Genomic DNA, 71,608 nt, shown 5'->3' on the forward strand with positions numbered 1-71,608 from the left:
TTCTACAGATACCCTGTCCCCACTCCCAACCTTTGCATTCGCGTATGTGGGTGGAGAGCCCAGGAATCTATATTAAACCCCTCCCCGAGGTGACCTATTCCCAAGCAGGGGCAGGAGAGGCGACCTGGGGGCACACCTGCTGGGTCACTCCTGGGGAGCCAGGATTCACCACACCCTGAAGGCTTGTGGGTGCAAACTTCCTCCTGCCAAGCCCAGGAAAGCACCCTGCCCCGGAGGAACCCGCTCAAGTCCAGACTTCCTCCAAGCCTGCGGGACTGAAGGTGGATGGGCAGGCAGCGCCCGAGGGGAGGCCAGAGTGCTCTGACTGCGCCAGCTGCCCTCAGCCTCGGGGATGGCAGAGTCCAATGCCTGCCCAGGAAACAGTCTGGAAAGGGCCAAAGCAACATTCCCTTCTACATTTTCTGTGGGATGCGCCTAGGTGCTTACACAGGGGTCCTCAGCTGGAGGAGCTTAGAAAATGCTGGCGCCTGAGGCCCACCCCAGGAGAACCACCTAGCTTGCCTGAGCAGGGCTGACTCTGACGTGCAGGCGGCCTGAGAACCGTGCGATCTGAGGGAAGCGAGGAAACGGGGGGACACTGAGGCTGCAGGCTCATGGAGAAGCCTGGGGCGATCCCTCCTAGACTCTGACGAGGGAACAGAGGATGGTGACACTTAGTGGCTAACAGGCGTGTGCTCACCAGCTGCCACGGGAGGCACCGTCCCTCCCCCCCCAACTCCCCCGCAGACCCATGGCGGGGCAGCCTCCACCTCACAGACCCCCAGGGTTGAGCTCTTCACCACCACACCCTGCTTCTGGACACACCGTGAAAGCCCAAGAGGAGAAATGAGGGACTTTTCATGAAAACCTAGGAAATCTCAAGCCACCTTGAACCCACTCGTTCCTTCAAGAACTGTCCGGGTACCCACTCTGTGCCAGCCACGGATGCCCAGAGAGCCTGGGTTTCCGATCTGGTGGTGAAATCGATGTCGTAGGACCACAAACAGCAATCTGTCTCGTGAGCAGCAAGAGACCGGAGTGGCGTGCAGACACGGAGAGGAATTGCTCAGCTCTCAGTGCGGTGAGTACGCGTTTTATCTCCGCGCTCGGTCTCGGCGGCCACAGGTCATTCTTACTGTGCCTCGCAGTCCAGCACATCTGACAAACACTGAGATGGGCGAGAGACGAGCCTTAATACGCCAGATTCAAGTGTACACAAACACGATGCCCTGTTCAGGTTCCCCTGAGCCTCAAAACAGTACATCACAACTTCCTGGTAGTTACCAATTTCTAGATACACCTTGAAACCATTCGTGCCATGGTGGTTAGTTACAAGACTGGCTTTTGGGGAAGAGCTGGGGGAAGCCATCAACCTCCTCCCCCCGCACCCAGGGACCATTGGTAGGGGCTCCCCTGTCCCCCGAAGGTATCTCAGTCCTGGCACCAATACCCCTAAGGAGTTATCAACGGTCTGAGACTCTTCCCTCAAATCTCAAAGCTAGCGCGGCACATACCTTGCTGGGTTTCTGGAGGACATCAGGGTGAGGAGTCCACTGGCCCAGGTGGGTGAGAGCAGCCCAGAGAACTGTGGCGGCGGGCTGCCCCGAGTACCCGAGCCTTCTTTCTCAGTCAGCTGCAGGACCGCTCTCAGCCTGCTGAGCCTGCCCGCTGCGGAAGCTGGATCCAACCTCAGACTCCTGAAAGCTCTCAGAGCAGGTCTGCACGTGATCGGGAGCCCTAAACACTGCGGGCAGCTCCCAGTGGCACAGCCCCAACCGAAAACGAAGGAAAGCCACAGCCCGCACCAACAGGCACACTCGTGGTATGCCAGAGGTCTGCACCAAAAGCCTTCGCAAAGCAAACACCCCCTCAGCCTGGGTTCAGAGGGTGTGCTGCTGGCCCCCCCGTCCCCTACCCGAGGATTCAGACCCAGTGAGGCGAGGCCTCCTGTACTTGCTGGCCTGTGGCATCTCCTAGGGTAGGCACTCAGTCTGTCTGAAAACAGGGTCACGCTCACATGTGGACAACTTCTGCCTTGAAAACTCACCACCTCACAGCACAAAAGCTTCACTGTGTGTTTAATACCGATCCCTCTGGCTTTAGACTGTGCCGGAACACGGTACAATCAGTCCATTTCCAACACTGGAGACTCTAAGTTCATCTCCCACAATGACTTATGTACCCCCCCCCCAGCGTTATTACCCCACACTGATTTATAAATAACCATCAATCAACCTGCATGTTTTGTAATGGCTACAGACATGAAAGACAATTATTAGGAGGGTTGCTCTTCAAAACTATTCAGTTTTGGGGTGCCTGGGTGGCTCAGTGGGTTAAGCCTCTGCCTTCGGCTCAGGTCATGATCTCAGGGTCCTGGGATGGAGCCCCATTTCAAGCCCCATCTCGGACTCTCTGCTCAGCAGGGAGCCTGCTTCCCCCACCCCGCAACCTCCGCCTGCCTCTCTGCCTACTTGTGATCTCTCCCTCTCTGCTAAATTAAGTAAAATCTTAAAAAAAAAAAAAAAAAAAAAAAGCCATTAAGTTTTTACCTCTGGGGAGGACAAATTACAAGGCTTTCAAATTAATGTCTAACATTTTTTTTAAAAGATTTTATTTATTTGACAGGCAGAGATCACAAGTAGGCAGAGGGAGAGAGAGAGGAAGCAGGGTCCCTGCTGAGCAGAGAGCCCGATGTGGGGCTCAATCCCAGGACCCTGGGATCATGACCTGAGCCGAAGGCAGAGGCTTTAACCCACTGAGCCACCCAGGCTCCCCTAATGTCTAACGTTTAAATTACAAAAATGCATGTATGTTGGTTTTTCTTAATGTGCCGTTGCAAAAATTATCAGCCACATCCCAGAGCGCTTCAAGGAGTCCCCTGACAGGCAGGCAGACTACAGGTGTCGATGTAAATGCCCCCAAGGAATTCAGGTCATTGAAATTCACATCTTTTTTTTTTATTTCCAATATACCTACTTCACAGGCGATGACACCCGCCCAAGGAGGCAAACTTACCCAGGTCCTCACACCCAGTTAAGTGGTGGAGTCAGCATTCAAATCCACAGGATTTCGAGCAAAGATTCTTCCTTCAGACAAGGGGGCAAAAAGCAAATGAAAATGGTTAAGATCACCCTGCCTGCAATGGTACAGATTCCCGACACTTGCTCAGAAGTAGGGAGAACCCTGGGGATGCTTTCATTAACCGGTACTTTGCAGAAGGTCCTTTGGTAGGACCCATTAATAATTTAATATTTTAAATATGAATTCCTTTGAACACACCACTTTTACCTGCAGAAATGGAGCCCACAGAAATGTAAAGAAACTGTATACAATGTTCACTACTGCACCACTGCTAATTATAAGAAGCTATAGGCCCATCCGTATAAGGGAGGGCCATTCGGTCCTAGAGTAATCAGCATACATACTCTGATGCGGAAAAGATCTGTGTATACGCTGTAAGCAGCCATGTGGCCAGACTTCGGGGAGTTCTCAGTGTTTCTTCAAGGCATTAATGCCATACAAACGCAACAGAGAGGTCCTCGGGAACGCAGTAGAACATCAGTGAGACTTCCAAGTTTTCCCCAAAGACTACCCGATCCTTGTTGCACCCTCCAAACCCGTCGGGTGTCCTACCTAGGCTGCCGTCTGCTGAACTTCACAGAGAACGAGCCGGTGCGTGGCAGGAAGTTAAACCCTGGATCTCAGCACGTCACATACATCAGTGCAAACACAGAGTGAGAGGACGGCCAGCCTCGGGGTGCGGGCCTGCTGCTGGCCCAGATGTCGAACGGCACACCCCACAGGAACACTGCGGTGAGGAGTCTGCATGCTGGCCGAGGTGGGGTCAGGTCACCCAACACAGTGGTAACAGCTTTCAGGGAGGGGGAGCAGGTACTGCGGCAATCTGACCACAACAACCGCCTTTAACTAAATTAAACAGATGAACCTTTGGTTTCTTGTGGCTTTAGAAATAAACAACGGCTTCTCCGGCAGAACCTTTCAAGTCACCTCCCCAACCCCATAGAGTCCAGAATGGATCTCTGAAGAACCCCCACCCTGTAAGCAGACACACGTAGGTAGTGTATCTCATGAAGCAGCAGGCTCTAACAAGCACTACGGAATCAAAGGCAACGATGAGGTCAATATACTTAGTCACCGTGCCCCTCAAAAAATCATGCCAGGGGCGCCTGGGTGGCTCAGTCTTTAGGCCATCTGCCTTCGGCTCAGGTCATGATCCCAGGGCCCCAGGGGTCAAGCCCCACATCGGGCCCTCTGCTCAGCAGGAAACCTGCTTCTCCCTTCCCCACTCCCCATGCTTGTGTTCCCTCTCCGGCTATCTCTGTCAAAGAAATAAATAAAATCTTACAAAAAAAAAAAAAATCGTGCCAAAAAAGTAATGATTCACTCATAATACTCCTCCTAAAGGTAACTCTGCAGCCCACGTTCCCAACTAGGTCCCGAGCTCCCTCCACTTCCAAACCCTCCTGTGGCGTCCTGCCCCTTCCCTGCGCCGGGGTTGTCTTCCCCCTCTCTCAGGCCTTGGCCACCCCCTCTGACTCACACAAGCAGCAGCCAGCCCCCCTTTCACCACTGGAGGGAACCCCTACGGCCCAAAGACAGTTTGGCAAGTTTAATGTCTTCCAATAGCCTGGGGCGGAGGGGGTGACGGAAAAAATTCAGAGGGCTGTTTCTTTTCTAAAAGTCTGGACTTGATTACATCAAAAAAGTTAATTCAGATGTGATGACAAAAACAAAACGGCAGACAAGCCCCATAGTTTCTCGGTTTTTTAAAATTATTTATTCATTGAATGATTTAAGGTGTGCACCACTACTCCAGCTGGGTAAAACCACATTGAAGAATTTGACTGCGGGTCTTTAGATTCAGCCAAATGCTTTCCAATAATTTTGCTCTATAAAATACTAAACATTATAATTAAGTTTTTAATGCTTCAGCCATGCTCAGAACACTGCGGTATTAAGGATGAGCTCAACCCACTCATGCCAAGTCAGGGTGACGGGGACAGATCTAAAGAGCCATGATGTCTAAAAGAATCTGAGAATCTAGCTTAAAAGATAAAGGGAGGTTCGGTTCCCCCCAAAGTAAACTGTTAAGTTTTAAGATTCAGCCTATACTGCTCTCGAGAGATGGGGGGGCGGGGGCGGAAATCAATGTTATTTAAAAAAGTACCACACAATACGCAATCTTCCGTGATTCCTTTGCATCTAAAATGGCACAATCAAAGCCTTCAAAAATCTAGCAGTCAGAACTAAGTCTTCCTATGAGAAGAAATCACTTTCCTTTCTACTCCTAGATCTTAGGGTTATTTTGTGCTCAGGGCGGTGAGGGAGAGATCAATGAGACAGAGCAGGCAGACGAGTTACCGTGAGGTTGACAAACAGCATTTGAGATAAATGCAGTGGAAAAAAGTAACAAGTGCTAAAGTTTTTAAAAAGTTTAATGGAGCCAATAAGGCATATAAATCGTGTTCTGGCAGACATAAGACCTGCTTTCTCTTACCAAAGAAAATGGCACATGTTTTATCAAAATTTGACAATCAAGAGTAAAGGGTACTGAGATTAAGCGTCAGAGCACCAACTAAAACAAAAACAACCAAAAATTAAAAAAAAATTTTTGTTTTTCAACTCGGAGGGAGGAACTAGAACCAAGGCATAAGGGGGAGGTTTTACAGCTGTTCCTCAATCTCAAAATCCTTTAGGAAGAGGAGTTCTGGCCACTTGTGGGCAACGCTTCACACCACCAAACGCCAATTCCAGAATCTAAATTGACAACGATAGGAAAACAAAGGTAACTCCAAATGCGTTTCTGGGCATATCACAAAGGGAAGCTTAAAAGTAATAATAATACACAGGCTTGTCTGTTTCACGTAAAATGACAGATTGCTGTAATTCTTCCTGCTGTTATATTCAAACAAAAACTGATCCACTTTTGCAAAAATTTGGAAACACCACACTTTCGTTCCTAGTTTTAGTATGGAATTTTCTTTTTTTTTTTTTTTTTAAATAAGGGCTAAATCTATAATGAGTACAGAACTTCAGCTCACACATTCCATTCACCTCCCACCCAGTCAATGAATGTTATGGTTAACTCAGCAAAGTTTCTTCACAGAAAGATTATTATTAAATGGCTGAAGGAATTGCAAACTTTAACAAAGTGCTGTGAGTAATTACTGGAAAAAACCCTTACACTGATCTGCAATGGTCTTTTCAGGATAAAAACAGGAAGTTAACTGATACTGGACTACAAGTTTGCAAGGAAACATTTTCACTGTCCTACTTGATATATAATATAATAATATGATAGAATAAATTACAGTACCTGGCAGGCTGACATCAGTTCTTCATCTAAAAAAGACTATCATTCAGTTCAAGATATTAAAAATGAAGAGGAAACAATCAAACATGCTCTAAAACATTGTGGCTACAAGAGGTCTTACAGGGACAGAGGATCTACTCAGAACCTTTATTTAGGTCTACCTAACATCTAGAGAGCCTCCATGCGATTCCATCTCTTCCAGAATGAGATTCCAAGCTGCACTTGTTAGGGGAGAGGGACTGGAGACGGCTACTTAAGTTCTGACCACATTATTAGCAGATAAAAGACCTTTATCTTCCACCATTCCAATGGAAACTGGACACAAAGTAGGGCATTCATGAAAAATGTACTACAGGACATAAGAGACTGGAATACCTACCCTCCCCCACCATCCGTCTCCCTCTCGCTAACACTGAACCCAAAAGGAAGCCCATCCCCCAACTTCATGACCTCTCTACTTCAGGTCCCCCTTGAATGCAGTCTATGTGTTTACATTTACCCTAAGAAACAGTACCCTGCATGGGAAGTAGTACTCGTCTTAAAACGGGAGTATTTTAAGCCTACGGGGTCAGTCTGGGGGCAATTTAATAGTATTGCTACTTTTAGAGCGCTAACACACACGAAGTGAAATCCGTTACAGTTCTGTGTACTGATTCAATATTAAGTATTAATTGCATGACCATCATAGCACCTCTTTACATCACACAATCACCAGAATTAGAAACTGCTTGGAAAACGAAAAACAGGGCGTAGTCCAATCATTAGAGGTCGCACGCTGTGACTCGAGAGCCCAGGTGCATGAGAGTGCTGCACAAAAAAAAAAATAAAATAAAAAATAATTAAAAAAAAAAAAATGGAAGCCTGCAGATTTGACGAGGAAGCCAAATCATGGGTTTGAGATAATTTTAGGAACCTGGCAATACTGTTGAAGCAAAATACTCAACACAGCAGGAAATGGACGGGGGGGGGGGAAGCATTCGATAACCAAATAAACATCTGATATTTCCTTTCCCTTTGAGAATAAATACAGTTAAGGTCACTTTTAGCCTTGGAACGGATATATGTTTGCCTATGATGATCTTGCTAATGACTACACGATATCTGATGTCCTCTGCTAGGATTATAGTTTTAAGAAAGCCATAGTTACAAGAGGCATCTACTGTAAATACCTAGAACTTCCTTTTATGGCAACCACTATAGAATTCACTTGTCTTAAACAGTGAACAAGGGAAGATGGCCTCATGTTTCCTTTGCAATAATAGTATATGTTGAGGATCAAGTGGCTTTCAAGCAGCATGGTGGGTGTGAAAATGTTTGCAGTTTAGATCATTCTGTTGCGTTTATGGGTTGGTGAGTCTGTAATGACATCGCCACACTGGGCTGAGGTACGCTTTCTAGTTCCACCATTGTCCAAGTGGAGTGCCATTTCTTCTGATATGAAAGTGTTCAAATCGACATCATGGAGTCCATTTCTCCTTCGACTAGCATTCGATCCACTGCTTACATGTGTAGGAGAGCCTGGGGTACTCGAACGCACGCTTATACTAGCCATTGCACCACTAAGACCTAGGAAGAAGAAAAAAGGTTTTAGAGTTGCTCAATTATGGAACCCTCTCGAATGCAACCCACTTTACGTTCAATGTCTCATAAGGTCAAAGGAGGTCTCCCTGTTTTCTTAAGGGGGTCACCAGGGAGCAGTTACGTTTTTCTTCTGGAAAAAACAAATCGCTGGGCTTTTGACGTAGGAGAGGTTTCATTGGTAACACTACCAATATTTACAATATTGATAATTACCAATTACTAGATGCGTATCAGGTTGCAAGCACCATGCCAGGTGTACACATATATCACAAAACCCTCCCATCTACTCTACCCAGTATGTATGTTACTTGTAGCTTATGGCTGAGGTCAGCAGGTGCTTGCTTTTAAACAGGACCGTTTAGTTATGCAGTCACCATCCCCAACAGATCCTTCCAGTGTGTGTGCACACAGGGGAGCAAGCAATCATCTCCAGGTCTAAGTGGGCTTCTTCCAACTACCCCTCCAGATGACTTGACTTTATAATTTATCATCCAAAAACAGTGCACTCTCGAGCCCAAAAAAGGGGTCATTATTAAAAAGTATGCTGGGACATCAAGTACAAAGTCAGTCTGCCCTTGGACAAATCAAGCTATAATCATCACCCAAGGTCTGGACTGTATTTGGTAGACACTCTTTTGGACAGCCTAACCTATTACCATACATAATCCCTCAGAGAAGGGAACACAAGGATGGTATAAAAAAATCCTGCTGCTTTCAAGGTTGAATTAAATCCAGAATAGACCTAGCACTCATCATTGGACACTCATTCCGTAGGCTCTTGAATAGCTAAGGAGGCAAACCTATGTTCCACTCTGAAATATACGGGATAAACTTGTGACAGGCCCAAGGGAGGCAGGAGACATTAACCACAGCGTTGAATTTGAAAACTTCACATCACCAACAGTGGCTGTGCCTTATGAACTTCCCTGTTACTCCAGCCTCATATGGGGATTTTGTTATTGCCGGACTAAATCTGTAGAATAGGATCTAGCATAATCCATGTTCCCAAGAACAGAACTTAGATTTTAGAATAAGCTTACAGGTTGGCTTGGTAGGGGCCCATTCGTTCTAATTTTATATGCCCTGTAAATGTGACTGAAATTTGAACATCAAGTCGAGAAAAAATTCTCTACTTTCTACCACATCAAATCTATCAATAAACTCCCTTCCACACTGTTCTTACGCTGCAGATACTCTGAACATGCTCAGGCCCGTGGCCTCAACAGTCTCCCTTAATTAGGTTGATCCTATCCTGCAACCCAATTTCCTGCCTGGTACCCAGAAGCCCCCTCACTGTTCTCTCTGTGGAAGATGCGTCCTCCCACCCCAGTGGTGACCAGAGGAAGGGTGATCACAAGCCCCTCTGTAGCTCCACACCGTTCCAAGGCTGGTGTCTATTTTAAAAACATTTATATAACAAAGGCACTCATCTTGGAGCACTTCCTATGTTGGGCACTAGGTACTTTTAAATTTCATCCTCCAAATAATCCTACAACATCTGGGTTAGCAGTTTTGCAGATGAGATACCAAGGTTAGAAGGTTAAGCAAGCGACCCAAGGTCACACAGCCAGTGAGCAACAGCAGGGACTCAAACTCCAGCCCCAGTGAAAATTTCCCCTTCACCGTGACACTGCCCCTTCTTAAAGTCAACATTTCAGTAGGAAGTGGCCACAGCGTCTAAGGTTTGGCTTGCCTTGGGCTTCACTGAACAGTTAGTTCCTGCCTTCCTGCCCTCTGCACTCCTGCCTGGAGAGCGGATGTGCGCTGCCAGAGCAAAGGACCTGCGGTTTCTTCCTAGGGTTGGGCCTGTGCCTCCCTTCCAACATTTGCTCCTGCCGATGAGGCCCCTAGTTCCTCCAGCAGCTCCTCCCAGTGGAGGCTTCTTTCCTGGTTCTCCTACCTCTCTCTTGCTGGCTCCTCTTCCCTCCTGTTTGAAACTCTCCGCTCCTTCCTGTTCTCCAGCCTGCCAGCTCCTTCCTCAGTGGCCTCTGCAGGCTTCTCTTCTGCCCCTGACAGGCTGAGGTCACCCAGGGTGGTGCCCTTGAGCCCTCAGCTGACCTAGAGGCATCGTTTTCCACAGAAGCAGGCATTTCTCCTAAGCTCAAGGACCCATCCATATTTCTAACTGCCTGCTAGACATCTCCAGTGTTAACACCAAAAGGGTACTACACTTCCTCCTCGGCCCACACCGGTTTATTAAACATACAGGATAAGAAGGGGAAGAAACATCCCGGGCTCATCTGAATACAGCGCACTAGGATCCTTTGTCTCTTCCTATCGACAGGGTCGTTTCCTATCTAACTAATGCACATGGTGCCTGGCACAAAGCATTCACTGAATTCTGAAAACAGCAGAGTGCTTCCAAGTCCTGCCCATTTTGAAATCCACTGAAATCCAAAGCTGCTGAGGTTCATTCACCTCTCCAACACCTGGAAACAAACCCAGGTGGCTCTCTTCTCTTACATCTTTGCCATCAAGTTTTAAAAAACTCAAAGACTCCCAAATTGCTGGCAATTTCTTCCCAGCTCTCCACCAGTTTGAGGGGAGAGCTGTGCTTTCGTTTTTCTAACCTAGCAGCCCGTAACAAACTAAAGGTGTCCATGAACTTAGACAATAATCTTTTCATAGCTGTTTCATAATGCAGGAAGTCCTGAGGTAATTACACTGTAAAATGTGGGTCTTCAGCACAAAACTGGGCTACTTCAATAATTAAACTGAGGATCCCTTTATCATTTGAAACCACCAAAAGAAGTCCAACAATCCCCGCCCTTCCCGCCCCAGAAGCCCTCTTGTTAACATGGCAACATGTTTAAAACCTAAGGACAAATACCCAAGGCTCACAGAATATTCCACCAGAAGAGAACAGGCACATCAAGCAAATACTTCTATTTTGTTTCCACTGCTAGTCTCCATGAAAAAGAAGAGATATTAAGTTATCAATTTGGTCAATTTGAAAATTCCCCAGTAACTGCTAGAAAATAGCAATCTTTTCACCAGTTGGGTGTACCACTCAGGGCTTAGTTTGGAAGCTAAAGTCAAGTCACAATGTGCCACATTACCTGCTTCCTATCTACTCTCAGCAGTGAAAATTCTTTCCCAATTTTAGCGATCTAAAATCTTTCCCAAAAAGACTTTTCGTGTCAAAAAAAAAAAAAAAAAATTAAGATGAACAACAAAAAAATGTATTATTTTAAACAGCCCAAATTTTATTTTATAAACCAATGACAGCTACTGGAAGATGCTTCAGGAAACCTTAGCTAAGCCACATGAACAATCAGGCCTATACAAGTACAGAGTCTGAACATGCTTCAGAACTAAAAAACTAAGTTGTACGGCCCAAGGGCATACAACTTAATTTCTACCAAAACACACTTTTTCAAAAGGGCTATGGGAATATCAATTGACAAAAGCAGCAGAACAAGTAGTATGATTAGACAGAAAAGTCTCAATTGCTTAATACAAGATTAAACTCAATCAGTTTTAAAGTTTCTGCATTCATTTTAAATGATTAGTGTAGGAGTAGGGGTAAAAAAAAAAAAGATTAGGATGATTTCATACTTTGAAAAGAAAGCTCCCACTGGAGCTAAAACAAAGGCACAGTCCAGGTTATAGGAATCTAGGTTACATGGTCAATTGTTAAAAGTAGCACATAACTATTATTTTCATACCAAGTTCATGCTTGAGATAGTTAAGAAAATCCTGTTTTCAGAATTAATTACATGTCATTCCAGTTTCCCAGCATGGAGTCAGGTCACAGGCACAGAAAGAGCAAGTGCAGAACCGGTTCACCTCCCTTCCTCCGTCGGCAGCCCAAGGTCTGGGGGCTGCATCTACACTGTCTACTCGCTCCCCAACCTCCTTCGGCCTGTGAGGGCAGAGGGCCAGCCCAGGAGGAGAAAATGCGGCTGTCATTACGGCTGATCCACTTAGCACAGGCTCAGGACCCTGGGCAGATCTGCTCCATCAGTTCTCCCATCTCCAGTATGAAAATGGGGGGCGGGGGGGACCTGAAATCCCCACCATTTGAACAGAGTGATAATTTCCTGATTGGAACACCAGGACATTAGCATTTCTTGCATTTCAAATGAATTGCACTATTCAGTGGGTAGTGCTCCCTCTGCAGAGTGGTGGTCTGAGGTTTTAAGCAAGCAAGCACTGTGTGTAAAATGTTGTGTTTTAAATGCACCAGGGAAGAAGTTCAAATCATTAAAAAAGGAATTCTACTAAGATTTTAGTAATTTGAAGTAGATACCACTCCCCACCCCAGTATGTAAATTGTAATACTGAATTTTTATTGAAGTAAAGCACACTAAATCAAACCAGTTACAAAGATACATGTGTCACACCGAGAAAACATTTTCAGTTATGCTGACAGCCCAACGCTTTCAAGTTTTTCAAAGACAGTTTTAATGCCATGGGAAAAATGCTCACGACGTTAAAATGAAAAAAGCAAGATACAGTACCATATATGCAGTATGATCTCAACTATGAAATAGTTTTAATATTTATACATTGAAAAAAAGACTGAAAGAAAATGCACCAAACATTTAACTGTAGTTATCTCTATATAGTGGGATAACAAGATATTGAGTTTTTACTTTTCGGAAATTTTCAAACTTTCCAAGAAACTGGTATTTATAAATCAGGAAACTAGTGGAAAAATTAAACTCAAATGTTAAAGTGCTTCGTAACTACCAGTACTAGGTGAGTAAACGGAATGAGGCATGGCTACATGGACTCCTTTTCATGTCAATGAAAAAATGTCCAACAAAATTGTACGGCAAGTTCAAAATCAACTTCATATCACTGACGTTGGTAGCTTTACTTAAGTCCTACCCCAGAAACTTCAGCAGCTAATATTTAATCTTAATATACAGAAAATGCCACTTTTCATCAAAAAATGTTAATGCTATGTTAATTGCCTTCATTGTTCTTGTTCTCAAAAGCTGGCTTGAACTAAGGCCATCATTTAGAAATTCCAGTCTGCAGAGGAATTTTAATTAAAGAAGAATCTTTGAAGTAATCAATTTTAAGCAATTAAGTGAGGAGATTGCTTTGGTGCATTAATATCTTACATCTTAATTTCCACATAGGTTTCTAAAATATTTGACTGTTAAGCAACTATCAGTGGTGCTGGTATTTCAGGAAGACGCAGACAGTCAACAGGCATCTATGAAGTCCCTACTACTCGGTTCTACACGCTGTACAGAAGTACAAACACGCAAGAGAAGGAAGGACTTCGAAAATGGATGGATCAAAATACCCTACAGGTCAGTTCCAGTTAGTCCTCTGCAACAGAAAGTTACAAGGAGTTTCGTGTATAGCATGCCAACAGTTTAAAGATACTTAACCTAAACATCTGTGTTAGCTATCAAATGTTTGTTTCTAAATATTTAGCTCTATGGATGGAAGGGGACAAGAGTGATAGGGAAAGGGGAAGAAACAGAACCAAGCACAAATAAATTCCTCTTAAATGTACTGGATCACAGGTGTCTAGCAAATTCTATCAAGAGGCCTTGTTCTCACCAAAATTTCCTCTTCGGTATCACTCCAGTGCACACAGGTCCAAGAATGTTTTCCGACAAATTAACAAAAGCTACAAACACCTGTGTGCTCAGAGAACAAAAACCCTATTGGTTCAGGCTGTCTGGAATCCACAGGTTTCCATAAGCACTAGGAGAAGGTATCAGTTTTATACATTGAGTATGAAAAATTAGGAATTTGCTTTACATTTTTTCTAGGTAAAAGTTCCTATATGACCTTTTATGATTTTCTGAAAAAGCCCTATACCCAGTTCCTCCAGATCCAAGAATCTTTCAAGCTATTTAATGATTTAAAAGACTAGCATCACCATGTATGTAGCCCAGAGAAGACTTTGTTAGGCAAAAAAGCCAGAAATGGAGTTCATTAAACTCCTAGGGCAATGGTACTGTGCCTCAATGTGACTGCCTGTGTTTATATACTTCAAATGCTCTAACAGAATTCTAACAGGCCAGAAAGCCCTCAAGGATATTATGTAACTCATCTCTGTATCACAGGTCCCTACCCCTAGCCTCTAATCAACTGTGCTTAGTACTTAGTGTTCAGTAAATGCTGGGCAATGGAGAGGCTACAGAATGACAATACATACTTTATTTTTAAAGGACCACCACTTCCACAGAAGGATCTGAAATGCAGAAATCAGAACTCTTAACACCACATCCACCAAAAAAGGAGGGTTTCAAACCAGAAAAGGGTTCAGATGTCAGACTTCAATACTAAGGAGCTGCTGTCTTAACTAAGTGCTTTCTTTGAAACAACAAACGATGTTTCTTTCCTTTGTTTGAAATTCTCCAGGGCTACATTAAAGGCTAGCCTTCCTAAGCCCCTTTCAGTACTTACACCACCGATTGGGGCAGCCCATTGCCTTTTTAAAAGATTGGGGCAGCCCATTGCCTTTTTAAAACTCGCTAATTTAAACATGAAAGGAACTTAATACTTGGCAAGGTGAGATCCTAAAGCCAAATGCCAATGGCAGCAATTCCCAACAGCACCTATGATGACAAAGACTGTACATGCTAGGGCCCTCTAATATGAATGGATGGAATTTTACAGAAGACAACCCAGGCCTAATAAGGTTGGTTCCTAAAACCTTGGTCAAGAATGTCATCAAAATGACATTTGGAAATAAAAACCAAGTGTTTCTGACCTCTACAGAAGAGTCTGAACCACAGCCAGGAGCCTACAAAGACCATCTATGAGGCAATGTCAATGAGGTGGCTTTGAGTAAGAGTGAAGTCTGCCTTGGCATTTGGCTGCTTCTCCCAGCCTGGTCTCTTTCTTCCCTTCCATGAACGCATGCCCCACTCCTCTCTGGACCCTTTTCACCTAACCCCCTCCCCAATAATGAGTAAAACTCAGAACGAGGAGACCAGATTTCAATCTAAGGCTTTCCAGACACAACACTAGCTTGGGTAAGTCAACTGAGAATCTGTCCATCCAGTAGAAAGAGAAAAAGCACCAACTTCACTGGTTTGTATCAACATGAAAAATTTTTAAAAAGCTCCAGATCCTAGCAAGTAACATAGTAATTAACAGTAAAATTTTACATTATCCTTCCCCTCTGGAGTGATATGTGCAATTTAGAAGGCCACCCTTACTGAAAGGGGGGGTGGAGAGAGTACCCTCAGAAGCTATCCAAACTCTAGGTCTACTTTTGCACTAAAATCCACCAAGAGGCAAACAGGGTGCTCACAGAACTAAGCAGAAGTCCCCCTTCTCTCAAGGTAAGAAACAGTACAGTGAAAGGGTAGGTAGGTACTTTGCTTAGTTTCTCATTCAATCTAACACCTTACGACGTTTATTGCCTTCCACAGAGGAGGAGACTGCCTTGCAAAAGTTAACCATCAGGATGCCTTGGTGGCTCAGTCCTTAAGCGTCTGCCTTCAGCTCAGGTCATGGTTCCAGGGTCCTGGGATGGAGCCCCACATCGAGCTCCCTGCTCAGCAGGATGCCTGCTTCTCCCTCTCCCACTCCCCCCGCTTGTGTTCCCTCTCTCACTGTGTCTCTATCAAATAAATAAACAAAATCTTAAAAAAAAAAAAAAAAGCTAACCATCTTGCCCAAGGTCATAGTGGGAATATAGCCTACCTACAAGAAAGCGTAACTACTCTTCCTACTAAAGTGAACCAGAAATACAGCAGGTCATGAACAATTCATCCTCAATCCTACTTAACGAGATTTACTTATGGTGAAAATGCCAAAGACAGAAAATTCATGCATGGACTGATGTCTTTAGAGAAGAAAATTCTTCTTTCCCACCCCCATGCCCATGGGGGAGGGACCACAATGTAAAAATGTGTAGGAAGCACATTGGTTAAGAGCATGCACTTTGGAGACAGGCTGATCTGGAATATCTATTCTACCACTTATGAAGCCAAATAAGCCCGCTCTCTTCAACGAAACTGCAGTAACTCAAGGCAAGTGAGAATTAAAGGACAACCTCCTTAGCAGAATGCCGGCAATAAAGTAAACACTAACATAGCTGTAACGGTGCATCATCTTCAAGCCCAGTTCAAAGTATCAGTCATTCTAATTTAAGGAGTTTCCTCTGTAGCTCTCCTAACGTACACACCATTCCTTTTACCCTCACTGCAATCATCCTGGGATCTGTTGATCCTCAATTCTTCCTGAAGGTTCTCTACCCCCCCTGTGTTGTATCCATCCACGTAACAGACCTCTGCACCCTATTCAACTCAGAACGCACCTATGCCAGTTTCTTCGCCAGATTCTGTTAAAGCCAGGAGCTTTAAGACAAGACCCTGTCTTCAGGTAGTCCCAGTCTATTGGGAGGGACAGCCAGAGAAGCAAATCCAAATGGGAGAAGACTAAAAGCTCAAGGAATGCTCCAGAAAGGAGAACTGCAAGAAAGCTTAATTTTAGAAGCTTAATTTTAGAAGAGGTGCTTGATCTATCTTTAAGTATGAGCAAGCAAAGGGAAAGATCTGGAAAAGGGCATGGAAATATTCCATAGATGAGACAATATGGCTAAGATATCTGACCCAAGGTCAAGACCCACCCAAGGTCAAGAGCCAATCAGAAGGGCCTTATAATGCCATGCTGAGCTCTAACTTCAACCTATTAGCCATAAGCAAAAGCTATTTTTCACTGAAGTGACAAGATCAAAAACACTACTCCAGTGGCCCCAGGAAACATGGACAGGTGATTGGGTCATCTCAGGGCCAGGAAGCAAGAGCAGGAAGGAGATTTTTCCAGAGCCCAGGGCTCATCTCCTCCAAAGACTCTTCTCTTAACACACAGCCAGGCCACACAGTAAAATGTCCCTTTCTGCCTCTGGAATATCTTTACACATACCACATTCATGGCATTAAATTACCCAAGTTCGTGTTGGCCTCAACAGAAAAGTACTCGTTCTTCATTATACATTCCCAGAGACAGCGGAGAATCTGCCATATGTGCATCTGAATGGCTCAACGAGAACAAGACAGGTATTTGCTAACGGGCTGGAAGAGGCCACAGACATCTATGTGAAAGGTCTGCAGGGATGCTGTGGTGTGGACATCCACCAGAGGACAATGGTGCACACACACCAGGCAGTCAGGAACAGTCTAAACTACAAGTAAGGGGCCTTGTGGGAGGTGGTTAGGGCTTAAGATCTGGGGGGTGTAGGGGACACCTGGGTGGTTCAGTCAGTTAAGCAGCTGCCTTCGAGTCAGGTCATGATCCCACGCTCCTGGGATCGAGTTCCATGATGGGCTCCTTGCTCAGTGGGGAGGCTGCTTCTCCCTCTGCCTGCTCTGCCTGCTGCTCCTCCTCCTTATGCTGACAAATAAATAAAATCTTAAAAAAAAAAAAAAAAAAGTCATGGGGAGTGTAAGCTAAATCAGTGGAAGAGCCTGAGGGGGAGGAAAAAAAAAAAAAAAAAAAAATCGAGGCTGAAAGAACATACAAAAAAAGAAAAAAAAAAAAACAAAAAAACTCCCCCTTAAAAGGGAAGTTCCACATGAGAAAGAAAGGATGCCTAAGAGGTAGGCTCAGAAAGGGAGATGGAGAACCACAAAACAGTCCAGAGGATCTTAGGTCAATGTGAAATTGTCTATTACATTAAAAAAAAGGTAGCAGGTACTATTCAGCACTTGGTAACTTTTTGATATTCTTATTTTAAGACAAGGATTAAAAAGGCAAGGACAAAAATCAGTTTATAGCACATGCTTACGTATTTCTCGGACTTCCTGGTAAGTTTAATATCCAGATGACTAGATCTCATGGTATACAAGAAAAAAAAGCAACCCATATTGGAGACCAGTGCCAAAATAAAGTGGATTATAGTCTTTAAACCTCAGTAACCAGAAGATTTGACTGTAACTGCTTGATAACCACTGATATATGACTGAAACTGCGTTAACTCCTGGGCTGACCAGGTACTAATCAGAAGATCTTACTCATTACCACACCCTCAGTGTCTACAGGAAATAAATGCTCTGTAAGTATCTTACACCTTTGTCATTTTTCTTCAAATAAAAATGTGTAATTTAGGTGTATGTAGGTGTGTTTGGTACAGGAGAGTACTTAGGAGGCGATTAAGAAAAACTATGGTAGTGGGCGCCTGAGTGGCTCAGTCAGTCGGTCCTGGGATCGAGCCCCAAATGAGGCTCCCTGCTCAGCGGGGAGCCTGCTTCTCCCTCTGCCTCTGCCTACTTGTGCTCTGTCAAAATAAATAAATAAAACCTTGAAAAAGAAAAGAAAAGAAAAACTATGGGGGAAAACTGTCCTCTCATAAAAAGGGATAGGATGATATGACCTCCTACACTCGTGTTTGCTGTTTAAAAACTTATTAGGTATATACTTCAATATGCAACTCTTTTCCTAAGTCCCCCTTCCTTGTAGGTCAAAATCTCATGAATTTATTAGACTCTCCTTCCAATGCAGATCCCTAAGAACTTCAATATGACTTCAACTACATTTCACAGACCTGGCTAAGCGATTATATGCAGAACTAAACTGACAAGAATGTACTCCACTGAAGATGTCTCCAAATACATTTTAGGAGATCTGGACAGCTTTCACTTCAATTTTAGACTATCCAATCAATTCAGATCACAAGGACACCTGGTTACAAAGTTGGTCATTAATCTGCCTTACAATTTAGTCAACAATGCCCTATCATGAGAAATCATTCAAATCACTTTAAACACTCAAACCAGACTAGCATTCTCAATAGACTGATGTTCTCTAAAACCACTAAGCACAAAACTTGGTGTAATTTATGTTTCTGTATACTCTTCCAAGGGGCCATATTACCTGACCACTACAGGAATTCAGCATAGGAACCTTAGGACTAAGAGTACATAGTCTCCAGTATATGGTACTTGAAGTCTATTAAAGGGAAAGGCTATTTGCCTACACAGCTTTATTGTTAAAACTTTCTTGAACCTCACAATTTAAATGCAAGTCAAGATCATGAAGTCTCTTCTTAAAACTACATTGTTATAATAAATCCAAAAACTCACAAAATGACAAATTACAAGTTGAACAGTCAAAAAAGGGGGTGGGAGGCAGGGAAGACCTGGCACTTTTTACAAGGTATACAACTGCACTAAGATTTTATAACAGAAGTGGCATTTGTGTGTCTTAAAACTATCTTCTCAAGTATAGTATGATACAGAGAAAAGAAACTTAAACGAGAGAGGCATGGAATGAATCATAAATACACGTGTTGATAAAGAAAATCAGAATGCTTAGAGACAACCACATCCAGCCCTACTGTGCACGGACAGGCCAGTCACCTGACACTATATACACTTCCAGTTATTTGTTCCAAACTTAATGGTCAAAGAGGTGAACTCTGGAACTGATTAAGAACAGATCGAACTCGTTTTTGCCTGAGTTTGAGAAGTTCTAATGGCATGACTATTCCCCTGTATTAGAAACAGCCACCAATCCTAAGTACTGCATCCACACATCAGGGATTTTCCTGCAATAAATGTTTTGTGTTTTTAACTTAAAACTATCAGGAGGAAAAAACATTTTTTTCCAACCCCATCATCTGAATAGGGTTTTAGGTAAAGAATCAGGGTCCACCAAAGAGAACAAGAAATCTATACAAGCCTTAAAGCTTCAAGAATATAAAGACCCTCTGCATTTATATCCCACCCTTTGTAATACACCAGGTTAGTTTTAGATGACCTATACTATGGCCCAGAAATGTTCACTTTTAACAGGCCTCCTGACCTAACTAATTACTTCTCTCCTGTAAGTTATGAGCATCATCCATGTTTCCTGTTCAGTTCCAACTAAGTCTCAATACTTCATTGTTCTTTTATTAAACGTATAAATGCACTGAATGTCAAGTAAGTAACTCTTCCAGGTCTACCTGTAAATCTGTATTAGAAAGGATCAAACAGCAGCAGCCTTGTTGACTACACACCCCAGGCTTCTCCAGTAATACTTAAAGCCCTTAGCCTAGAAGGCCTTCTTATGGCCTGGGGAGATGGTGATTAAGACTGTCCTGACAGTCCTATCAAAGCAAGGACCTAAGGGACAACAGATGTCAAGGGAAGTCACTTATTCTTATATCTGTCCATTCCCACTTGGGTCATCAACTCTCACACTTTTAGGCACACTCAGTAACTGAGAGGGTCAAAGGGAGTTCCCACAAGAACAGCCCAACAATTACCTGCCTCATTTGCCTGCCACTGACCAGACTCTCATGGCAGTCAGAAATGTACTACAATCTTAAGACACAAGAACTTCCTCTTTGACTCAGAATAGTAAGAAAACATGTACAACAGTATAAAGCAGTAAGGTCTAATCAACGTTGCAAAAAATTCTGTTATTGTGACACTGATAAGCTCAAACTAGCTTTCTAAAAACATTTTTTAGGATGGGCTAACTAACATTCAAAAATTGCCCACGTTATGTTCTTAGCTTACATTCTACTTAAACATTTCTAGAGCACGTAGTTACTATAATAGACAAAACAGACAATATATCTGGACCTAAACCTAAATGTGAAAATGGGTCCACAGGCACACTCTTAACCATTTTTCCAAAGAAATATGTTTAAACGGCTTTACCATGCAGAGCTATGGCTTCCCGGAAGGGTTGCAAATCAGTCTCTACAGATGAGCTAGTTTCCGTTGAAGTAGCTCGGTTAGGGGACACTACAGTCAGTCTTGGGGGAGCTCTAGAGTTTCGTGGTGGAGGAACTTTTCCACACAGGAAGCTGATCAAATCTTCTCTACGAATAGTTCTTCTGCGCTTTTTAACCCAAGCCAAGACATCCTTATTGCGTCGCTGATAGCCAATCTGAATTCCAATATCAAAACTTCGCTGATGAGTATCCACGCTTTCTGTCAGAGAAAAAAGAACAAGAAAAAAAGAGACATAATGATCAGTAGAGCCAGGATCCATTCTTTTCTAAAACAAAACCACATGACAAGTTAAACAAAATGAGTATCATTAAGTATATGGGGTTCTCAAATCTAACAGTAATCCATTAAACTAAACTGTATTTCACCCCTGTTTGAAGTGTTACACATGGTATTTAATCTTAATAGTCTAAATTCAGAGTTAAAACATCATGAAGTCCTAGAGCTTCGGCCTTGTTCTTTAAAAAACAAATAACTAACTTTTTTAGGTTTATTTATTTAAGTGATCTCTACACCCAATATAGGGTTTCAACTTACAACCCCAAGATCAAGAGTTGCATGCTATTCTGACTGGGCCAGCCAGGTGCCCCCCCCAAAACACTAATTTTAAATAGAAAGGAGGACTATTTCTTGTTAGCCGAGTTATCATTTTCAAAATGCTATTCCCTTTAAAATCTTGCTAAGCTTAATCTAATTAAGCTAGCTTTTTTAATAATACTAATGATGGGTAAGTTATTAAATGTCTATTAGTACTATAAGCTGCTTCACCTGAGAAAAAAGGTAGTAAGACTAACCGGAGAGGGACACCTAGATGGCTCAGTAGTAGAGCATGTGGCTGTTTACTTTGGGGTCATGAGTTCGAGATTGACACTGGGTGTAAAGACTGCTCAAATTAAAAAAAAAAAAAAACAAACAAAAAACCTTGAAAGTGGTACAAGGTTCCCCCTATTGCAAAAAGGGAACAGCTACTGAGCAACTCTAGCAAGGTCAAAGAATATACACAAGACCTAAAATTGTGCTCCAGGGTCTGTGGTTATTAACCACTAAGCTCTACTCGCCTGCAGAAATGAGAATTCTCACAATTAATCCTAAGTAGGAGCATCACATCATTCAACAGATGACTACATACTACATACACATTGCTCAGGCCACCTGCATTTACCATATCATTTTGGGGATGATGCACTATTGACAGGTTCAGTACCAAGAATTGGGAACACACTGAAGGCAGCAGCCAACATTTTAAAAATCAAGAGGAAAAATTAATTCTGACAACTCAACACCAAAAGCAAATAGCACAATGGAAACAGTCATTCATTTCCCTTCATATACTTTCTTTGTGCTTCCAGTTGCCAACAGTTTCCCATAACTCAGTCATTCCTGAAAGACTCTGCCTTAAAAATTTCTCAGACTGGCCTCCCAGTCTCCCTGTAAATAAATACTACTCCTGTATATATGGAACCACATTTTCAGTAAATGATTCCTGACCTACTGGGAAATTTAAGTCACTTGCCATTTATTTTTAGTTGAACTGCTAAGCTCACAGAAACTCAAAAATATACCTTTAAAGACATTAAAGACAGTGGTTCTATCTATCCCTGGGCCTTTTCTAAGAGCAAGAATTTTTCTGTAGCACAAAGAATCATTCCTCTATTACTTTTCTGGGCCATGATTTTTTTCTAAATTCCTTGTCTGAAACACATAACTCAGAAAGGGAAAGGAATAACCAACAGAGTAGTATTCCAGAAGCACAATAATCCAGTACAGAGGATCCCAAGCTGCATGAATTTGCATTATTAAGCAAGAGTGCAGGAGGGCAGCACAAGCAGAACTTTATCAAGGCCTATTCCTTAGATGATCAGTCCTTATTGCTGAAAACTTTTCCAAACAAAAAAATGGAAAACGTTGTCTATAGGAGCACTCTTAAGATTTTTTTTCTTTTTTTTAATTTGAGAGAGAGAGAGATCACAAGTAAGCAGAGAGGCAGGCCTGCAGAGAGGGGGAAGCAGGCTCCCCACTGAGCAGAGAGCCCGATGTGGGGCTCGATCCCAGGACACTGAGATCCTGACCTGAGCCAAAGTCAGAGGCTTAACTCACTGAGCCACCCAGGCACCCCTGGGAGCACTCTACAGTCAACTCCTTGGGACGCCTGGGTGGCTCAGTTGGTTAAGCGGCTGCCTTTGGCTCAGTGCTCGGCGGGGAGCCTGCTTCTCTCTCTGTCTCTGCCTGCCACTCTGTCTGCCTGTGCTCGCTCGCGCTCTCTCTCTGACAAATAAATAAATAAAAATTAAAAAAAAAAATTATAAAAAAAAGTCAACTCCATAACAACTTTGAGAACTGGATTATTCTTATTCTAAAGACATAAAAAGCATATGTGGAATGAAGTAATTTCTCCACTTTCTAATTACTAGAATAATGGTCAAATTACAATGTGAACCAATGGCTTCTGATTTATCAGTTCATCATAAACAAAGCAAGCATAAACTCCATTTTAAAACAGTGGCAGCCTGAGTGGCTGGGTCATTAAGCGTGTGCCTTAGGCTTAGATCATGATCCCAGGGTCCTGCGATGGAGCCCCTCATCGGCCTCCCTGCTTAGCAGGAAGCCTGCTTCTCTCTCTCCCACTTCCCCTGCTTGTGTACCCTCTCTCAGTGTGTCTCTCCCTGTCAAATAAATAAAATCTTAAAAAAAAAAAAAAAAAAAACGGGGGGGGGGGGTAAAATAACATTGGGCACCTGGGTGGCTCAGTCAGTGAGGCCACCTTCTGCCTTCAGCTCAGGTCATGATGTCAGGGTCCCTGCTCAGTGGGGAGTCTACTTCTCCTCTGCCCTCTACCCCTCCCCCCCAAACTTGTGCTCTCCGTCTCTAATAAATACATTTTTAAAAAAAAGGTAAATAACATTTACAAGTATAATATAGCATTTTCCAATCTCTTAAAGACTTAGATAAAGGCAACCTTAGGAGTAGATAAGCTCAACACGACCTTGGTAAAGCCGTATCTAGAAGTATTTCGAAAGCGCTCGAAGCATTTGAAGAGAAATCACAACTGTGAGCAAAACCCCCAGCACCAGAGAAAGGAGACATGTAAAGTGTGAAGTTGAAGCAACCAGGTTTCAACAACTGTTACACTCAAACTTTTAAGTGGAGAAGCAGGTTCCAAACAGAATGACCAACGAAATTTTGTTTTCCAAGAACCAGACGGAAGGAGGCCCGAACTGTAAGTAGAGAGGGAAAACACCGGAGGTACAGAAGGACTACAAGAAACAGGTCTGAAGCAGATCTGTGCAGTGTAAAGCTAAGATGAAGCGGGCATGTAAGTACACAACTGCCAAACCAGACGACAAAACCTCCTCCCTCAACTGAACGCAGAACTCAAGAGCCAAAGGGAGAGGGGGCCACCTGAGGCAGTTATTTAAAGAACTGACAATCCTGGGAAGAAACATTTTGGTTTGAGGACAAGAGAAGTTCCCAAAAATCAGATCTGCAAGGGCCTGAGGCTTGTTTTTTTTTTTGTTTTTGTTTTTTAAAGCAGGCTCCACACCCGGAAGTGGGGTTTGAACTCATGACCTGAAATCAAGAGTCACATGGTCTACTGACTGAGCCAGCAAGGCACCCCAAGGGAGGGCCTGATGCTTCAAACACAGATTTGAACAAAGCTAGAAAATGCAATATTCAGTGGTTTACATGAAAGGCCGTTATCTAAGTAAGCTGTGATGCTCTTTTATTAAAATTTACGCAACTTGGGCACTCAGGTGGCTCAGCTGGTTAAGCGACTGCCTTCGGCTCAGGTCATAATCCCGGAGTCCCGGATCAGATTGAGTCCCTGGATGGGACTGAGTCCCGCATGGGGCTCTCAGCTCCATGGGGAGTCTGCTTCTCCCTCTGACCTTCTCCCCTCTCATGCTTTCTCTCTCAAATATATAAAATCTTTAAAAAATACAATTTACAGGGGCGCCTGGGTGGCTCAGTGGATTAAGCCGCTGCCTTCGGCTCGGGTCATGATCTCAGGGTCCTGGGATCGAGCCCCGCGTTGGGCTCTCTGCTCCGCAGGGAGCCTGCTTCCTCCTCTCTCTCTGCCTGTCTCTCTCTGCCTACTTGTGATCTCTGCCTGTCAAATAAATAAAATAAAATATTTAAAAAATAATAATAAAAAAATAAAATAAAATTTACAAAACTAAAAAAAAATTTTTTTATGTGACTGACCAATCATTTCATCTCAGAAATTCTGAGCAAGTCTCAACATCGGAACCAACCAAGAACAAACTAAGTATCAGGTATTCCACAAACACTGACTTTTACAGATTAGAAAGTACAGAAGAGAAAAGCAGACAGAACATTTAAGGTCTCCAGGTACCTACTTTGGCACTGCCTGGGCAAGAGTTGGTTTTGTACCACTCACAGCATATCCTAAAAGCCAAATCAATAACCTTACCACCCCCATTAATCCAATTTCAGTTATTTCCCTGTAGAGAAAATCTCATGTTGACACAAAAGCATTTCAAACACAGTCCTTACATTTAGGACTTTGAACACTTAAGTGGTTGAAAATAAAACCCTCCTATCAAACAGGAGAGATGTGAATACATACTGGAGAATCTTAGGCATGACTGTGCTAGATTTTAATGTAATCACAGGCTGATTAAGTGTACAGCAGCACAACGAACACAAACAAGGATGGCTTTCTCAAGGCTCTCTGCCAAAAACTACCCAGAATACATCTGAACCTTGACAAATAGACATCCAAACTCTAGAAACTCAGAGCACAGAAACTGTGGGGACAGTCTTATGTCCAAAATTATTTTACTGAAGCCAAAGCCATTGTGAAACAGGGCCATAAGTCTGAAGGTTAGGCAAACCCCAAGGGCATCAAAATGTCAATCTAACCTTTAAGCACAACAGTCACTTCCCTATTCAGGAAACAAACTGACGCAGACAAGTCACAGTAGATGTCCCATGTTTCTTATGTTTTTAAAAAACTGTTTTTGCAGGGCACTTGGGTGGCTCAGTCATTAAGCGTCTGCCTTTGGCTCAGGTCTTGATCCCAGGGTCCTCGGATCGAGCCCCGCACTGGGCTCCCTGCTAGGCAAGAAGTCTGTTTCTCCCTCTCCCACTCCCTCTGCTTTTGTTCCCCTCTCTCACTGTGTCTCTGTCAAATAAACAAATAAAAATCTTAAAAAAACAAACAAAAAACTGTTTTGTATAAGCAGCTGAAATGGAATTCCAGATTTTTAGAAGTCTAATCCTCTAACCACTGGCAGGGGACAACAGGCACAGAATCAACTAATTTCTGAGATGGAGACCAAATGTACAGCTTTCTTGCATGATATACAGACCAGATTAATCCAATTTCACTATTTATAGCTTCTGATACAATCCTTTTGAGCTGGCCAGAGGAGACATCCCAATTTCTTAAACAAGGAACTGGAACTGAGAGGCTCAAACGGCCTTGCCCAAAGTTAGGTAAGTGACAGAGTTCCTTCTCTAAGGTAGTTCTTCCCCAAAACAAGAGAAACTATCCTCCATCCTCCTTAGAGGACCTATAAACTGTAAGAGCACACTGCTAGATCAAAGCAACATTTCAAAAAAAAAAAATGACTACAAAATATTTGAACTTAGAAATTCAATTTGCGTTAACTAGTCATCCAGTCTGCCACAGGGGAAAAAAGTATTGAAAGTGTTTCATTAGAAGCAAAGATTTGTTTTGCATGGAGCACTGGGTGTTGTGCAAAAAGAATGAATACTGTTACGCTGAAAAAATAAATAAAATGGAAAAAAAAAAAAAAGGAAGCAAAGATTTGAATTACAGGCAAAAATAAAACCATTTTCCAACTGTTTTGAGAAACAACTCATGTACTCCCCAGCAATGAAGTATCTGAAAATAGGCACCAACTTCCACTATTTAGGTAATTACTTAATTTTCACCTAGCACACACAGAAGGACAGGAGCCAGAAAAGAAATGTATGTAGTAACCCCATGTGCCTGGCATCCAATCCTCATCCTCCCTTCTCCTAAAGGTACTTCCAAATTTGTTTGGATAGCTCTGGGGTGAGCTTCCTCCACATTCAAAGTGTGGAACAAATGGTTTAGTCTGAATCTAATCTGCATAGTCCCAGACAGTAGCTAGGATACTGGTTCTGAGTAAGCATGTGACCCACTTCTGGCCAAGAGACTACAAAGCAGGACAGTTTGAGGCACTGACTGAAGCTAATCCTACCCTTGGCCTTCGGGTTGGAGAGAAACCAATCCATGTTCACACCAATGAAGCCTGCCTGACTTGTACTTTCTGCTTACCTGCAATCAAAACATCCTTTCACAGAAAAGTTATGCAGAAGACAATGTCCTCTACAAAAACTCACACAATCTACAAATGATGTTATAAATGACTGAGGCCACTGCTCCTTATATAGCAAAGGTTAAAGAATAAAACTTAAGGGATGCCTGGGTGGCGCAGTGGGTTAAGTGCCTGCCTTCAGCTCAGATAATGATCCAGGGCTTTTGGGATGGACTCCCGCATTGGGCTCCCTGCTCAGTGAGGAGACTGCTTCTCATCTCCCTCTGCTGCTCCCCCTGCTTGTGCTCTTTCTCCCTCTATCAAATAAATAAATAAATAAATAAATAAATAAATAAATAAAAATCTTTAAAAACAAAAACAAAAACAAAAAAACCCTCGAGATTTAGGGTTTCTTTCTTTTTTTTTTTTTAAAGATTTTATCCATTCACTCCACAGGTAGAGATCACAAGTAGGCAGAAAGGCAGGCAGAGAGAGAGAGAGGAGGAAGCAGGCTCCCTGCCGAGCAGAGAGCCCGATGCAGGGCTTGATCCCCGGACCCTGGGATCATGACCTGAGTGGAAGGCAGAGGCTTTAACCCACTGAGCCACCCAGGCACCCCGAGATTTAGGGTTTCTAATTATAATCCATACTAAGGTGTTCTGAACAAAGTCTCAAAGTTCAGTATTTTTTTTTTTTTTTTTTTTTTGCAAAAGAAGGGTCACAAACCAGATCCACAAAGTCAAATTTTAAGAGTTGAAGTTCCGGGGCACTTGGGTGGCTCAGTGGGTTAAGCCTCTGCCTTCAGCTCAGGTCAAGACCTCAGGGTCCTGGGATCAAGGCCCGCCATCCGGCCCTCTCCTCAGCGGGGAGCCTGCTTTCCCCCTCCCTCTCTGCCTGCCTCACTGCCTACTTGTGATCTCTGTCAAATAAATAAATAAAATCTTATTAAAAAAAAAAAGATGAAATTCCACTATCTCCAGGTGGAACACACTTTCTCTGACCATTTGTTTAAATCACTCACCACCAAGCCCACAAATTTTTAGCGCGTCCTGCTCAGTTTCATTTTACCTATAGTCTAAGATGGCCACGCTGAAGTAAGACAGCATTTTATGAAGGGATGTGGCATCAAGAGGCCTCAAAAACAAGGACTTAAATAAAAGGCATCATACCATTTTTCTCACCTGGCGATTCTATTTAACCTTTAGGGAAAGATGAAGATGGAAAGCACCACACCACAAAGCTTAATTCAACACAAGAAGAAATGCAAAGATAAAAAATAACCTAGAATTGCTTCCTTTCATCTTAAGGACTGCCCATAGCCAGAAACACCTGGAAAACAGAATTTAAACACCAACAAGGTCAAGCACTTGGAATACTCACCATAAAGATCCCTCAACTCAGATCTTGTCCTCTAAACCTGAGAGAACCAAGGAGCACCATGGTGCGGTATCTTGCTCCATCATCTGCCTTCAGGACCACACAGCTACATAATAACATGCCAGAACCAGAACTCAGAACAGTCTAGTAGATGCCGTTCTAACAATGCTGGCCTTCTTCAAGCACTGCTAGAACACAGATGTTCCCTGGGCACATGCTGGTCAGGGAGAAAACCAGGAACATCTTTCACACACACAGAGTATCAACAGAAAGCTCTCAACAGGGGCGCCTGGGTGGCTCTGTGGGTTAAATTCTCTGCCTTCGGCTCAGGTCATGATTTCAGGGTCCTGAGATGGAGCCCGGAGTCGGGCTGTCTGCTCAGCAGGGAGCCTGCTTCCCTTCCTCTCTCCCCCTGCCTCTCTGCCTACTTGTGATCACTTGTCAAGTGAATAAATAAAATCTTAAAGAAAAAAAAAGCTCTCAACATATGTCATAGTACTGCTCAACATGCAATGAAGGTCTCAAATGCAGTTATTAAAAGTGGAGACAAGGGGGGGCGCCTGGGTGGCTCAGTGGGTTAGGCCGCTGCCTTCGGCTCGGGTCATGATCTCAGGGTCCTGGGATCGAGTCCCACATCGGGCTCTCTGCTTAGCGGAGAGCCTGCTTCCCTTCCTCTCTCTCTGCCTGCCTCTCTTGTGATTTCTCTCTGTCAAATAAATAAATAAAATCTTTAAAAAAAAAAAAAAAAAAAAAAAAAGTGGAGACAAGGGCGCCTGGCTGGTTCAGTCAGTAAAGCATGTGACTCTCGATCTCAGGGTCGTGAGTTCAAGCCCCACGACGGATATAGAGCTTACTTCTTAAAAAAAAAAAAAAATTAAAATTAAAATATTTTTTAGTAAGTAGTTAATTAAAAGTGGAGGCAAAGAAATGGAGCTAACCATAAAACAAAAGTCAAAGAAGAAAAAAACATCAAAAACCTGAGAGAACAGGGGCACCTGGGTGGCTCAGTCTGTTGAGCATCTGCCTTTGGCTCAGGTCATGATCCCGGGGTCCTGGGATCGAATCCCACATCAGCCTCCCTCTCCTCCTGCCCCTTTCCCTGCTCGTTCTCTCTCTCTCTCTCTCTCTCTCTCTCTCGCTCTCTCGCTCTTTCTCAAATAAATAAATAAAATCTTCAAACAAACAAACAAAAAAAACCCTGAGAAAACAAACCATTAGGGACGTGCTGAGAAGCGACCCTGGGGGATGTGATCAAACACTCTGTCAAGGACGCTGGTAAAGAGGTAAGGCACCAGCACCCACCTCAGGCAGACCACTGGGGCTCCCAAGATAGCCTTGCCCCAGAGGACAACCACCAGTCCAACCTTTCTTCCGAGCAAGGAAGCCCAAACAGAAGGAAGTTGGCATTAAACAAGGAGAACAATTTCCTAATGAGGAGTCTAGAGACAGAGATTACAAGTGGCGCCCAGGAAAATGCAAGGAGGGGGCTTTAAAAGGCAAACCAGTAGATGTGGTCAAGTATTTCCCAGTAAGCATGAATCTGGGCCAAATCAAAACCAACTCAGTAACTTTTCACAACCCTCTTCTGTTGCAGATATCAAAAAACGTACTAGGCCAGGAACAGAACATAACTGAAAACTAAACAAACATCACCCTTTTTAGATCTACCAAATGAAGGTAGAAACAAGAACCAGCAAGAGGAGTTTTTCCTCCCCTTTCCGAAAGAGGATACCAAAGTCTTGCCCTACAACACGGAGTAGCAAGAACCACACACTCCATATTCTGCTGAATTCTGTCCACAGTGAGACACAACTCACTTTCCTTCACACCCTCCCAGCCAAACCAAAATGACTGAGCTTTAGACTTTTCAAAAGCACAAGAGCAATCAAAAGGGGCCCTCAGCTAGGCTTCTACCTCCAATCTGAACTTCCTATGTGCCCCTTTAGGAGCTATCAAAAACCTGGTAGAAGTGCCAACCTCTCCCCAGTCTGCAGAATAAGCCATTTTTAGCTTGCCAGTTAAGTGTACAATCAGACAAAAATACAGAAGCACTGCCCTTTAAAGAGATCCCATCCCCTCCAAATCTCCCCTCTTGTAAATTATATCTAAATATTTAATCGGAGCTATGAACAGTAATTTAGATTTACCGCTACACTTAATGCTGCGTGCACTGGTGACCCTACCTTGCTAACTACACTGATTCTATTTAAGGTATCTAATTAATCCTACAGCTGCAGTCCTATTCTCCAAAGACTTCACCCTGAAAAAGAGGAAGAGCATTACCTCTTTTCTTTCAATCAGGTAAGAGTATGTTGCTACACTACCAAATTCCACAAACCACAACGCACCTTCCCTACCAGGTAAAAAAGGATGCATTTACTTTTAACAAAAATAGAATATAAAATAAAACCAGTTCTAACAACCTAACACATTTGCAGTAACAAGAACATTTCCTTCCTTTTTTTTTTTTAATATTTTATTTATTTGACAGACAGAGATCACAAGTAGGCAGAGAGGCAGGCAGAGAGAGAGGGAAGCAGGCTCCCACCTGAACCGAAAGCAGAGGCTTTAACCCACTGAACTACCCAGGCGCCCCTTATTTCCATTTTTTTTTTTAAAGATTTTTATTTATTTATTTGACAGACAGAGATCACAAGTAGGCAGAGAGGCAGGCAGAGAGAGAGAGGAAGAGAAGCAGGCTCCCTGCCGAGCACAGAGCCCGACGTGGGGCTGGATCCCAGATCCTGAGATCATGACCTGAGCCGAAGGCAGAGGCTTACTTAACCCACTGAGCCACCCAGGTGCCCCCCCCTTATTTCCATTTTTTAAAAAATGAATGTCTCAGGGCACCTGGGTGGCTCAGTTGTCCGGCGTCTGCCTTCGGCTCTGGTCATGACCCCCCAGGGTCCTGGATTAGAGCCCAAAATCAGTCCCACAGCAGGCTCCCTGCTCAGTGGGAAGCCAGCTTCTCCCTCTCCCACTTCCCCTGCTTGTGTTCCCTCTCATGCTGTGTCTCTCTCTGTCAAATGAATGGATAAAATCTTTAAATAAAAAAAAACTGAATGTCTATAATTAAATCTTCTGAACAAAGGAAAACTAATAAATTATAAAAGGCAATTTCAAATCAAGCAATCCATTTTGGGGATTATTTCACAGTTCAGCTTCTAAACCCATCTTCTATTTTGAAGCTAAACTGTCAGCTTTAATCCTAAAAAGATAACATTATAATAGCACACAACAGCACCAAAAATTAGGGGCGCCTGGTGGCTCAGTGGTTAAAGCCTCTGCCTTTCGCTCAGGTCATGGTCCCAGAGTCCTGGGATCGAGCCCCGCATCGGGCTCTCTGCTTGGCGGGGAGCCTGCTTCCTCCTCTCTCTCTGCCTGCCTCTCTCCCTACTTGTGATCTCTGTCTGTCAAATAAATAAATAAAAACTTAAAAAAAAAAAATTAAACAGAAAATCTAAAGGATGTTCATGTTTTTGTATGGCTTAGGCAAAGAGAGGCATACAAAAGCCACCAAAAATGGTGCCATCCCCACCTTCAAGAAAAATCAATTGCAACAAACAAATGGATAAACGGTAGCACCACACACAGAACAGACTGCTACTCAGACCAAACAAACACACACACACTGGGGTCGGGGAGAGGGCCAAAATGGACACTGAGCTACTTAACACCTGCAGCATGAACTCCGTGGATCAATCTCAGAAACATGGGAAGTTCATGAAGCCAGGCACAAAAGACTGTGCCATAAGGCTCTATTCATGACTTTATGAAACAGGAAACCGTACATACTACAATCACATCAGTGGTGCCAGGGACTTGGGTTGGAGATAGACGCTCTACGTTGTCACAGTATATGTCTGTCAAATTCAAGCTATGATTCTTAAAAGGGTGATTATACGGTATCCAAATTATACTCCAAGAAATGAGTCTCTAAAACAAATTTTAAGTATTATTCCAAAGTCTCTGGATGGAACCAAGAAACAATCCAGACAATGCTGAAGACCCTCTAGAACTGATGGATGTTAATTTACTCAAGAGTCAAAATTTAAGGAACTCAGCTACATAAAATCAAAGTTGACCACTGGGGCACCATCTGTGTTTCCCGTTTCTCGCAGGCCTAGACTATGAGTTGTTCCTTCCCTAAAATCAACATTCTATTCACCAGTTTCACTTTGTTTTCAAATTACTAACCCCCAAAACTGCAAATTCCACCCACGATGTCTCACAATAATGTATTTTTCCTATAGAATGCTGCCATTATTTGCATATTCTTAGGCAAAAATAAGAATACGAGAAGGTGCTCCACAGCTTGTTTTAACCTGTTCTTTGAAATGCATTAAGTCCATTACTGCTATACGCAGCTTCTCCCAAGTTTGAAAGCATTTGATTTAATTACATTTTTACTAAGATTAACAGTCAAATTCAAATCCTTTCTCCACAGACACCCTATCTCGAAGAAGCATCAAATCCCAATTTCCAAATCTTCAAAATCATTTGAGACACAAAATGTAAAGCCATGGTTACTGAGAGCACAATAAACAAGAACACTTACTTACATATCTTCACGTCATGGGGAGGGGTGAGGATTAGCTCCAGAAAAACACTACCATAAAACACAAATCTATCAACACAAACTCTGATCACGCATTTCCTGCCAACAATATACAATCAGATATGCGGTAGTTTTGAAAGCAAACACTTGACGTTGCTAGGAAGAGCAGTATGCTAATATGCACAGATTATTCCAATCAGCTCGTTTTCAGCGCACTTAAATGCGACGAAAATACCTCGGTCTAAGCTGCCTAACTCAAGACTCCTCCGGGAAGTGCTCACCTCTCTGTGGCACCATAAACTCCCTTCTTCCCTGGGTGCCCTCGCCTGTCAGAAGCAGCAGGCCTCGCCGGTCTCCCAGCTCAGGGCTTCTCAACCCCGCACTACCGACACTTGGGGCGGGGGAGCCTGTCTTGTGCCAGGCAGGATATTCAGCAGCCCCCTCTTAGGGATGACATTCCAAACTGCCCCCAGTGTCAAACGCGCCCGGGGGGAGGGCCGGAGGGGGGTCACACGCCCCGGCTGAGGTGCAGGGATATAGGAGACCATGCCGGGAATTCTCAACCTACAAAGTACCCGGGGCACTTGGTGGCTGGACTCCGCAGCAGCAAAGCCTCCGGCAGTCTGGATCCGGGGAAGGGTGTCCAATACCCTCACAGCGCAGGGCTCCAACCCTGACGCAGGCTGCCCTTCCCCTTAGCCGGCAATGCAGCAAGGTTATCTTTACCTTTATAGAGGTTGGTGACGGCGGTGGCTGCGTTTTGGAAGGGGACCCAGAGAGAAAGTCCTGGCTGCTGACACACTCGGTCTGAAAAAGCGGAGGAAAGAGGGAAAAAACACAAAAGACACAGAAAGAGAGAGAGAGAGAGACAGAGAGAGAGAAGATGTTATTTGGGCGTCAATCACTCCGGAACGGCCATATTAGGTTTCGCCATTTTGTTCCAGGGCTTCAGGATCCCACACTGAACTGCGAGGACGGCAGGCGAGGGGTCGCGGCGGGAGCAAGGGCGAGCCGCGGGGCCCAGAAGCGCAACCCCGGGACCGACCGCGGCCGAGGGAGGCGCCCCCTCCCAGTCCCCGCCCCGAGGCTGGCTTCGGGCACAATGGGCCAGCCCCGCCGCCTCCCTTCGCCATTTTGTGACCCGGGGCCCCTCCCCTCCCCTGCCGGCCCGGGGGGCGCCAGCAGCCGGGCCTCAGCCGCGGGCGGGCCCCCGAGAGCGGCCCCAAACGGGAGCGCCCCCCGCGCCGGCCCCCCGCTCGGCCGCCGCCGCCCGCCGGGCCCGCCCCCCACGCCGCCATCTTGTGGGGAGGGGGCGACCGGGCGGCGGGGGCGCGGAGGCCCGGCCCGGCCCAGCTGGCGGGTGGGCGGCCGCCCTCGGGATTCTCCACCGACCCGCCGACCCCGAGGCGCGGCGGCGGCGGCGGTGGCAGTGGCGGGGCGGCGGCAGCGGCAAGATGGCGGCGGCGGGCCTTACCTTTGTAGAGCTGGGCCACGGCGGTGGCCGAGTTCTGGAAGAGGTGCCACAGCTTCTGCTGCTTGTGCTCGGGCTGCGCGGCGGCCGCCGCTTCCTCTTGCAGCTCGGGGGGCAGCTGCTCGTCCTGCTCGGCCTCAGCCAGGCACTGCCGCTCCCACTTAGAGAACCAGTGCTCCGGCCCGTGCTCCTGGATCTCGGCCTCGCCCTCCTCCTTCCGCTCCTCCATCCTCCGCGGCCTCCCGCGGCCTCGCCGCCGCCGCCGCGTCCTCCTCAGGCGAGGCCCCCGCGGGAGCGTCGTCGTCGAGCGGCCCGGCGGCGGGGCCCAGCTGCCGGCGGCGGCTCCTCGAGGCGGCCCAGGCCTCCTGCACCCCGACGGCTTGCGAGACCCGCCCCGCGGCCCCGCGCTGTCCGGGACGACCCCCGCCCCGGGCCTCCCCACCCCCGGGCCCCGCCGAAGGTCGCCGCGGCCTGGACGACCGCCGCCGCCCCTCGCCTTGCCGGCCTGAGCCTGTCTACCGCCCACCCATGGCACTGCGGCCCCCCTAGGGCCGCCGCCGCTGACCGCCGAGCCCTCCGCAATGCCCGGCCTTCGCCGCCGAGCCCACCCCGAAGACTGAGGAACGTCGTCGTCGCCGCCGCCGTCGACGCCTCTGCGGCTGCTGGTCCCCGCCCTCCCCCGCCCACATGCTGACTGGGGAAGCACCGCCCACTCGGCCTCGGCTCCCCTGCCCGGTTGGGGCGCGCCCGCTCTGAGCGCCCTCATTGGTCGGATCCGACCGGTTCCGCGTGCCGGCCTCTGAACACAGCACCATGATTGGCTTACCGTCCTGTCTGCCTGACGTAACCAATGGGCGGGGGGAAGGGAGCGTGTGTCAGGAAGGATGGAAAAGGAGGGGGAGGAGCTGACAGTGGTTGCTTCCAAGCCAACCAAAGGGAAAAAAAAAAAAAGATAAAAGGTACGCATGCGCAGTGGTTGCTTTTTCCCCCCGCGGGGCGTCGAGTGACGGTCACGTGACCCGGCCCAGCGACCGCGCCCCGCGGGGTCTTTTCAGGCGCTTCCCGGCAGCAGGGGCCCCAGAAATTAAGTCGGGCCACCGCGCCCTGGTGTCTGAGGTGGCAGTACGCTTGCCCCAGCTCCTTGGGCTCCAAAACGGCTAGGGGCGTAGAGAAAGAATAAAACGTCCAAGTTGGCGGAGTGTGTCCTCCGTCTGTTTATTTCAGAGTCCCATTTCTCGGATGGGCAAGTTGGACTTCCGAGCCCCAAGAAAAACTTGCAAGTGGCGAGGCTAGCGGCCCTTCCTGCGGCCCGCTGCCCTTCGGGGAGTGCGTCCCGTGATGCGGCCATCCGCCCGATCCGGAGGCCGCCCCCCAGCGGAGCGCAGGACGGGACGCCCCGGCTAGGGTGGCGACCCCCAAGCTGTCCGGAGGAGCACACTCCGGGGCCACGTGTGCCCGTCTGCATCACGCGCCAGCCCCCCGCCTCCCCCAGCCGGAACCCGCGTGGCCATGCGGGGCGGACTGCCCGGCCTCCTGTTAACCCGTGCCGCGCGGTGGCCCCGTCTCTTCTGCGGCTCAGGGGCCCCCGGAAGAAGCCGCCACGCAAACGAGTGATGACCGCACGGAGGCAAAATCTGCCCTCCAGCTGCTGGCGGCGAGAGCAGGAGCCACCCAGGGCCTGCAGAAGATGGCCGGGGTACCACCACCCAGCAGCTACCACAGCGAGCTCCTGCAATGTAAGGTGGCTTTAAAGCTGTCACTTCTGGACTCAAATGTGACGACCTCGTTAAGGCCTACGAGTCCCTGTGGGACTGGGCCTGCCTCCTCCGTGTTCATCTCACGCCATCCTCTGCTTGGCTCGTGCTGCCCAGTCACACTGGCCTTCTTTCTGTTTCCCCAGGACACCAAGCTCTTCTCTGCCTCAAAACCTTTGCTCTCACGGTACACACTCTCCCTTTAGAATCTTCCCCCTCAATTCTCAAGGCTCTGCTCAAATGGCCTATAAGCCCTTGTCATACCAGCCTTATTAAAGTAGAGCGTTCCACACTCCTATTGCCTGGTTTTATTTTTTCATACCCTGAATCACTACCTGAAATGACCCTACTATTGATGTGTTTACTTATAACTCTCTTGTCACTAAAAAGTAACTTAGCGGATAGCAGAATCTTGGCAGTCTTGTTCCTGGCTGAATCTTAAAAAGATTGGTAGATAGGGTGCAGGAAGAAATGGGGTTAGAGGCCACCCCAGAAAGGACATGCCAGGCAATAGTAGGAGTTACGGGGGAACCCCCAGTTCTTCAGACAACCAGAGTGGGAGCTGCGGGCTGTGCACTTTGTCCATCCAGTATCAGAGGCACACAGCCTAGGGTTCACCTATTTTGCAAAAGCACTACAAAAACACAATCTGTTGACTCTGTAATATGAAAAGAAATATTTTTTTCAGGAGCATCTGGCTTAGTCCATTAAGTGTCAGCATGTTGTTCAGCCCATGATCTCCAGGGCCTGGAATCAGCGGGGAGCCTGCCTCTCTCTCTCTCCTTCTATCTCTCTCTCTCTCCCTCTGCTCCTCTGCCCTGCTTGTGCGCGCTCTCTCTCTCAAATAAATAAATCTGTAAAATCTAAAAATCTTTTTCAAAAAGTTTTTTCAATAATGATTACAATAGAAAAACATCTGAAAATCTGTCACTTTTACGGAAAAAAAAAAGTTTAATCTGAGTGCATTTTCACAGAAATTTTTCTGAGAGCTGCCATGGTCTTAAATGAGTCTCTCTCCTTCTTCCTCCCTCTCTCTCTCTCTCCCCCTCTCCCCTACCCCGAGAAACACACATACACACAGAGATGACTCTGGACACCAGTCTACTGGTCAGTTTCATTCTATACTGCCCTTTATAAAACCTAAGCAACACTGTTAGACATCAATACCTGGTGGGTGCTCATGGTCAGGCTGCAACAGTTGAAGGATGAGGCTTATCAGTGGCCACTGTGAAAAGCAGCCTGTGCCCGCCCGAATGCCATGAGGGATGTGTAAGGGGTATAAAAGGGTACTTCCCACTGGTGGGAGTCACAGAGGACCTCCCGGGGTAGGAAGCATTTTTGCTAGGCCATGAAGCATAGACAAGTTTCCTGAAAGGGAGAGGCCCCTCAGAGCAGAGGGACGCATGGATTCAAAGGCACAGAGGTGGAAAAGACTTAAAGAACCAGGAATAGAGGGCTGCCTGGGTGGCTCAGTGGGTTAAAGACTCTGCCATCGGCTCGGGTCATGATCCCAGGCTGCTGGGATCGAGCCCCACATCGGACTCTCTGCTTGGTGGGGAGCCTGCTTCCCCTCTCTCTCTGCCTGCCTCTCTACCTACTTGTGATTTCTGTCTGTCAAATAAATAAATAAAATCTTAAAAAAAAAAAAAGAAAGAAAGAAAAGCACCAGGAATAGGGAGTGCCTAGGTGGCTCAGTGGGTTAAGCCTCTGCCTTAGGCTCAGGTCATGATCTCAGGATCCTGGGATAGAGCCCCGCATCAGGCTCTCTGCTCAGGGGGGAGCCTGCTTCCCCCTCTCTCTCTGCCTGCTTGTGATTTCTCTCTCTGTCAAATAAATAAATACAATCTTAAAAAAAAAGAAAAAAAGAACCAGGAATAGGCTGCTCTTTCTGCTCATGGGTCCTGTCCCTGTGCTATAATAAAACAAACATTTTTGCATTAAAAAAAAAAAAAAAAGAACCAGGAAAAATCTCATTTGCATTTTCTTTCTTTCTCTTGATGAGATAGTACCGCCTTGTTTGGCTTTCTAAATTTAATAAGCTCCAACCTTGGAATTGGGAGGTCGGGACGAGCTACAACGCATATGACATCTCTCAGCTAAACTCTGGAAACTTCACATCCATTTGAAGTAATTAGCTTTTGAAGACTCGAGAAAATGTGGGTTGGTGTATACTTTCTTTTTTCTTTTTTTTTTTAAATAGGCTCCACACCCAACATAGGTCTGGAACTCACAACCCCAAGATCGAGAGGCACATGCTCTGCTGACTGAGGCAGGCCAGGCACCCCTGTACTTTCATTTTTAACATCCTTGCAGACTTTTAAGTATGTATATGTAAATACTTTTTTGCTGTTGTTAAAGATTTGAGAGAGAGAGACAGACAGTGTACGCCAGCAGGGGGAGGAACAGAGGGAGAGGGAGAGAGAGAATCCTCAAGCACACTCTCCACTGAGTGCAGAGCCCAATGCAGGCGAATCCCAGAGCCCCGAGATCATAACCCCAGCTGAAATCAACAGCTGGACGCCCAACCAACCGAGCCCCCCAGGCCCCCCACATAAACACTTTTAAACATAAAAACATGTTTTAAACATAAAACATTATTACACAGTGTTTTAGGAATCTGAGCTTTTATTTTCAATTTTATAATAGATCTTGGACATCTTTTCTATTTCAACAAGTCACAGGTGACCCTTGAATGATGCAGGGATTAAGCGTATGACCCTATGCACAGTTGAAAATCCATAGGTGACTTTTTTTTTAAAGATTTTTATTTATTTATTTGACAGAGAGCGAGAGAGGGAACACAAGCAGGGGGAGTGGAAGAGGGAAAAGCAGGCTTCCTGCTGAGCAGGGAGCCCCATGCGGGGCTCAATCCCAGGACCTTAGGATTATGACCTGAGCCGAAGGCAGATGCTTAATGACTGAGCCACCCAGGTACGCCCCATGTGTGACTTTTGACACCCCCAAAACTTACTGCTAATAGTCTCCTGACGACTGGAAGCCCTATCCATAAAATAGTCGATTAACATAGATCGTGTCTGTTGTATGTACTATCTACTATACTCTTAGAATAAAGTAAGCTAGAGCAAAGAAGATGTGATTAAGAAAATCATAACGAAGAATAAATACTTTTGTAGTACTGTAGCTATTGAAAAAATCCACATATAAGTGGACCCACACAGTTCAAACCCATGTTGCTCAAAGGTCAATATAGTTGGCTCTTTCCTCATTAGCAGTCACATTGTACCCCATGGTGCAGGCCCATGATAATGTATTTATCAGTTCACCACGAAAGAGCATTTGGCTGTGTTCAGGAACTTAGGACTACAGCAATATGTACTCAGCGTTCCCATACATTCATCTTTGCCTTCCTACAGTAACTTCTTTCGTATGCATTCCAGGACATAGAATCACTTGGTAAAGGCACTGTATTCTGTATTCACTGGTCCTGTTATTATTAGTACCACAGAAGTACTCCATGTTTCAACTGAACAATTCCAATTACACAGAACAGAAAGTAAAAACGGGAAGTCATTCCACCTCCTCAATTCCAAACTCCAGAAATAACCTGTAACCTTTGGAAATGATGTCCACATTTATGTGTAACTATATACATGTGTGTTTGTCTTTAAGGGGGAAAAGGTGATCGTTTTAAGAGTACTATCAAAACATTTTTCTCTTGGGGCACCTGGGTGGCTCAGTGGGTTAAAGCCTCTGCCTTCGGCTCAGGTCATGATCCCAGAGTCCTGGGATTAAGTCTTGGGATCGAGTCCTGGGATCGAGCCCCTTATCAGGCTCTCTGCTCATCAGGGAGCCTGCTTCCTTCTCTCTCTCTACCTGCTTCTCTGCCTACTTGTGATCTCCGTCTGCCAAATAAATAAATAAAATCTTAAAAAAAATTTTTTCTCAACATAATTTGAACATTCTTCCATGTCAGTACATAAATTCTTTTAAAATACTGTGAAATATTTCATTGCCTTGATTAAGTATTTAAGATTCCCTATGGATGGAAATGTAGTGTGTAACCAGTCTTTGGCAATTATAAATAATGCTGTAATGACCATCCTTGTATAAATGTGCTGTACTGAATATCCTTGCAAATGTGTACCCCCAGAAATAGTATTTTGTAGTCAAAATGTAAAATAATTAAATATTTTATGAGAGACTTCGAAAATGTCCTTCAGAAAGGCAGAGTAATTGTCACTGTCTCCAAGAAGTACATGAATGCATTGTTTTAATAGTATTAAAAAAAAACCCAAAAAACAAAAAACCCTCTGCACTTTGCTGATCAAATAAGCAAAAAATGGGTATCTCCTTATCGTTGTACTTTGATCTGTCCAGTTTCCCAGGCTGTCATTGGTTTTTTATTTTATTTATCCTTTTCCATTTTTCTTGCCCTGGAAATTTTTTAAATTGTTAAATCTTCGACTTTCTAGCTTCTGAGTTTTGCATCAGGCTTAGGAAGGCTTTCCACACTCCGAGATTATCTGTTAACATGATTGAGTCAAAACTGAAATGGCAGTCCATCTTTTGCCTCCCCTACCGGACTACTGAGCATAAACGTCAAGAGAATGCATGATACCACCAGCTTCTCGTGTTATATAATGCATGCATTCATCACAGTAAGCAGTATTAAGTGGCCTCTCGTAGATTAATTGCTGCCAGAAAAGGTCAAAGTTAGGCTCAAGGACATGAGTCAAAAGACATAAGAAAAGTGAAATAACACTGTGAGCGCAAAGGGCCAATCAAAATAATAAGATAAAATCAAACGCCTTTTATTTAACACTTAACAGCATATACCTTTATACAAGAGCAGTGTTTTTGTGTGTTTTAATATACACCCTGTATATGCTGACATACTAAATACACCCCCCATGCTGCATTCAGCTCCCTACGGAGGATGAGATTCTTCATCCGAGTAAATCCAGACTCTAAAGGTGGCCTGGCTTGCGCCGTTGAGGGTGGACTCACCACAGCATCTCACAGTCCGCATGCGCACAACCTTCCGCCTCTTCAGGGAGGTGGAGGAAGGAGAGTGGGACGTGTGTATTGATCGTTTTTTCATAGCTTTCCTGGGGCACAAAAGGCAAGCTCATGATCAAATCTGCTCACAGCTTACCTCATTCGGTAAATTGAAGGGAGGTGTTTCTCCCTAAACTCTTGTTTTCAATACAAACCCAGAAAACAAAGTTGAGTTTTGAAAAAGATTTTTAACAAAAAGTGGAAGCCTTATATGTTCTCCTCGCCTTGCTATAAAATGCAGTTTATCTCTGACAAGCAAATGCTATGCCTCTTAAAAAAGCAATAGAAAATACTGCTGGTCTGTTGTCTGTGACACGGGAAAAAGTGTCCGAGAATTTCAGACCTCGTGCAGGAAACAATGGATTCTCCAAAGGGTCTCTCCAAACTGAGCATAGAATGGGACAGTATAAACATAACACGGCCGGCTAGCTGCCTTCCCAATATCCATTCCACAGGTATTTTTTTTGCTAACAGAGCCTGAATTGTATTCCAGTAGGCAGTGTGCCCAGCTCAAGGACTACATTTCCCAGCGTCCTTTGCGACGAAGGGAGGATGATGAAATCACTAGAAGGAGTCATAGGGTGGGGCTTCCAGGAAAGCTATTTAAAAGGAAGTGACTTAGCGTGGGTCTCTTCCTCTCGTTACTTCCTCCTTCTTGCGACTTGGAATTCAAACGAGATAGCCAGGGCTGCGGCAGCCATATTTGACCAAGGGGGTAACCTTAAGGAAGTAAGCCATATGCAGACAATGGTGGAGCAGAAAGGAGGAAGTCTGATGAACTTGTGGATGTCCTCAAACTACCTCTAAACTTTTTTCTTTTCTTTTCTTTTCTTTCTTTCTTTTTTTTTTTTTTTTTTTTTTTTTGGTAAGCTAGTTCATATAAGCATCTGTGGTCAGGTTTCCGCACCAACAGTGAAACACAATTCATTACTCATCCTAGTACATAAAGCTCATGTAATCTGGACAGTGCCAAATAAAGATAATATTCTGTAGTTTGGGGAATTTTGAGGTTGCTGTTTGTGCCTTATCTTTGCTCTTACCCACTTTTTATGCAACATTTCCCTATTACAATAGTGTGTTCCTTGCATGGCTGGTGCTCAGTCTGAAACCGAAGTTACAGATTGCTTCCAGTTATAAAATAGTAGGTTAAGAATGATCTCCCTTAACTGCTATCTGAAGGGTGAACTGTAGGCAGTTAAATGTATTTTCAGAAAGACTGCCCATGGCCTTCCCAACTTGCCACAGCTTGGCAGGTAGTGCCCAACGCTGGGGCTGGAGGCACGCTCCAGCACTGCAGTGATGTCACCATGAAAAGAGCCTCATGACAGAGTTTCCCAGGCCTCCAGTTTCTGGCTGCTAAGTGAGTCCTTGATTTTCCCAAAATCTGTTTTAAGATGGCACAGCTCTGAAGACAAAAACAAAGTCTCAGGTCCATTTGCCCAGACGGGTGTCAAGAGAGAACCAGCTTCTCACTGAGCAAGGTGTCCACACGATGGAGTCCCAGTGTCTGGCCACAGCCAGCATCCTGAAACAGGATGCTCTGGAATTCAGTCCACAGCTCTGTGCGCCTCACGCAAATCCCGTTTGATCTCACTAAAATGCAGAAGTCTGTTTCTGTGCGGCTGGGATGGGCCCTGAGTGGGTGCATTTCTAACAAGCTCCCAAGGATGCTGGTGCTCCTGGGGCACAGACTGCATCTTGAGCGTGAAGGTGCTTGCTGGCTCTTCTCACAATACAATCCCAGTCTCTGTTGGGCACCTTTTTGTCATTCAGATCTCTGTTCACATGCTAATTCCTCTGAGCAGCTCTCCTTGACCAGCCAGACCATAGCAGTCTCCTGGCCCCCTGCTTTTCTACTTCACCCAAATTTCACCTGCATTCCATGGGGCCTCCCCACCCCCAACGCCCACCAGAATTTTCATAAGATCAGGTCAACTGAGTGTCTAAATCACAAATTTAGAGTTTGGGTTGAGACCAGAAATTGAGAGTGGAGTCATATTAATGCCTCGGTTGTTCTATTCCTCCTTGAAGGACATAACCCCAGCGCAGGAATCATGCCCTCAAATTCATTTCCAAGCAGGCTGGAGCTTCTTGGTTTCTTTTTTTTTTTTTTTAAAGATTTTATTTATTTATTTGACAGAGAGAGAGATTACAAGTAGGCAGAGAGGCAGACAGAGAGAGAGGAGGAAGCAGGCTCCCTGCGGAGCAGAGAGCCCGATGCGGGGCTCGATCCCAGGACCCTGAGATCATGACCTGAGCCGAAGGCAGCGGCTCAATCCACTGAGCCACCCAGGCGCCCCAGCTTCTTGGTTTCTAATATATGCATGATCCCAGGGCATTGCCATTAGCCTTTTGGCATTTTTCCTTCCAGTCTTTCGTATTAATATAATTATTTCCAGTGGTGTGCTGGAGCTGGCTCCGGCAAGCTTAGCAAGCCAGTTGATCCCATCTAACCAACTCCTCCTCTGATGACATCATGAGGTACCTTGAAATCAGTCACAGTGGGCACGTTTATACCATGGAAATGCTACAAATGAGAGATTTTTCAGTTTCAGAGAGTCGGGTTTTTTGTTGTTGTTGTTGTTGTTTTGGTTTTTTTTTAAGATTTGAGAGAGAGGGAGAGAGGAAGAGAGACCACGGAGGGGGAAGGACAAGCAGAATCTCCACTGAGCAGGGAGCCTGATACGGGGGTCAATCCCAGGACCCAAAGATCATGACCCAAGCCAAAGGCAGACACTTAACCGACTGAGCCACCCAGGCGCACCTCCAGAGTCTATTGTTAGCAATCTACCAGGACATCACTGATTTAACTTACATGACATCGGTTTTCCCCAGTCACGTATCCCAACTAGTTAATGCCCCTCCTAAAGTGCACCAGGAGCTTGTCCCAGTGAATGGGGACAGATGATACATAAGTAAACACACAAATAAGAAAATTCTAGGAAGCAGGGGCGCCTGGGTGGCTCAGTGGGTTAAGCCGCTGCCTTCGGCTCGGGTCATGATCTCAGGGTCCTGGGATCGAGCCCCACGTCGGGCTCTCTGCTCGGCAGCGAGCCTGCTTCCCCCTCTCTCTCTGCCTGCCTCTCTGCCTACTCTCTGTCTGTCAAATAAATAAAATCTTTTAAGAAAAAATTCTAGGAAGCAGTACAGTAGGAAGAAAATGAACAAAACCACTGATATGTTCAATGAAGTCCTTTTATCCACCCCCTCACATATCATAAACAGTTGCCCAAGTTTTAAAAAGGTTTAAGGAGCATTCTTGCTATGCATAATATTTACTCCTCATGATAACAATCTTCTAATTAATTTACGCAATCCTCGACAGTTGAGGGCTTTTTAGCCTTGGCACTGCAGATATTCTGGATCAGATCATTCTTGGGTGGGGGTGCCGTCTCATGCCTTGTAAGATGCTGCGCAGCATCTCTGGCTTCTTCTCACCAGATGCCAGTGGTGGCAGTGCCCCCTTCTCCCAGTCAGGGCAACCAAAAATGTCTCTGGATTTTGTCCCCTGTGAGCAAAATCACCCCGCTTGAAGATCACGGCCTTAGCTGGATAGGACATCGCAAATAAAGGCTCCTAAGAAGGAAGGGGGTCTCAGAGAGTGGCTCCAGTAGCAGCCGTGCCAACTGGGAACTTGTTAGAAATGAAGATTCTCAGGCACCTGTCCAGACACCTGACATCAGAACCTCCGGGGTGGGAGCAGGCCGTCGGTGCTCTAACAAGCCCTCCCGGGGACTCCGATGCACAGTCTGGTTTGATAGGGGGGCCAGGGATGAAGGTTTTTAGAAACCACAATAGTGTTTGGTAGTTTTGTATTGGAATGCGTGGGTGTGGTTGCATCATAATGATGTGAGTGAGTGAGTGTGTGTGTGTGTGTGTGTGTGTGTGTGTGTCCCACCTACGCATCTTTGGCCAGTATAGGTGATTAGAGCAAATTAGCTGAGTTCAGGTGTACTTTGGACTTAAGTACCACCTTTTAGCTCAGGATTACCAAACCACTTATTTTTACCCCAGGGAGGCACTGGGAGGCTCTGGGACATGCGGTGGGATGAAGGATGTGAGGGGCGGTGCCCTGCATCGTCCAAACACATTGTCTGGAAGCATTCAGATGTGTTACAATAGTCAGGCTGGGGTGCCTGGGTGGCTCAGTCGTTAAGCATCCACCTTTGGCTCATGTCATGATCCCGGGGTCCTGGGATCAAGTCCCGACTCAGGCTCCCTGTTTGGTGAGAAGCCTGCTTCTCCCTCTCCCACTCTCCCTGCTTGTGTCTCCCTCACTGTGTCTCTCTCTGTCAAATAAATAAATAAAATCTTTAAAAATAATACTACTAATAATAGTCAGGCTGGGTTATGCCATTGTCAATGACCAAACAACAACAACAACAAGATCTACAGTGAAGATTAGAAAGCAAATGGGTCCTGACTCTACTTTCCAGTGGGCACGTGGCGATTCTCCACGTGTAAACCCTGGTTTTCTAATAACGAGCAGTTTGGTCATTTCAGAAGTCAAAGAAGCACGAAATGCAAAGTCAAGGCAAGATGTACCACCAGCAGCAACCATCTTCTACCTCAGGCGGCCATGAACTCTGTTCAGAAATACGGGTTCAAATTGGAAGGAGGGGCGAACCATGGGAGACTATGGACTCTGAAAAACAACATGAGGGTTTTGAAGGGACGGGGGTGGGAGGTTGGGGGAACCAGGTGGTGGGTAATAGGGAGGGCACGTATTGCATGGAGCACTGGGTGTTGTGCAAAAACAATGAATACTGTTACGCTGAAAAAAAAAAATCTAAATAGGCATGGTCACACATATATATATAAAAAAAAAGAAATACGGGTTCACAAGGCTTCTTTCATCGTTTGTCAATGGGAGTTCCTACCGTGGGAACAAAAATGTTCTGGTCCTGCCGTTCTCAAATGTGGCGGTATTGTCCCATTCTAAAGAGCATTTTTTTTTAAAGATTTTATTTATTTGACAGACAGAGATCACAAGTAGTCAGAGAGGGAGGTAGAGAGAGGCAGGGGGAGGCAGGCTCGCTGCTGAGCGGAAAGCCCGATGCAGGGCTCGATCCCAGAACCCTGGGATCATGACCTGAGCCGAAGGCAGAGGCTTTAACCCACTGAGCCACCCAGGCGCTCCCCAAAGAGCATTTCTGGAGATGGGGGTTGTGGGAGTTAGGGTGTTACAGTGACTGGGTCTCCTGGTATTTACTGGGTTAGTGCCAGGGTCATTAAACATCCTACAGAGTGCTCGTGGGATTGTAAAATGGTACCATCCCTTTGAAAAATAAGTCAAGAGTTCCTTCGAAAATTCACCGTACAGGGGGCCCTGGCTGGCTCCCTTGGTAGAGCACCTATCTGACTCTTGATCTGAGAGTTGTGAATTCGAGATTTAAGTCAACTCTACCCACGCAGGTCACTTTAAAAATAAATAAATAAATGTCACAAAATAAAATAAAATTCAACAGACACTTCCAATAAGACCCCCACCACTTACCTTAGGTATTTACCGAAGAGAAAAGAAAGCCTATGCCCACACCATACATACAAGTTCATATCCACCCTGTCCGCAAGAAGCAAAAACTGAAAGCCATGGGAGGGTCCCTCAACAGGTGGAAGGAGAAAAAGACCTCGGGGCATCCATGCAGCCCACAGATGTATAACAATAAGAAGGGATGAACTCTTGGTACATGATATGGTATGGATGGATCTCAAAATAATTATGCTGAGTGGAAGAATCCAGATCAAAAGAAAGAAAGAAAAGAAAAAGAAAGTTCATGCTTTATGATTCATTCCATTTATGGAAAATGCAAACAAATCTATAGGCACAGAAAACAGACCAAAGGTTGCCTAGAGATGAAGGGGAGGACAGGGTAAAACCAGAAGGAGGGATTACAAGGGGAGTCCATTGTAATCCCCTTTGGGAAAGGAAACCGTTTGGATGATAGTTATGTTAATTAAGTCTCCCTGGGGCAGCTCATGACCTGGCAGCTGGTTTCTTTGGGCAGAGGAAGAGAGAGAACAAGGTGTCCTCAGCAGAAGTGACAGTTTTTAATAACCTACTCCTGGATGTGACATCCATCACTCCTGCAGGATTCCGTTCATCGGAGGCTGGACAGGGAATCCAACCCACACCGTAGGAAAGGGAATTACACAAGGGCATGAATACGGAGAGAGTCGTGGATCTTTGGGGATCCCCTCAGAGGTTGTCCACCCCAAGGAACAGGTGCAAAGGAACCTACAGATTCTCCAGCTCCCAAATGAAGGGATTCCCAAATGAGGGGATGTTAATGATGGCTTGGCAGGTCAGAATCACCTCACAAGGACATTTTTTTTCCTTCTTAAAAAAAAGGGGGAGAGGGGGACCTGGGTGGCTCAGTAGGTTAAGCCTCTGCCTTCAGCTCAGGTCATGATTTCAGGGTCCCGGGATTGAGCCCCACATCAGGCTCTCTGCTCGGTGGGGAAACTGCTTCCCCCTCTCTCTGCCTCCTTGTGATCTCTCTCTGTCAAATAAATAAAAATCTGAAAAACAACCACATGGCACTTGGGGAGACTGGCTGGCTCACTCAGGTAAAGCCTGCAACTCTTGGTCTCAGGTTTGTGCATTAGAACCCCACTTTGGGTGTAGAGATTACCTAAAAATCTTTTTTTTTTTTTTTAAAGATGTTATGTACTTACTTGACAGAGAGAGAGATAACAAGAGCAGGAAAACAAGCAGGGGGAGTGGGAGAGGGAGAAGCAGGCTTCCCGGGGAGCAGAGAGCCTGATGTGGGGCTCCATGCAGGGCTCAATCCCAGGACCCTAGGATCATGACCTGAGCCCAAGGCAGATGCTCAAGCACTGAGCCGCCCAGGTGCTGCTTAAAAATAAAATCTTGGGGCACCTGGGTGGCTCAGGGGTTAAAGCCTCTGCCTTCAGCTTGGGTCCTGATCTCAGGGCCCTGGGGTCGAGCCCCGCATTAGGCTCTCTGCTCAGGGAGCCTGCTTCCTCCTCTCTCTGCCTGCCTCTCTGCCTACTTGTGATCTCTATCAAATAAATAAATAAAATCTTTAAAAAAAATAATAAAATAATAATAAAATCTTAAAAACAAACAAAAAAACTCCACAGCACTTATACAGTATGGGGACTATAGTTAATACTGTATCGTACACTTGAAAGTGGCTAAAAGAGTAAATCTTAAAAAGTTCTATCTACAAGGAAAAAATTTGTAATGACATGTGATGATGGGTGTTAACTAAATTTACTGTGGGGATCACATAACAACATATACACTTACTGAATTACGATGTCATGCCCCTGAAACTAATACAACATTAGGTGCCAAATGCCAGTTTTATCTCAATTTAAAAAAATTTTGCCCCGTGGCATCCGCCCGGGGGTCTTTTTTTTTTTTCTTTTTTTTTCTTAAAGATTTTATTTATTTATTTGACAGAGAGAGATCACAAGTAGATAGAGAGGCAGGCAGATAGAGAGAGGGAAGCAGGCTCGCTGCCGAGCAGAGAGCCCGATGTGGGACTCCATCCCAGGACCCTGAGATCATGACCCGAGCCGAAGGCAGCGGCTTAACCCACTGAGCCACCCAGGCGCCCCCAGCCTGGGGGTCTTAAGAGCCGAAGGCGCCAGTACGGTCGGCAGCAGCGTGTGTTTCTGACGGGTGGTGGGAGGAAGGACGCGAGGGGCGGTTCCGGCATCGTCTGGACACATTGTCTGGGCTCCTGTCTGGAAGCATTCAGATGTGTTCTAAGAGTCAGGGCAGGTTATGCTGTTGTCAGTGCCCAACAACCACAAAAAGATCTCAGCTAACCCCACAAACATCTGTGTCTTGTTCAGGCGTAGCCTGCTCTGGGTCCAGGCAACAATCCGGGGCTGCTGCCCTCCACGGGTGATGCGCCGTGACTCAGGGATGCAGGCGGCTTCCGTCTCGGGACCTCAACCTCCACAAAAGGGAAGACGAAGCCTTGGAGAGTCTTGCAGAGACTTTCTGGTGCCTCAAATAGGAAGTGACACGTCACTTCTGAGTGGCCAGAGCTGGCCCTGCCTAACACGAGAGGAGGACAGTGACGGGTATCTCCTTACGCCCCAGCTAACATGCAAGTTAACATTAATAGTAACCTTTTTCATAGACGGCCCCCCTGCCACACATAGGATTCCACATGTTTCAATATTTACGGTAAGGTCTTTTATTAACTTACTTGCTCCCAATAATTCCCCAAGGAGGTTAGTATTTATTTAAAGATTTGTTGGGGCGCCTTGGTAGTTCAGTCAGTGAAGCTCTGCCTTTGGCTCTGGTCATGAACCTGGAGTCCTGGGATTGAGCCCCGCGTCGGGCTCCCCCGCTCCACGGAAAACCTGCTTCTCCTGCTTCTCCCTCTCCCACTCCCCCTGCTTGTGTTCCTGCTCTCGCTGTCAAATAAATAAATTAAATCTTTTTGTAAAAAGATTTTCTTTATTTATTTGACAGAGAGAGAGAGAGATCACAAGTAGGCAGAGAGGCAGGCAGGGGGGGTGGGGGAAGCATGCTCCCCGCTGAGCAGAGAGCCCGATTCGATTCGATGCGGGGCTGGATCCCAGAACCCTGAGATCATGACCTGAGCGGAAGGCAGAGGCTTAACCCACTGAGCTACGCCGGCGCCCCAATAAATGAAATCTAAAAAAAAAAACAAAAAAAAACCAAACGATTTATTTGTTATTTATTTGAGAGTAAGAGAGTGCAATCTCAAGCAGACTCCCCGCTGAGCACTGAGCCCAAGCAGGGCTCCATCCCAGGACCCTGGGATCATGACCTGAGCTGAAGGCAGAGACTTAACCAACTGAGCCACCCAGATGCCCTAAGGTTTGTATTTTTATTCCCATTTTAAAGATGAGGAATTGAGGGGCACCTGAGTAGCTCAGTTGGTCAAGCCTCTGCCTTCAACTCAGGTCATGATCCCAGGGTCCTGGGATAGAGCCCCTTATCAGGCTCTCGAGGGGGTCTGCTTCTCCCTCTCCCTCTGCCCCTTTTCCCCACTTGTGTTCTTTCTCTCTCTTTCAAATAAATAAATAATCTTTAAAAAAATAAAGATGAGGAATTGAGGTGCAAAGAGGTTCCTAAGATCCGTTTCTATCCACAGAACACTTCTTTTTGTTTATATATTTTTTAGCTGAAGAATAGTTGATGTTACCCACAGAACTCTTCTGACACCAGATGCCATTGGATGGTAGGGCTGTGTCTTCAATTCTAAAACTAATTTCCTATTTGGGGCACTTAGCTTATTTTCAGTTTTTGGTTCCTACAAATAATACTGTAATGAGCTAGGCTGGGTTTTCTGTTGCCCCAATCTTTGCATACATATTTGTTTTCTTCATATAAATTTCTAAACATAGAGTGGAAGGGTTAGGGTGGCCTATTTCAAGCCTACAGAGGTGAATTGCTGAATGTCCTCCCCATCTCCACCCCCACCCCAGACGGTGACCGTTTCTCTATATACCCGCCCACACTGGATATTAAATATTTGTTTAAAAATCTGTGCAGATTGCTTCAGTGTGATATTTTTAATGCAATTCAATGTCTTCTATCTGAAAAAATAAAAGGTCTTTATTTAAAGTGCGAATCCAGGAGGTCCTGGCTGGCCAGTCCATGGAGCATGCAACTCTCTTTTTTTTTTTTTAAGATTTTATTTATTTATTTGGCAGACAGAGATCACAAGTAGGCAGAGAGGCAGGCAGAGAGAGAGAGGAGGAAGCAGGCTCCCTGAGGAGCAGAGAGCCCGATATGGGGCTCGATCCTAGGACCCTGGGATCATGACCTGAGCCGAAGGCAGAGGCTTTAACCCACTGAGCCACCCAGGCGCCCGAGCATGCAACTCCTGATCTCAGGGTTGTGAGTTCCAGCCCCGGGCTGGGTATAGAGATTACTAAAAATAAACAAGTAAATAAAAATTTAAAAATTGAGAATGGCATGTTCTTCTGACTGAGCTAGCCAGGCGCCCCAGCCCCAAAATTTTGGAAGTGTGAATCCAAATGAAGTATTTTAAAACTAGCCTTCCTTTGAATAGATCTATGTTATAAAAACTAATATTAGATCTGTAACCACGAGGCTAAAGTAAAGAGGAAATCAATGCAACTGTTAAAATCAGGCACTCAGGGTGCCTGGGTGGCTGAGTCATTGGGCCTCAGCCTTTGGCTCAGGTCATGATCCTGGGGTCCTGGGATCCAGCCCTGCTTCGGCCTCCCTGCTTGGTGGAAAGCCTGCTTCTCCCTCCCCTACTCCTCCTGCTTGTGTTCTCTCTCTCTCTTGCTGTGTCTCTCTCTGTCAAATAAATAAAATCTTTAAAAAAAATCAGGCACTCTACAGTGGAGAAATCTGGCAGACACTGTGTCCACCAGGTGACCAAAGTTCACATCAAGAGTGAGAAATCGGGGCGCCTGGGTGGCTCAGTGGGTTAAAGCCTCTGCCTTCGGCTCAGGTCGTGATCCCAGGGTCCTGGGATCGAGCCCCGCATCGGGCTCTCTGCTCTTCAGGGAGCCTGCTTCCTCCTCTCTCTCTGCCTGCCTCTCTGCCTAGTTGTGATTTCTCTCTGTCAAATAAATAAAATATTAAAAAAAAAAAAAGAGTGAGAAATCAGGACGCCTGGGTGGCTCAATTGGTTAAGTTGTTTGCCTTTAGCTCAGGTCATGATCTCAGGGTCCTGGGATCGAGTCCCACATCGGGCTCCTTCATCAGTGGGGAGCCTGCTTCTTCCTCTGCCTGCTACTCCCCTGCTTGTGCCCTCTCTCTCTCTCTCTCATCAATGAATAAAATGTTAAAAACAAAAGGCGGGGGTTCGTGAGAAATCCTAATGGTAGTACATACCCTTAACATGAGTGGTGAGGAAGGCACTTTATCTCAGTGGTTTTCCTCCCCCAAATCCATAACCCCAGCATAATCATGAGGAACACATCAGACAAATCCCAATTGAAGGGCATTCTACATTTATTTATTTTTAAGTCATCTCTATACCCAACGTGGGGCTCAAACTCACAACCCTGAGATGCAGGGTCACATGCTCTACCGACTAAGCCAGCCAGGCGTCCCTGTATGCATCCATGTATATGAAATACGCTTAATAAGCAAATCCATAGACAAAAAAAAAAAAAAAATAGATCGGCTGTTGCCAGGGGCTGGGGTCTGCAGGAATGGGGAGTGACTGCTACATGGGTATATGGTTTCTTATAGAGGTGAAGAAAATGTTCTAGAATCAGCACAATTTTTGAATATACTAAAACCCAGTGAATTGGGCACTTTTTAAAAAAATAAGATTTTATTTATTTATTTGACAGAGGGAAACACAGTGAGAGAGGGAACAGAGGAGGAGTGTGAGAGGGAGAAGCAGGCTTCCCACCGAACAGGGAGCCCAATGTGGGCTCAATCCCAGGCCCCTAGGACCCTGGGATTTTGACCTGAGCCGAAGGCAGACACTTAATGACTGAGCTACCTAGGCACCCCTGAACTGGGCACTTTATTTATTTATTTTTTTAAAGATTTTATTTATTTATTTGACAGACAGAGATCACAAGTAGGCAGAGAGGCAGGCAGAGGGAGAGGACGAAGCAGGCTCCTGCTGAGCAGAGAGCCCGATGCGGGGCTCCATCCCAGGACCCTGGGATCACGACCTGAGCCGAAGGCAGAGTGATCCCAGGAAGGCAGGAAGAGCAAAGGGTTTGGAGTATGTTTCTATTCCCAGAGTGAGCCACCCAGGCGCCCCTGAACTGGGCACTTTAAAATGGAGTGTGTTATAGTATATGAATTAAATCCTAATTAAAAAAATAAAGTCTGAGAAATCTTCACGACATAAGAGAGTCTAAGGAGATAGGACACCAAATGTAATGTGGAAATCTGGATGGGATTCTGGAACCGAAAAAGTACATTCAGTGAAACTTAAGGAAATCTGAACAAAGTACAGACTTTAGTTAATAATCGTGCATTAGCATTTGTTGTTTAATTGTGACAAATATACGATAATCATGTAAGATGTTCATACAGGAACATCAGGGGAAAGTGAGTGGGCGGTATATGGGAAATCTCTGTACTATCTTTGTAGCTTTTCTGTAAATCCAAAACTGTTGTAAACGTTTATTTTTAGAGGCTCGCGGGTGGCTTAGTCAGTTGAGCCTCCGACTCTTGGTTTCTTCTCAGGTCATGATCTCACAGTTGTGGGATTGATCCCTGCATCAGGCTCTGTGCTCAGCATGGAGTCTGCTTCAGATTCTCTCTCCTTCTCCCTCTTACTCTCTCTCTCTCTCTCTCTCTCAAATAAAATAAATATTTTTTTTAAAGTTTATTTAAAAAAAAAAAAACCAAAGCCACACCCAATTGCAATCATCTGGGCCACTTTAAAAAAAATATAGCCTCTAGCTATAAGGACACAAGGCTATTCCGATTTTATCATCAGGAAAACTGCCTCTTTGGAAACAGAGCCCTGCGGTGAGCATGTGGGATCACCACGGAAGCTGTTGGCTGTGCTGAGGATAAACACCAGCAATTCTATTCTCAGGAAGTGGTGCTCACTGCTAACAATACTTCCTTACCCTTCAGTGTGTATCATGTCTGGGCCTGAATTATCCCGTCTGGCTAAGTCCTGATTCTGGAAGACTTTGGGTGTTGGAAAACATTGGGAAATTTCAGTGGATTTGCCTGGAAAGAGAAAAATCTTACTTTTTTTTTTTTTTTAAGCAGGTGACTAACTTCAACATAAATTCCAACGCTTGTGACAGGAAATCAGATGATGCAAGGTGAAGCAGGAGTGTCAGACTTTGAAATGACATGGGGCTTTAGGTGACAGCCAGGCCCTCTGGTTTGCAGGCACACACTGGTCCAGCCCTGAGAAGCTGCTCTTGCAGAAACACCAAGGATGCTGACCTATTGCATAGAAAATAACCGCCCCAGAGGTGGGAGTCAGGTTCTTGTGAAAGTTTAAATTAGGAGAAATTGTAGTTGAAGAACTTAAAACCAGAGGGAAAAACAGGGGAATGGACATCACACCTGTAAGCATTCTGAGAAATCATTTAGCTTCACTAAAATTATTCTAACAGCAACAGAAATAGCAATGAGTAGCATTTTCTGCACATGCAGCCATGCTATGCTTGTTCCCTTTTTGAAAGGAGTCCTGTGACCCCTCTCCCCACAAAACGCGGCATTGAGGGCAAGGCCTGAATCACTCTGGATACATACCCCTTGGAGAGGCTTGACCCAAACCAATTCAAAAAAAGAAAGTGCAGAAGAGCCAAATTCTTGGCTTTCAGCAGTTTCTAAACAGGCTTTTGAAATTCATGGCAGAGATAATCTTGATAGCCAAGGCTTTTGATTTGCAAGATTCGCAAAAGAGGCTCTTTTTTCAAACGTCTCTGAACTGGTTTTGAGTAGCAAGACTTAGGATTCAAAGCAAATCCCTGAAGGAATCTTGGAATAAAGTTTCTGCCACAACAAACAATACATCTGGGGGGTGGGGGGGAGGCGGGAATGAAAAGTCAGATTATCCTGTGCCTGAGGGTGAAAATGTCCAAAATAAAACAAACAAACAAAAAACAAAACAACAATAACAAAAAAACCTTGGGGAAGAGGAATTACAAATTCCAGGGCCCTAAAGAGGGGGTAAAACAAGTTTGGCCACGAGCTGAGGAGCTAATCATTATTGAAATTGCCCTCATTATTCTATTCCCTCTATTTCTGTTTTTCTTTTTCTTTTCTTTTCTTTTAAGTAAGCTTTACACCAAACCTGGGGCTTGAACTCATGACCTGGAGATCAGGAGTTGCATGCTCCACCGACTGAGCCAGCCAGGCGCCCTTATTCTTTTTTGAAAATGTTCATATTAAAAATTCTGCTATTAAAAAAAAAATTCTGCTATTGTTAGTTTTAACGGGGAAGCTGGGAGACCAGCAAGAAGGTTATCATGATTGTGCAGGCAAGAAGTGGTGGTTGTGTGCGCCAGGGTGGCTCAGATGGGGAGGATGTGGGAAGCTGGCGTGAGGCAGATGGATATCTGGGAGGCACTGGGTTAAATCCCCATGCATTTCCCCTCCTTCTTCACCTAGGAAGTTTAGTGGACCCCGCCCGCCCGCAGGTGGCACTCCGGGAAGTGGGGGCGTGAGGAAGGATAGGTTGGGAGAAGAGTGGTCCTAGATTAGCCACCGCAGTGGTTCTGGAGAAAGGGACCCTGCTCCGTGGCGCCACCTACAGCCCGGGGATATTGGGTATATCCTGACGTCAGACGCTTCTGGGTTTCAGTCTAAGAAGCTTTGGAACCTCAAAGGATTTTCAGTAGGCAGTGGCCTGAACTGGCTTTCCAAAGTCCCCTCTACCCCACCTACTGCATGGAGCAGTTCAGAATGCCGCAAGGATGCGCTCTGGCCCGTCTCCATATCCCTGCTCTTTGCCTCACTGGGGCTTTCTGACAACCAGAGTGCCCAGCAGACGTTTGTTGTGTGGACAGAGAAGTGGGTGTGCCATGTCAGAGAATCTGGGGGCCTTTCTGGACAATCCAAAATGTTGGTACAGCGAGTCCAGTCAATGGGTAAGAACGTCCATTCTGAGAGCTGGGTTCATATCCTGCCACCATCACTTACCTACCAGCTGTGTGACTCCGGGCAAGTCACTTAAGCCTCAGTTTTCCCATCTGTAAAATGGGGGTGGTAATACTAGCACTAATAACAGTACCTTCCTCGTGGTCTGTTTTGAGTAAACTCACCCAATGACATGCTTTATATAAAGAAAGGTCACAGGAAAGGCTGGCTGTGATGAGAGGTGAAGAGTAAGATAAAGAAACCACTAAAATGTTGCAAACCCTCCTCGCGCTGCCAGGAATGCCCAGAAAGTTTCCCTCCTCCCTCACCGGGCAGGGTAGGGGGTGCAGTTGTTTTATTCCCCCGTTGGCTCTAGCGTGATGCATAGAGCTCTGCTCCCGGTAGGGGGCGCAGTAAATATTGACTCAAAAAGCCAACAAGCCAGGAGAGGAGTTTCTCAGGGACCAGAATCCACCTCTTAACTTAAAGAATCCCACAAAAGCAAAACTGTGTCAGAAGGAAATTATTTGAGGAACGACTCCCGAATGTGACAGTGGGTGAGGAAAAGCATCTCTTATTGAAAAAATTGTGTGTGTGTGTTTTAAGATTTTTTTTCAAAAGGAATCTCTACACCCAACTTGGGGCTCGAACTCACAACTCCGCAACCAAGAGACACACGCTCCCCCGACTAAACCAGCCAGATGTCCCCAAAAGACTGTGCTTTGAGACAAATGTTTGCTTGCTCAGAAGCAGCAGAAAAGGTTTGGGGGTGGCAAGCCACAACAAATACTGTCATTAAAGCAAAATTAGTACAAGTCTTAAATTCCCGAGGTTACAAAACAGCCTGGCTGAGGTCATTTGTGCCTAATTATTGTGCCTAATAATCACCTTGACTAATTAGAGCAAAGGTTTTGGAGTGTGTTTCTATTCCCAGACACTGAGTCATCAGTGACCCAGAATAAATCATTTCACTCTATTTGTGTCTTGGATCTTCGGCATGGAAGCACCCTTGGCCAACCCCTCCGGGAAATTCCAAAGGCTTCATTAATTAATATTTGGAAAACAATGTAATTTGTATATGTCAGGCCTATAGAAACATGACATCAGTATGTTTTGTATGTTGGGTTCATTTATTTAATTATTCACCTACTGTCCAGGTGCACTTAATATTTATTAATATTTATTAAGTATCTCTTCCAAGCCAGGCCCTGAGATAAGAAGTGGGAGTACAACATGAACAAGACAGGTGGGCCCCTGTCCTCATGAAGCTTATAGTCTAGGGGTGGAGGCGGATGGTAAGTAAGTAAAGCAACAGACAAAATAATTACAAACTGTGAAGTGCTACAAGGAAAATTACTCTGCCGCAGGTACTAGCAGAAGAGGTGATCACGGAGGGCTTCTTAGAGGAGGTGGCCCCCAAGCTGAGTCCTGAAGGAAATAGCCGGTAGAATCGGCACTCTGTATGAATGGAAGGCATGACAGGAAGCAAGACACGACACGTGGGCAAGAGTGGTAAGGGGTCATGACAAGCACAGACTTTCTGGGTTTAAAGCCTGCTCTGCCCCTGCCACTGACTAGTGGTCATGGGGGACAGGGGAGAGCTGGGAACAGGAAGAGACTGCTTGGTGGGCACGGGATTTCCTTTTGGGGTGATGAAAATATCTCGAAGAGGACGGAGGTGATGGGTGCACAACAGTGTGAACATACTAAACATCACTGAAGTGTTCACTTGAAAGTGATTAAGGTGTGGGACACCTGGGTGGCTCAGTGGGTTAGAGCCTCTGCCTTCGGCTCAGGTCATGATCTCAGGGTCCTGGGATAGAGCCCTTCAGCGGGGAGCCTGCTCCCCCCTCTCTCTCTGCCTGCCTGCCTCTCTGCCTACTTGTGATCTCTGTCAAATAAATAAAGAAAATCTTTAAAAAAGAGAGAGATTAAGGTGAATTTTATGCTATGTGAATTTCATCTCAATTAAAAAATATCTTAAACACACATATGCACACACACACACACGCACACTGAGCAAGCTTTCCTCCCCCGCAGCTGGGAATCCTCAGCCCAGCCCAGGAACCCCATTTGGGAATGACCTTCCATCCCCTCCAGGGAGTGGAGGCCTGTTCAGTCCTGCAGACCGAACAGGTCTTACTCCGTAAACTACGAGAAGGGGAATTCAGATCTCATTGTGGAGGCCTTACTATGTGCCAGGCCCTGTGCCAGATAGTTTATAGGAACTGTCTCTGTCAATCCTCCTAACCCTCTGTACCCCACTGTTCGATTCTTCACGGAGTTTATCAGCAGCTGACATTTCAATGTACATACATGATTTGACCATTGTTGTTTTTTTTCCCCCCCAGAATGTGAGCTTTGTGGGGGCAGGAATTTTTTCTGTTTTGTTCACTACCACATTCCTCATGCTTGGCACATAGTAGGTGCTCAATAAATTAATTAGGTGGAGTAACCTAGCAAGAGAGGACTTAGCATCTGCAGTTTACAGGTGGGGAAATGTGGGCTCAATGATTTGCTAAGTTCCCATAATTGGTGAGGAACAGAGACAGAATTTGAACTCAGGCCATCTGGGGGCAGAGCCTACGCTGCAGGGAGCTTTCCTTCATCAGCTTCCTAGTCCCTCCCGGGACTACGAATTAGAAGTCTGAAAATTAAAGACATATAGGCCATGACTCATCTCTTAGGCAAAGAGGAGGGAAATCATGACCCAGAGCTGAGTCATCGTTTCTGCTTCCCTCTGTGCTGACTTGTTCATTCTCCAGTTCTTGGCCTCCCCAAGCTCTGTGCTGGGGTGAGGCCAGGGGCTCAACATAGTCCAAGGCTCCTTTCTCATCTTGACTCTGCCCTCTTGGCTGGGACATTCTGACCCAGACGAAACCACAGATGTTGGTCCAGGCCAGCCATGCCCGGAGGGCCACGCAGATCTAGACACAAGAATCTGAGGCCATGGAGGTGTCTGAATGCTGGCAGTGTGAGGCCTCAGAATGCCTCCCGCTTTTAGGTTTTCTTGGATGGAGGGTGTCAGGAGTAACTTATTTAAAACACGAATTAAATCTAACTTCTAAAAAAAGACACAAGCCTTAACACCAGAAAGAGATGGGTTGGAAACACAGCTCAGCTGCTTATGAGCTGTGTGCCCTTGGGCATGCTACTTGACTGTTCTGTTCTTCAGGTTCCTCCTCCGGAAAACAAGGACATATAATCTGCTTCTGAGAGTTGGCAAGAGGACAGAAGAGGACATTTTGAGTGGGGGCCATTTGCACAGCCTGAAGTAGGAGGAAAACATGCCCTAAGACAGTGGAATGCTGAGGACTGAACTCTGGGGCAGAGATGGTGCTGGGGTGGGGTTGGAGGTAACAGGATTCTGGGTGTGGGCCCCAGGCTGGCCGGTGAATCAAAGCATGAGGCTGGACTTGTAGCTTAACCTCTGGCAGCTTCCCTTTCTCCTACTGCATAAGAGTGGAGGTTGGACCTTGCCAGACCCTGTGCTGTCCCTCACGGAATGAGAATATTCCACAAAAGGAAGCCTGCTAATGGACAGCAGGGTGAGAGATTGGAAGGTGGGGGTTTTAAAACAACTCCCCTAGTGACACATGAATCTATTTTTGTGAGAGATTCTAAAAATTCAAATCTACATAGAGCAAAATATGAAGTTCCTCTTCATCAGCTTCTACCATCAACAGTTTGGAACACATCCTTACAGCCTCTTTGCTTTGTGTTTATGCCGATATGTGCGCAGGGCTCCTAGCTAACTGGGCACTTACTACCTGTCAGGCAGTGCTCCAAGGAATTTACATGGGTTAATTTGTTTGCTCTCCACAACAATGGCATGAGGCAAATCCTATTATCTCATTTATGTGTTTATTTATTTATTTTAAAGATTTTATTTATTTCTATGAGAGAGAACATGAGCAGGAGGAGGGGCAGAAGGAGAGGGAGAAGCAGAATCCCTGCTGAGAGGAGCCCTGATGTGGGGCCCCATCCCAGGACCCTGAGATCATGACCTGAGCTGAAGGCAGATGCTCAACCTACTGAGCCACCCAGGTGCCGCTCTATTATCTCTTTTACAGAGAAGGAAACGCGGAGAGGTGAAGTAACCTCCCCAAAGCCACACAGCTTCAGAGAGGAGGAGCTGGGATTCAAACCCAGATGCCTGGCCCCAGATTCTATATACATAGCCACTGCATTCTACTCTTTTAAGTAGTTTTTCTCTTCCATACAGGGCATCGTAGCTGGTGTATCCCTGGCATGTTGCTGTCTGCATTTGAGAGCCTTTTGAGAACATCCTGTGTCAGTTCAGAGGGGTCTTCTTCCCTCCCTTCGAGGACAGCACAGCACTGTATGGTGTCCCAGCACAAAGATGCTGTAATGTATCTGTCCATTTCTTGCAGACAGACCATCAAGGGGTTTCTACCCTTTTATTTTGACAAGCAATCCTTTGGCCCTCATCACTTGTCCATATGTCTCTGGGCACTCACGGAGATTTCCAGTTTACACCACACTATCAGCGTATAAGCACCCAATCCCCACACTCTTGCCCGCACTGGCTGGGTACAGCTTCTGCTTATGTCCCCTGGATGGCGGAGGTGGGAAACTATATCTCATTTGATGTTTTGCTTCGCATTTCCCCAGATTACCAGTGAGCTCAGGCATCTTTTCAAGTGTTTATAGGGTTCATTTCTGGATTATCTTCTGTGAGTGGATATCTTCTTTGTTTTTTTTAAAGATTTTATTTATCTTTTGACAGAGAGAGAGTGAGAGAGCACAAATAGGGAGAGCGGCAGAGGGAGAGGGAGAAGCAGGCTCCCTACTGAGCAGGGAGCCTAATGAGGGGCTCGATCCCAAGAGCCCAGGATCATGACCTGAGCCGAAGGCAGATGCTTAACCAAATGAGCCACTTAGATGCCCCTGGATATCTTGTTAGAGGCTGTGAATATTTGCTATTTCTTTCTTAGCACATCCCAATTCCATCCAGCTGTGGCCACTTATGTTCTGCTGTCCAAAGCCTCTCCCTTTTCCTGGGATAATAGGTCCTCTGTCCCTGACCCTTTTCACAGTCCCCCATGAGGTCAAACTCAGAGTCTTTGACCTAAAGGGAGCCAACAGGTGCACTTCAGTCCCTGGGTCATGTTGATTGGTTTAGGGCAGTGCTCAGGACCCAAGAAGAGCCAGCCAGAGAAAACAAGTCTTTGATCCTTGACATCTTTTTAAGCCATTGGACAGAGGAACTCTGCCTTCCTCTGCTTTGGGTTCAGTGATATAGAAAAACCTGAAGTGGGGATGCCTCAGTGGCTCAGTGGGTTAAAGCCTCTGCCTTCGGCTCAGGTCATGACCTCAGGGTCCTGGGATCGAGCCTGCATTGGGCTCTTTGCTCAGCAGAGTCTGCCTCCCCCTGCCTCTCTCTACCTCCCTCTCTGACTACTTGTGATCTCTGTCTGTCAAATAAATAAATAAAATCTTAAAAAAAAACAACAACCCTGAAGTGGCCTTGGATCCCCCAAAAGAGCCAGGAAGTGAAGACATCACAGAGAAGGCAAAGTCGAGGAATGCAGAGATTCTGAGTCTAGACGGTGTTGTCTGAGCTGCTGGGTCCCGCCTCCTCCAAAGTCAAACTATGCTTGAACTTCCCAGTGGTATATCAATGAATGCATCTCTTTGTTTTAATTATCATTATTTTTAAAGAGCTTGAGTTGAGATGGTTGGGCTTTCCTTTTTTGTTTGTTTGTTTTTCCCTTTCCCATCTTGCAGTGCAGGCTAATCCATTCTTGGGCCCAGAGGAAGAAAACAGATTTGTTCACATTCAACCAAACTTGGCCCTCCAGCCTGAAGGTGCACAGATGTGCTTCTAGGTATGCCCAGAAAAAGTCAGCTTTTTTTTTTTTTAATGTTAAACGACATAGAAGGAATGAGCCCCACTGTTTCTGGCGGGGGGAGGAGTTAAGGTAGGCATAGAAAAGAGAATCCTGACTTTGGCAGATGCTTGAAGACTTCATTTAAAAAAAAAACAAAACAAAAAAATAGCATGGAGCCTTTTTGATCTGAGCAAACAGCAGGGGCGGCAGGAATGAACAGCCGTTCTCATCACTTTTTGTTTGACTCAGGTTTTCTGGCGTGGGGGTGGGCGATCTGTGGGCTGGAGGCTCTCCTTTGTGGAAATAACCACAGTTCTCACCAAGAGAGCCTCTTACACATTCTGTGAACAATCGTCTTTGAATTCTGGGTTTTCTTTTCCAGATATAAATGACTGCTCTTGAAATCAGTCCGAGGTCCCTGGGCTGGGAGAGGGGAGGCTGCTGACTGCTGTTGACATGGATGGTTCACCAGATAGCATGGGCAGGGAAAGGATGGAAGGACAGTGGAAAGATTTGGGGACTCCCAATTTCAAACCCTATCTCCCCCACTTGCTAGCTGTTCCAGGCATTATGACCACAAGGTACCCCCAAACCTAGTGCCACAGCGCAACCAGTAATTGTGCTTACAGATGCTGTGGGTCAGGAATTCAGACAGAGCCACAGATGGGGGCTTGTCTCTGATGTTCCTTATCTGCAGGGCTGCAGCTGGAAGACAGTGGGAGCCTCCCTTACTCGCACAGGTGACCGCTAAGGCTGCTTGTAGCCTAGGCCTCAGACTCTCGCCACGTGGCTCTCTCTGCAAGGTTGGTTTGGGCCTTCCTATAGCATGGTGCCTGGGTTCCAGGGCTGAACATCTTGAGAGAGAGAGAGGAAGCTGGAAGTTGTATCACCTTTCATGACCTAGTGTTGCAAGTTACGTACCCTCACTTCCCCCATATTTTATTTAATTTTATTGCATTGTATTGGATTGTATTTTTGAAGCATTTATTTATTTATTTGAGAGAAGGAGAGAGAGAGAGAGCATAAGCTGAAGGAGCAGAGGGAGAGAAAGAGAATCTTAAGCAGATTCTGTGCTGAGCATGAAGCCCGATGCGAGGCTCCATTGCAGGACCCTGAGTTCATGACCTGAGGCAAAACCAAGAGTCAGATGCCCAACCAACTGCCCCACCCAGCACCCTCCCACACCACATTTTATTAATTGAGGCAGTTCCAAGGTCCTGCCCAGGGTCAGATGGAGAGGAAGTAGTTTCTGTTTCTTGACCAGAGTTACAAGGTTCTGGAAAGGCACATGGGACCAGAAACATCACTGTGAATATTTTTGGAAATGATAATCTGCCACACTAACTGTATGAGATACCAGGCACGTTCCTTCACCTCTCTGGTCTCAGTTTTCTCATCAGTAAAATGGGGATAATAATAGTGTTTACCGTGTGAAGAAAGAATCACATAAAATAATGTATTTAGAGTACTTAGCACTATCCCTATGATGTACCAAGTGGTCAGTGAAAATTAGAATTTATTGTTTGTAATAGCTATTGTTGAATAATGAGGCATCCTGGCGTGGCTGAAATAGGGTGTTGTGAGTTGAACTGTGTCTCCTAAAAAGATAGGTTCACGTGTTGACCCCTGGCCCGGTGAATGTGACCTTGTTTGAAAGCTGGGTTTTTTGCAGATGTAAATTAAGATGCGGCCAAATGCCACGTGACAACGGAAGAAACCAGTGAGATGCAAAGAACTCCATGGATCGCTAGCAGCCCCTAGAAGGAGCAGAGGGAGAGGAAGAGGGAATCTTTTTTTTATGATTTTTTTTTTTTAAGATTTTATTTATTTATTTGACAGAGAGAAATCACAAGAGAGGCAGGCAGAGAGAGAGGAAGGGAAGCAGGCTCTCCACCGAGCAGAGGGCCCGATGCGGGACTCGATCCCAGGACCCTGAGATCATGACCCGAGCTGAAGGCAGCGGCCCAACCCACTGAGCCACCCAGGCGCCTGGAAGTGGGAATCTTAAACAGAGCATGGAACCCAACTCGGGGCTTGATCCCATGACCCTGAGATCAAGACCTGAACCCAAGCCAAGAGTGGGACACTTAACTGGACGGAGCCACCCAGACGCCCCACCAATCCCACTTCAATGTGACAACCACCATTAACAGTTTGTAATATATCATATATAATTCTTTTTTTTTTAATTTTTATTTATTTGACAGAGAGAGAGATCACAAGGAGGCAGAACAGCAGGCAGAGAGAGAGGAGGAAGCAGGCTCCCCGCTGAGCGGAGAGCCCGATGTGGGGCTCGATCCCAGGACCCTGAGACCATGACCCGAGCCGAAGGCAGAGGCTTAACCCACTGAGCCACCCAGGCGCCCCTCATACATAATTCTTTTTCTTTTCTTCTCTCTCTTTTTTTTTAAGATTTGATTTTTAAGTAAGCTCTACACCCAACATGGGGCTCAGAATCACTACCCTGACATCAAGAGTTGCATGCTCTTCCGACTGAGTCAGGCAGACACCCCTCCTTTTACATATTTCCACACACATGTTCAATTTGTTCCCCACGTGCATACGGTGTGTTTTTCAACAGTGAGATCAATCGGTATTTGTTCTTTTCCTACACGTTAACATATGTGGGAGATCAGGCCCAGGGCCACTGAGCTGCCCCACTCCAGAGGGCATCTTGGCAAAGAACACAATGTGAGTGGGTTGGAGAGGAAGCATCACAGGAATGACCCACGCCATGAAGATTCAGCACTGTGGACAGGGCCAGCCTCACTCTTCCACTCCCACTCCTGGTGGTAGGTTTCTTATGGCAGACACCGGAGACTAAGATGTCCCATTACCCTTGGGGAGCTCACAGTCCTTTGGGAGAAACAGCTATGTGGTTGAACAATGACTTAATAATAACATATGTGTATTACATTCTCTGGTCAAGAAAAAAAACAATACCAGTAATGATAATTATTATCATTTCTTGAGTGCACTGGACTAAGCACTTTGGTGCATCAGCTCAGCAAATCCTCAAAACCACACTATGGTGGAAATCGTGATCTTATTTTGCGGATAAAGAAACTAAAGCTCTGAAAGGTGAACTAACAGGAGGGAATGGTCTTGATCTTACAAGTACACATCATACTGCCTTCCAGGATCAGCTCTAGACATGGTATTTGGACGCAAATGTCGGTGGCCGGGTAGGACGTTCAGTCAGCTGGCCTTGGGGCGTTAAGCACACTCCCACAGCAGATTTGCCTGTAGTCTGGCTATTTATTTATTCATGCTGCAGTAAGAACTCTGCTGAAACCCACTCATCTTTTACTTATTTTGGCACAGGGACAACGGACACGTGTCTCCGGTAACACCCTTGAGGACCGTGGCCACATCTTGTATGGGCTTTTGACTGTGGAGGCATCCAGAGCAGGACGCCCTTATCGGGGTGTCCCAGGCCTGCAGATGGATGTCCCAGGATGACCTCTGCTGGCCTCCTCTCGCCCCCTGCTGTCCGTTTTCCATACTGCAGCTGGCGTCATCTTTCCACCCAACACCTTATCTGACCCTCCTCAGGCCCCCCACCAGACTTGGGGCGCAATCAGAGCTCCCCACCCCGCCCCCAACCTGGCTGCCATTATGCACTGACCCTGCCCACCACTCCTGTTCTGCTCTCACAACGTGCCCCTGAGAGTGTGGCGATGCCAAGCTGCTGAGGGCACCCACACCCAGCCACCGGTCAGCCTCCTCCAGCCTCCTCCAGCTACCCTGTCTCCTGGGGGGAGGCCTCCTCCACAGGAAAGAGTCTGCTCTCTATGGCTCCTGGCAGGCATCCTGGGTATTCACCAAGTGAGCACATTTTGTCATCGTCCCCATGCCCATCAATGGCCGGAGAACATTACTCTGTGGATGCCTTCCCAGAGCTGCACATCATTCCCCAGGAGGTGCTGAAATAGCCTCGCTTCCTTCGCTGGGTCAGTTCCCTGGGCGACCTGGGAGGGCCTCAGGGCTCTGGTGGCCATAGCCCCTCCCCAACCCCACCCCCTGCATGATTCTGCCTTTCTTCTCCGCCTTGTTACAGGGTCTCCCAGCCTGCCTCTACAGGTAAACCAAACCCTCAGAGAATTCAGGTCCCAAGGTGCACCGCAGCAAAGATAAGCCTCTCCTTATCTAATTGAGAAATCAAGTGGAACAGAATCAGAACCGTAAGTACTGTCTCAGTCCAACGGGCTAAGTCTATGTCCAAGCCTACCGTGTATAAGTCTGTATAGTCCAGGCTATAACAACAATACCACAGATGGGGGCTGAAACAACACACATTTCTTTCTCACAGTTCTGGAGCCTGGGGAGTTCCAGACCAAGGTGTCAGGAGATCCTGAATCTGGTAGGGGGGGCTCTTCCCGGTTCACAGAACTCTTCCTGGCTCCCGCTGTGTCCTCATGTGGTGGGGAGAGAGCTCTCACAGTCTCCTTTATAAGGACACTAATGCGGGTCACCGGCTGTCCACCCTCATGACCACTCACCTTCCAAAGGCCCCACCTCCTAAAACCATCACATCATGGGGCAAGATTTCAACATAGGAATTTGAGGAGGACACAAACATTATCTTCTTTCTCATACTGAGTTTTGAAATCCTGTGTGGTCTTTTTATACCTCAGCATCATTGCAAAGGCTCAGGGTGGCTGGTGGCTCCCATATGGGAAAGCACAGCTCCAGAACACTGGTTCTCAACCAGAAGGGACCACCCCTCCCCGGGGAACGTCTGGGGGAGCTTGCAGGGGGGGCTCGTTTTTTGTTTGCACAGTTATTGGGGAGATACTAGCATTGAGTGGGCCCCAGCTGGGGATGCTCAGTGTCCTATAATGCGTCAGTACTACAAAATGAAGAACTGTCCTGCATCCCCTATGTGACTTTGGAGTATTCCACTGAACATTCATTAAAAAAATAAACAAACAGAAAACCCTATAAGCTTTGAACATACCTCTGTTTTATGTATACTCACAAAGTACCTTTGGTACTGTTTCATTATACATGGAATATTCTAGGAAGTTAATTAACAATAATTTCTGGAAAGATCATGCTTTGTTTGTTTGTTTTTTGTTTTGTTTTGTTTTTTGAATTTCACTAAGAGTCCTCCACCATTCATCCACCATTTGGAAACTCACATCCCCCAACATTATGTATGTATGTACATATGTGTGTGTATAAATATATAAACATACTTTTTTTCCAAATGTGCTCTATGAGTGGCTACAAGACATACCCATATCACTTGAAGAGTCTGACTGGTTTTTGTTTTTTTTTTTAATTTATTTAATTGACAGAGAGACAGAGAGCACAAGTAAGCAGAGTGACAGGCAGAGGGAGAGAGAGAAGCAGGCTCTCCGCCAAGCAGGGAGCCCGATGTGGGGCTCGATCCCAGGACCCTGAGATCATGACCTGAGCCGAAGACAGAGGCTTTAACCACTGAGCCACCCAGGCGCCCCGAGTCTGACTGGTTTTTTAAGTCTTACAGAGTTGTTGTGCCTAAGCATTAACTTGTAGGGCACCTGGCTGGGTCAGTCAGTGAAGCGTCTGACTTTGGTTCAGGTCACAATCCCAACATCCTGGGATCAGCCCCACAATGGGCTCCTTGCTCAGCAGGGAGCCTGCTTCTCCTTCTGCCTACCACTCCCCCTGCTCATGCTCTCTCTCTTGCTCACTCTCAAAGAAATAAAAATCTTTTTTTTTTAAAGATTTTATTTATTTATTTGACAGAGAGAGATCACAAGTAGGCAGAGAGGCAAGCAGAGAGAGTGAGAGGGAAGCAGGCTCCCTGCCGAGCAGAGAGCCTGATGCGGGACTCGATCCCAGGACCCTGAGACCATGACCCGAGCCGAAGGCAGTGGCCTAAACCACTGAGCCACCCAGAAAAAATAAATAAACTTGCAACATTTACTTATAAAAATGCATGCTCTTTTTATTAGAGATGGCTTTATTTTATTTTTTATTTTTCAAATGGCTTTCTTCTGATTTTTCCTTTTTAGAATATAGTTGGGTCATCATCATGGGTTTTGCAGATTATGTGCAGAGAGAGGCTACCTTATTCACGAATTTTCTTTCAGCATAGGTGAGGTTATAAAATATTTGTGATAAAAGGGAGCTGTGGATCTGATGAGCAGTCCGCCTGACCCAGGTTCTGACCCCGCCAAGCTCTTTCGTTGACCTTGAGGAAAATTGTTAATTGTCTTTCTCATCTGGGTTTCTAGGCTGTCTGCTGATGACACACTTTGATTGTGTGTTCCAAACCCTAAATGATTTGGGAACAGTAGTCAGAAGAGGAAGGACCTCGAATGCCATCCCGAGGGCTTTGAACTTAATCTTGAAGACAGTAGGAAGCCACTGAAAGTTTGCTATTTTTTCTCTGTTTTGTTTGTCTCTACCAAAAATGTCATGCCCAAAGTAGCTCTTCAGTTCTTCCCACTTTTTTAAATAACGATTTTATTTATTTCCTTGACAGAGAGAGAGAGCACAAACAGGGGGAGCAGCAGGCAGAAGGAGAGGGAGAAGCAGGCTTCCCACGGAGCAGGGAGCCCACATGGGCTCGATCCCAGGACCCTGGGATCATGCCCTGAGCCGAAGGCAGAGGCTTAACCCACAGAGCCACCCAGGCACCCTATGTTTTCACATTTTTTAAAAAGATTTTATTTATTTAATAGACAGAGAGAGAGAGGTCACAAGTAGGCAGAGAAGCAGGCAGAGAGAGAGGGGAAGGGAAGCAGGCTCCCCACTGAGCGGAGAGCCCGATGCGGGGCTCGATCCCAGGACCCTGAGATCATGACCCGAGCCGAAGGCAGAGGCTTAACCCACTGAGCCACCCAGGCGCCCCCTATTTTCACATTTTCTGAAACTAAAGCCCCATTCACCGCTCAGTAATAATAACTTTCTTCCATCAAAGTTCCTTATCTTTATCAAAGGACTTCAAACTGGCACCAAATTACGTGGGATGTCATGACACATCCCCTTGCTGTATCATTTTCAAAAGGAATCATAAGAATAACTAATGAAATGATTGTAAAAGGAATCATAAGAATAACTAATGAAATGATTTTAAAAGGAATCATAAGAATAACTAATGAAATGATTTTGATAATGATTCAGTAAAGTGAATCTCAGTCTTGACTGTACATTAGAAACATGACACTGAAAAGAGTTTTTAAATCTTTTTTTGAAGATTTCTTTATTTATTCGAGGGGGAGCAGAAGGAGAAAGTCCTCAAGTAGAATCCTTCCAAGCTTGGAGTCCGATGTAGGGCCCAAAACTATAAACCCAAGATCAAGAGTCGCACACTCTACTGACTGAGTCGGCCAGGTGCCCCCCCCTAAAGATATTTACCTAACAGATTCACAGAGACACTTTAACACAGACAAACTGCCAATTACAAAGGCAGGCCAACCAGGAGTTTGGGGACGACTGGATAACCACAGGCAAAAGAATGAAGCTGCATCCCTACTTCACACCATATACCCAAGATCGATTCAAAGGCTCAGTGACCGGATCACTGCTCTTCCTTCCACACAGCTGGATCTCTCAGCACCCACTTTTCTATCAAAAACAGGAAAGTTAAATGACAAGGCTCCTTGGCATTTGAAAAAATAACCCTAAGAACTGTATTATGCAAAGTGAGATTACTCAAGGCTCCTTGGCATTTAGTTCCATGAATTTGCCTTTTTGAACTTGAGATTCTCACTAACACCTGTCAGAAGCTGACAAGATGAGGAGGGAGGGGCTGGGTGTTAGGGGGAGAATGGAGAGCATGGAGGAGTTCGCAGGACTCAAATTTGTACTGTGATGACAAAAACTAATGTTGGGGCATGAAATCCAGCTCTAGGAGGCTCTGAGGAACAGGAGATGGACAGACTGCTTCCTTCTTCAGCACCCAAACAGGGCCAGCACTTTTGGCAAGCACTGAATTGCATGAGATCAGAGAAGGCATTTCTCAGCAACATGTGTTATATTGTTACCTCTGGATTCTCTGCATTTTTGCCCTCCTTGGTAAGAAGGAGTTGTGTTAATGCTCCCAAGAATCATTCAACTGAAAGGTGTTGTTTTAAAAATGTGAGGAGGGGCACCTGGGTGGCTCAGTGGGTTAAAGCCTCTGCTTTCGGCTCAGGTCATGATCCCAGGGTCCTGGGATCGAGTTCCGCATCGGGCTGTCTGCTCGGGAGGGAGCCTGCTTCCCTCTCACTCTCTCTGCCTGCCTCTCTGCCTACTTGTGATCTCTCTCTGTCAAATAAATAAATAAATAATCTCTAAAAAAAAAAAAATGTGAGGAAAGGGGTACCTGGGGGGCTCAGTGGGTTAAAGCCTCTGTCTTCAGCTCAGGTCATGATTCCAGGGTTCTGGGATCGAGCCCCACATCAGGCTCTCTGCTCAGCAGGGGAGCCTGCTTACCCCTCTCTGCCTGCCTCTCTGCCTACTTGTGATCTCTGTCTGTCAAATAAATAAATAAAATCTTTAAAAATTAAAAATAAAAAAATAAAAATGTGAGGAAAGAGCAAATACGAAGGATGAGATTAATCATTCATCCAATCACCTAGTTCGTGTGCTATGTACTTTCTATACCCTGAGTTTTCTCCCTGGAGATCCCACTTCCACATCTCTGAATTCACACTGAGGTCAGCCTGGGGCTGACCGCATCAGGGAGAGAGATGTAGCAGGGGACAACACAGAAGGAATCTTTGGGGCTTTCATTTCCCGAAGTCGAAAGCGCATACTTGGCATGATACCCAAGATATACCGTGTTGCGAAGAAGTTGCAGAACGGCTTGGTTGGTTTGCTCGAATTTGTGCATACGGAAAGAAGAGAGCTGCTAACCCTAGCGGGCAGATGCTCCTTGGAGAAATGGCTGTTTTTAACCCTGGAGCAGGAAGTGTACAGGTTGAGCATGGCGCTATCAAAGACTACTGAGGTCCTATCAAATCATCTCAGGTGCCAAGTTCAAGAGTCTCCCACAGGCCAAAGAGGGGGTGATTAGAGTACTGATAAGGATAACTCAAACAGGCTAAAATGTAGCAAATATATTTAAGTCAATAAACTCGGGGTGCAAAAAAAAATAAACTCGGGGTGCCTGGGAGGCTCGATGGGTGAAGCATCTCTTTTTTTTTTTTTAAGATTTTGTTTATTTGATAGACAGATCACAACTAGGCAGAGAGAGAGGAGGAAGCAGGCTTCCTGCTGAGCAGAGTCTGATGCGGGACTCCATCCCAGGACTCTGGGATCACGACCTGAGCTGAAGGCGGAGGCTTTAACCCACTGAGCCACCCAGGCCCCCCGAAGCATCTGACTCTTGATTTCCTCTCTGGTCAAGATCTCAGGGTCCTGGGATCGAGCCCTGTGATCACTGGGGAGTCTGCTTCTCCCTCCCCCTCTGCCTCTCCCCCTCCTTGTACACTTGCTCTCTCTCTCAAATAAATAATCTTTTAAAAAATGAATGAATCGGGGTACCTGGGTGGCTCAGTAGGTTAAGCCTCTGCTTTCAGCTCATGATCCCAGGGTCTTGGGATCAAGCCCCGCATCCGGCACTCTTCTCAGCAGGGTGCCTGCTCCCTCCGCCATCTGCCTGTCTCTCTGCTTACTTATGATCTCTGTCTGTCAAATAAATAAATAAAATCTTTTAAAAAAATGAATGAATCTATAAAGTCATAATCATACTTTTTTTAAAAAGCCTCGCCTTGGGGGCGCCTGGGTGGCTCAGTGGATTAAGCCGCTGCCTTCGGCTCAGGTCATGATCCCAGGGTCCTGGGATCAAGCCCTGCATCGGGCTCTCTGCTCAGCAGGGAGCCTGCTTCCTCCTCTCTCTCTGCCTGCCTCTCTGCCCACTTGTGATCTCTGTCAAATAAATAAATAAAATCTTAAAAAAAAAAAAAGCCTCGCCTTGGCAGGTGCTAGTAAACAAACTCATTATCTTGAAAACAGGTAAATAAAAGGAAAGAAACGAGCATTTGTTCTGCCTTCTGAGAACGGTGCCTCAATAACCAAACAGTTAACGAAAGAGCTGATTAAGGGAAGATTCCACCTAATACAGGAAGAGGAATCGAGGCAGTCAGCATGTCACTGTTTTGCAACTTCTAATGAATTAGTAACAGATGGAGGCAGAGAGCACACAGGACGGCCAGTGTAACAGACAAGCTCTACACCCCACCCTGAGGAAGCAGTCTTGCCCAAAACTGGAATCTGATTCTGATGAAGCCATTAGACC

The 71,608-nt window shown here is 45.7% G+C and overlaps 1 protein-coding gene and 1 long non-coding RNA gene across 2 annotated transcripts in view; both read right to left on the minus strand.

The window, feature by feature from the left end:
• The window catches only part of LOC123934112, a 7,323-nt gene extending 5,020 nt beyond the window's left edge, over positions 1-2,303 (minus strand). Inside the window, exons 1-2 of the long non-coding RNA XR_006816739.1 lie at positions 1,515-2,303; positions 1-1,168 (exon numbers count right to left, since the gene is read on the minus strand). The exon at positions 1-1,168 is cut by the window's left edge and continues 5,020 nt beyond it. This is a non-coding gene — a long non-coding RNA (uncharacterized LOC123934112). The remainder of the gene's footprint in view (positions 1,169-1,514) is intronic.
• Positions 2,304-4,316: 2,013 nt separating this feature from the next.
• C21H16orf72 (chromosome 21 C16orf72 homolog) lies at positions 4,317-34,891 on the minus strand. The gene is made up of 4 exons (XM_045992668.1): positions 34,247-34,891; positions 33,499-33,579; positions 20,491-20,766; positions 4,317-7,900 (listed from the first exon to the last, which is right to left on the minus strand). The coding sequence occupies exons 1-4, from the start codon at positions 34,470-34,472 to the stop codon at positions 7,656-7,658; spliced, it is 828 nt and encodes a 275-aa protein (XP_045848624.1). The 5' UTR covers positions 34,473-34,891; the 3' UTR covers positions 4,317-7,655.
• Positions 34,892-71,608: the final 36,717 nt, after the last annotated feature.

Source organism: Meles meles, chromosome 21, assembly GCF_922984935.1.
Source record: "Meles meles chromosome 21, mMelMel3.1 paternal haplotype, whole genome shotgun sequence".
Classification (NCBI taxonomy): domain Eukaryota; kingdom Metazoa; phylum Chordata; class Mammalia; order Carnivora; family Mustelidae; genus Meles; species Meles meles.

Coding starts and splice junctions, on each gene's coding strand:
- C21H16orf72 (XM_045992668.1), bottom strand. CDS start 34,472: ATGGAGGAGCGGAAGGAGGAGGGCGAGGCCGAGATCCAGGAGCACGGG. Junction 20,767..33,498: donor CGTCACCAACCTCTATAAAG/GTAAAGATAACC, acceptor TTTCTCTGACAG/AAAGCGTGGATACTCATCAG. Junction 7,901..20,490: donor GGAAGCCATAGCTCTGCATG/GTAAAGCCGTTT, acceptor TCTTCTTCCTAG/GTCTTAGTGGTGCAATGGCT.